At 42.3% G+C, this 72,089-nt stretch overlaps 1 protein-coding gene across 1 annotated transcript; it reads right to left on the reverse strand.

Moving 5' to 3' along the window:
- Window positions 1–18,171: 18,171 nt before the first annotated feature.
- On the reverse strand, window positions 18,172–49,392 carry LOC117965855 (zinc finger and SCAN domain-containing protein 12-like). Its single transcript, XM_059015824.1, has 3 exons — window positions 48,900–49,392; window positions 43,764–43,887; window positions 18,172–22,820 (listed from the first exon to the last, which is right to left on the reverse strand). The coding sequence occupies exon 3, from the start codon at window positions 22,783–22,785 to the stop codon at window positions 21,661–21,663; it is 1,125 nt and encodes a 374-aa protein (XP_058871807.1). The 5' UTR covers window positions 22,786–22,820; window positions 43,764–43,887; window positions 48,900–49,392; the 3' UTR covers window positions 18,172–21,660.
- Window positions 49,393–72,089: the final 22,697 nt, after the last annotated feature.

Genomic DNA, 72,089 nt, shown 5'->3' on the forward strand with positions numbered 1-72,089 from the left:
TTTTTCTGATAACAAGCTGAAACTTGGAGCAGCTGATTCAAATCCCGCGGCATTCTGGGACAGGTGCCATGGACCGTTTGGCGAGCAACTGGGACCCCGCGCGTGGTCGCTGGGGTCCATCCGTGCACTGGGGAGGCGCCAGAGACGGTTTTTCGAGCCGCTGGGACCCTACACGGGGGTGCTGGGGGCCGTGTGCGCACTGGGGAGGTGCCAGGGACCGTTTGGCGAGCCACTGGGACCCCACACGGGGTCGCTGGTGCCCGTGTCCTAGCTGGGCAGGTGCCATCCCGAGCAGATGGGATCCCGCGTAGGGTCGCTGGGTCCAGTGTGCGAGCTGTGGAGGTGCCAAGGACCATTTGGCGAGCCGCTGGTACCCCGCACTGTGTCACTGGGCCCCGTTCGCGCGCTGGGGAGGTGCCAGGGACAGTTTAGCGAGCTGCTAGCAACCCACGCGGGATCGCTGGTGCCCATGAGTGTGCTGGGGAGGTGCTAGGGAGAATTTGGCGTGTCGCTGGGACCCCGCGTGGTGTCGCTAGTGTCCATGTGCGCGCTGGGGAGGTGCCAGGGACCGTTTAGCAAGCCGCAGGGACCCCGCGCAGGGCCGCTGGTGCCTGTGTGCGTGCTTGGGAGGTGCCAGGGACCATTTGGCGAGCCGGTGGGACACCGCACGGGGTCGCTGGGTCCAATGTGCGCACTGTGGAGGTGCCAGGGGCCATTTGGCGAGCCACTGGGAACCCGCGCAGGATCGCTGGTGTCCGTGCACGTGCTGGGGAGGTGCCAGGGACCATTTGGCGTGCTGCTAGGACCCCACGCAGGGTCGCTGGGCTCAGTGCGTGCGCTGGGGAGGTGACAGGGACCGTTTAGCGAGCCGCTGGGAACCTGCGTGGTTTCGCTGGGGTCCGTGCACGCGCTAGGAAGGCTCCAGTGACAGTTTGGCAAGCCGCTGGGACCCCGCATGTAGTTGCTGGCGCCCGTGCACGCGCTGGAGAGGTGCTAGGGAGCATTTGGCGAGCCGCTGGGACCCCGTGCAGGTTTGCTGTACCCTCTGTGTGAGCTGGATAGGTGCCAGGGACCATTTATCGAGCTGCTGGGACCCTGCACTGGGTCGCTGGGGCCCGTGCGCGTGCTGGGGAGGTGCCAGGGACCATTTGTCGAGCCGCTGGTTTCCGTGTGCTTGCTGGGAAGGTGCCATGGGCCATTTGGCGAGCCGCTGGGGTCCGTGCACGTGCTAGGGAGGCTCCAGGGACGGTTTGGCGAGCCGCTGGGACTTTGCGTAGGGTCGCTGGGGCTCATGTGCATGCTAGGGAGGTGCAGGGACGATTTGGCAAGCTGCTGGGAGCCCGCGTGGGGTCACTGGGCACAGGGCGCGTGCTTGGGAGGTGCCAGGGACCTTTTGGCGAGCCGCTGTGATCCCATGCGGGGTCGCTAGTGTCCGTGCACACGCTGGGGAGGTGCCAGGGACCATTTGGTGAGCCGCTGGGGACACCGCACGGGGTCCTTCACATTTATGTGGAGTTTTAAAGCTAAAACTCTGACTTGTTTCACTTCACTTTGTTAATTCATTGCCACATCTGTTTATAGTTATTTTCTGCATTCCATCACGACTAAAATGATTGCAGATGAGTTATTTTTAATAGGAGACTGTGAACAAGATGGGTTGCAGTGGGTGACGTCAGACCAGAAACACAAAACCAAAACAAACAGGTACTGGCGGGGCAACACTGAAACACTATGGTGTTCAGTTAATTTATTAAACAATAGTAGATAAAAGACTTAAACACAAAACAAAAGGGCACGTTGGCCAAACAAACGGAACCAAACAAGTATCGTGCTGGTTTTGAGCTAGCACGTACAGCAATTGTTTACTTTAAAATGATTACCTCCTAACTCGTTCTACACCCTTCTACGACCTTTTATATTCTGGCCGAGGGGTTAACTAGCTATTAAATCTTATTACCCCTCGGCCACAGTCTGCACGAGTTTAGTAAGGATGCGTGACTGTCAGCTAGTTAAATAATCAGTAGCTGATCAGTCACGCATCCTCACAAGGTTTTAAAATAAAAAATACAAAACAATAACAAATAATGGAGGCGGCTTTTCGTCCACGCCGCAAACAATAATAATACAATCTAAACTGTAAGCACTGCTGGAGAGTATCTAGAACCCCTCCTCTCTGTGTCTCCTCCCTCTATTAATCAGGGTGCATTTCACAGGCAAACCCACAGCAGTTAATGCAGAGGCCATGTATGCCACAGTCCTCCTTTATTGGATTTTTCATCCCTCCCTCCCAGTCCCTCTTCTCTAAGCACCAAGGACAGTCTCCCTCCCTCTCTCCCAGTCCCTAAACTAACCATAGAGCCAAACTCCCTCCCTCTAGGTCCTTTAGCTCTGACCACTAGAGCCAGCCTCCCTCCCTCCCGGTCCCTCACCTCTCAACCCTGCTTGTTTGAGTGTGTGGAGAGCTGTCTGATTCCTTGTCTCTCTCTCACCCTGCAGTAAATGAAGGGGTTCTCCAGGAGTGAGAGCCAGCCTGAATCCAGAGACACTGAGAAGGGGAGCATGTCATCTGAAGGAGACAGACCCATTCTTTCAGAATGAACTGGAGAGCCCTGGGATTCAGCTCCACTCCTGCCCCTGAATTGGAAATGAATCTCACTCATCATGCTGTGAGGATTTAGGACTGAGTACTAAGAATGTTTTCCTGGATGTGGCAGCAATGTGTGCTTCATCTAACTAGAATGACCTCTAAGCCATTGCACCAGTGCAGACACACGCTGGAACCATCTTGGGCATTTTTTAATTGTTTGTTTTATTTCAAGTGGAGCAAATGCTGTTTTTGTTTTGAATTAATTAGTAGTAATTAATCTGCTTTGCTGAGAAACTCCAAGTTTCTTGTTGTATACTGGAGTCCTGCTTCAGTGCACTGGTATTGAAGTACAATTTCTATCAGTGAAACAAAAGCAATTCACTAATTTTGCATTCATGCCAAAACATTTCCATAATTACTATAACACTGTAGTTTATACAGTATATGTGTACTTTATGGACACAAACATTAGTCATTTTAAATATTTCTATAGTGGATCATCTGCACAGTGAAGTTGCCTCAGACTGTTTGACAGTCACAGAGCTGGTGCTTTTGTAGAATCACCATTAACTGTTTATTCCTTTTGGGTAACATATGACTTGTTTGCTTTTATTTCTAAATTAGTTTGCTATCATTAGTGATGAGACAGTACATCAAGAGGCAGGCTTGGTTATTCAGAGAGGGTTTCATTGAAATGCGGGTTAAGTTACTGTATGTTTTCATGAACAAACCCAGGGAAGACATTTACAAATAATGGGAGGGGGGGGGGGGGGGGGGGGGTTACAGAACACTTAACTCACACATTTTGTATTTTTGAGTGTGTGAGTTAAGTGTAGTGTACCCGGGGGGCATGCTGCTGCATGTTTGATAATGTTGGTTTCATGAAGTGAGGAAATAGAAATATACTTTACTGTGTATCCTGGAATTCCTTTGCTAGTGTCTCATGATGTAAGCCCTGGAGTGTGGGCTCAGTCTTCATGAAATGAGAAATGGAATTCCTTTGCTAGTGTATCATGATGTAACCCTGGAGTGTGGGCTCAGTCCTCATGAAATGAGAAATGGAATTCCTTTGCTAGTGTCTCATGATGTAAGCCCTGGAGTGTGGGCTCAGTCTTCATGAAATGAGAAATGGAATTCCTTTGCTAGTGTCTCATGATGTAAGCCCTGGAGTGTGGGCTCAGTCTTCATGAAATGAGAAATGGAATTCCTTTGCTAGTGTCTCATGATGTAAGCCCTGGAGTGTGGGCTCAGTTTGCTTGTTCTCAGTGTGTGAGTTCCTGAGCTGGGCTTTCAACACAGTATCTCTTTGCTTTGTGATGCAATTTAGACATTTTCAGTTTATGTATTAAAAAGTACAGCTAAATCTATTATAAATATACTACATATAAAATAGCCACTGCCACTAAAATAGAATGTTTAATGTTTATAGATTTTTGTATCAATTGCATTCCATAAAAAAGTGTGTATCATGCTATTAAAAGTTAACACCTTTACACATTTCACTATTCAGAAGCCATTAATAAACTTTGCATTGATTTTACACTGAACTGTTGTGAAGTGTTTTTTCTTTATTGCTTTACTGCTCGGCTCCACTATTTGTGCTGCCTGTCTAGGAGAAGAGAAGTAAAAAATCCATGCACCTTTAAATTCTATCAGCAGCAGTGGCTCCTCAAACAGTTGGACTCTGCAGGTATGTAATGCACGGGGCAATAGTGAAACCAGCAGTCAACATTCTGTGGTGGAGCCGGCTAGCTTCTGACAACGTACATCGTCTTTTGCATGTCATTGAATCGGCTTCTCAACAACAAGTGTCCTGTGCGGTCCTTTCCCTGGACGCAGAGAAGGCTTTTGACAGGGTTGAATGGAACTATCTGTGGGCAGTACTAGATCGCTTTGGTTTTGGCCGTTCATTTATTGATTTTATTCATACTCTGTATAATAATCCAACTGCCTGTGCACAGACTGGGTTGGCTAGGTCTTCTCAGTTCACTCTGGGCAGAGGTACTAGGCACGGGTGTCCCCTTTCCCCTCTGCTTTTCGCTCTTTCTCTAGAACCCCTTGCGCATGCTGTCAGGCAGTGCAGTAATATTGCTCCTACTGAAGTAATGGGCTCCAATCACCACATCTCCCTGTATGCTGATGATATTTTGTTATTTATTTTGGATATATCCAGCTCAATTCCCTGTGCTCTGGAATTGTTTGACTTTTTTGGCACTCTTTCTGGCTATAAAATCAATTGGTCTAAATCAGTGCTAATGCCTTTAAACCTAGTGGCCAACGTAACTCCATTACAGTTACAAATTCCTCTACACCTTCACACTTCAAGCTTTACTTATCTAGGTATCAAATTTTATACAAATTTTCAAACAATTCGCAAAGAATTTTTCAAAGGCTCTGAATAAAATGAAAGCTGATTTAAATAGATGGGCTCCACTACATCTTACTTTACATGGCAGAATATCGGTGTTAAAGATGAATATTCTCCCTCGTATAACATTTGTGTTTTCCATGTTGCCCTTGCCTCTTCCCCCTGGATACATTGAAGATATTAACTCAACATGCTTTAAATTTATTTGGAACAGCAAGCGTCCTGGAATACCTTGTATCGTGCGAAAGCACTAGGCGGGTTGGCATTACTGAATTTTAAATTTGTTGTGTTAGTACTTTCTGGTCTGATTGATGTTCAGGTGCCGCTGTGCCCAGGAGTACTCCTTCTGGGTGACGATTCGCAACTTGAAATTCACAGAATGTCAAAACGCTTGTTTCTTGCTGGATTGACTGCAGCCAAGAAGATGATCTTGAGGGCATGGGTAGAGCCTGATATTTCTCTTCTCAACGTTTGGTTATATTTTTTTCATGAGATTATTTTATTAGAAAGATCCACGGCGAGGCTACATTTAGCCAGTTCGGCTACTCTAAATTCATGGTCGACGGCAGCTGATGTCATAGCTGAGCACATTCTCAACGGGGTTTCCCATTAGGCAAATTGCTCTACACACTGCTTTATGATATATTGTATTCATGTCTGTATGCAATTGTATATTTATTTTTGTCGTCATTTATTTTATTTAATTTTTTCGTTTCTTACTGTGTTTTTTTTTTTTTTTTTTTTTTTTTACAATTGTGTCTATATTCTTTGTTATTATGCTAATGTTAAAACAATAAAAAAAAATTGTTCACAAAAAAAACATTCTGTGGTGGAGCAGTGTGGCAGGTCAACAGCAGAGATAGCACCTCAGAGTCTGTGAAGTGCAGTTCAGTGCTTTCACACACTTTTATTAATTCACTAAACAATGTGGATGTGCAGTTTACTTCATTAAACCCATGTGGCTGTGCAGTTTACTTCATTAAACCCATGTGGCTGTGCAGTTTACTTCATTAAAACCATGTGGTTGTACAAAGGTGCCCCGCATGGCTCCAGGCTGTTCCCCCACTCCTGACGGCTGCCAGCCACAAAACACACATTGTCATGTGGAGGGCCTCTGCCCTGCCACAATTCAGAATTATTTAAAAACACTAAAGGACACAATATTTATTTTATTTTATTTTATTGATTTATTTTAAATCATAAACAATTCCTTTTTTTTTAACACATTGTCAAAAGTGTGGAAACCACCCAGTAAGACCAACCTCACTCCCCATGGCATTGACAGCAGCATGGCCTCAGCAGAACACACCCTGCTTATCAAATCACACTTAACAAAGTGGGTAACTGAGACCATAGCATCCTCCTAGCCTGCATGACATGAAAGAGGGATAGAAAGATAACTGATCAGGTTCTGCTTCTTTCTATTTCACACAGTAATCATCTTGATAATGCTTATGACCCAAATCCAAACTAGAATACCATTTCCTCTGATTGGATAAAACCAGGTCCCTCCTTGGCTATTATCCCAGGAGATTCCCCAGGATTACGAGGAACAGAAGTGTTTGAATCCCAAGAGATGGAGCTAGGAAACATAAAGGAGAGCTTACAATGGTGCTATTACACACCCACACATATAGGAGAGCTTACAATGGTGCTGTTACACACCCACACATATAGGAGAGCTTACAATGGTGCTGTTACACACCCACACATATAGGAGAGCTTACAATGGTGCTGTTACACACCCACACATATAGGAGAGCTTACAATGGTGCTGTTACACACCCACACATATAGGAGAGCTTACAATGGTGCTGTTACACACCCACACATATAGGAGAGCTTACAATGGTGCTGTTACACACCCACACATATAGGAGAGCTTACAATGGTGCTGTTACACACCCACACATATAGTAAAAACAACACTTGTTAGGGGACACAAATGCCCCTGCGGCGGCCTTGCGTATCTGCAATTTCAGCTTTTGTAATGAAGGACAGCAGACGCGTGAGGGGCCAAAAGGAAGGCTCTTGCGGGCTGAATTGGGCCAGCTGGGTGCCAATTGAAGAACACTGCACTAGGTGGAGCAGAGACGTAGTCAATATTGTCTGAGAGTTAGTTATGTTAAGGGTTAGAGATGTAGTCAATGTTGTCTCAGAGTTAGTTATGTTAAGGGTTAGGGTTAGAGATGTAGTCAGTGTTGTCTCAGAGTTGGTATGTTAAGGGTTAGAGATGTAGTCAGTGTTGTTTCAGAGTTGGTTATGTTAAGGGTTAGAGATGTAGTCAATGTTGTCTCAGAGTTGTTTATGTTAAGGGTTAGAGATGTAGTCAATATTGTCTCAGAGTTGGTTATGTTAAGGGTTAGGGTTAGAGATGTAGTCAGTGTTGTCTCAGAGTTGGTATGTTAAGGGTTAGAGATGTAGTCAGTGTTGTCTCAGAGTTGGTATGTTAAGGGTTAGAGATGTAGTCAGTGTTGTCTCAGAGTTGGTATGTTAAGGGTTAGAGATGTAGTCAGTGTTGTCTCAGAGTTGGTTATGTTAAGGGTTAGAGATGTAGTCAGTGGTGTCTCAGAGTTGGTTGTGTTAAGGGTTAGAGATGTAGTCAGTGTTGTCTCAGAGTTCGTTATGTTAAGGGTTAGAGATGTAGTCAGTGTTGTCTCAGAGTTGGTTATGTTAAGGGTTAGAGATGTGGTCAGTGTTGTCTCAGAGTTGGTATTTTAAGGGTTAGAGATGTAGTCAGTGTTGTCTCAGAGTTGGTTATGTTAAGGGTTAGAGATGTAGTCAATGTTGTCTCAGAGTTGGTTATGTTAAGGGTTAGAGATGTAGTCAATGTTGTCTCAGAGTTGGTTATGTTAAGGGTTAGAGATGTAGTCAGTGTTGTCTCAGAGTTTGTATGTTAAGGGTTAGAGTTGTAGTCAGTGTTGTCTCAGAGTTGGTTATGTTAAGGGTTAGAGATGTAGTCAGTGTTGTCTCAGAGTTGGTATGTTAAGGGTTAGAGATGTAGTCAGTGTTGTCTCAGAGTTGGTTATGTTAAGGGTTAGAGATGTAGTCAGTGTTGTCTCAGAGTTGGTTATGTTAAGGGTTAGCGATGTAGTCAGTGTTGTCTCAGAGTTGGTTATGTTAAGGGTTAGAGATGTAGTCAGCGTTGTTTCAGAGTTGGTATGTTAAGGGTTAGAGATGTAGTCAGTGTTGTTTCAGAGTTGGTTATGTTAAGGGTTAGAGATGTAGTCAGCGTTGTCTCAGAGTTGGTTATGTTAAGGGTTAGAGATGTAGTCAATGTTGTCTCAGAGTTGGTTATGTTAAGGGTTAGAGATGTAGTCAGTGTTGTCTCAGATTTGGTTATGTTAAGGGTTAGAGATGTAGTCAGTGTTGTCTCAGAGTTGGTTATGTTAAGGGTTAGAGATGTAGTCAGTGTTGTCTCAGAGTTGGTTATGTTAAGGGTTAGAGATGTAGTCAATGTTGTCTCAGATTTGGTTATGTTAAGGGTTAGAGATGTAGTCAGTGTTGTCTCAGAGTTGGTTATGTTAAGGGTTAGAGATGTAGTCAGTGTTGTCTCAGAGTTGGTTATGTTAAGGGTTAGAGATGTAGTCAATGTTGTCTCAGATTTGGTTATGTTAAGGGTTAGAGATGTAGTCAGTGTTGTTTCAGAGTTGGTATGTTAAGGGTTAGAGATGTAGTCAGTGTTGTCTCAGAGTTGGTTATGTTAAGGGTTAGAGATGTAGTCAGTGTTGTCTCAGAGTTGGTTATGTAAGGGTTAGAGATGTAGTCAGTGTTGTTTCAGAGTTGGTATGTTAAGGGTTAGTCAGCGTTGTCTCAGAGTTGGTTATGTTAAGGGTTAGAGATGTAGTCAGTGTTGTCTCAGAGTTGGTTATGTTAAGGGTTAGAGATGTAGTCAGCGTTGTTTCAGAGTTCGTTATGTTAAGGGTTAGAGATGTAGTCAATGGGGAGGGTGTTATGATTATACAGGGTGCAAATCGTGTTGAAAATTGGTGCTAAACTGTTTCGAAAATGTTATCATCAGAGAGCCTAATGTTTAAAACCAAAAAGTGTATGCAAAACAAATACTAGAAAAAAAGAAATGTAATGCTGTTAAGATGTAATCATCCAATTGGAATACTTGCTGTCTGTAGTATCATTTGTTGCTAGGGAAGAGTTATCTTTGTCAGTACTGTCTCATTACATGCAAGAGTGTCGTTGTATTGGGCATGACTGGAGAATCAGACCCACTGAACAAAGAGATCCACCTTAAAGTTCAATTTTACAACAACAGGGGGTTAGACTGGAGAATAATAATGTAACCTTTGCCTCTGAAACACTGTGATTCGGCATTTCTGCTGTGTGTTGAAGGGGGTAGTGTACAGTATAGTGTGATTCTGCATTTCTGCTGTGTGTTGAGGGGGGTAGTGTACAGTATAGTGTGATTCTGCATTTCTGCTGTGTGTTGAGGGGGGTAGTGTACAGTATAGTGTGATTCGGCAGTTCTGCTGTGTATTGAAGGGGTAGTGTACAGTATAGTGTGATTCTGCAGTTCTGCTGTGTATTGAAGGGGTAGTGTACAGTATGGTGTGATTCTGCAGTTCTGCTGTGTATTGAAGGGGTAGTGTACAGAATAGTGTGATTCGGCAGTTCTGCTGTGTATTGAAGGGGTAGTGTACAGTATAGTGTGATTCTGCAGTTCTGCTGTGTATTGAAGGGGTAGTGTACAGTATAGTGTGATTCTGCAGTTCTGCTGTGTATTGAAGGGGTAGTGTACAGTATAGTGTGATTCTGCAGTTCTGCTGTGTATTGAAGGGGTAGTGTACAGTATGGTGTGATTCTGCAGTTCTGCTGTGTATTGAAGGGGTAGTGTACAGTATAGTGTGATTCTGCAGTTCTGCTCTGTATTGAAGGGGTAGTGTACACTATAGTGTGATTCTGCAGTTCTGCTGTGTATTGAAGGGGTAGTGTACAGTATAGTGTGATTCTGCAGTTCTGCTGTGTATTGAAGGGGTAGTGTACAGTATAGTGTGATTCTGCAGTTCTGCTCTGTATTGAAGGGGTAGTGTACAGTATAGTGTGATTCTGCAGTTCTGCTCTGTATTGAAGGGGTAGTGTACAGTATAGTGTGATTCTGCAGTTCTGCTCTGTATTGAAGGGGTAGTGTACAGTATTGTGTGATTCTGCAGTTCTGCTGTGTATTGAAGGGGTAGTGTACAGTATAGTGTGATTCTGCAGTTCTGCTGTGTATTGAAGGGGTAGTGTACAGTATAGTGTGATTCTGCAGCTCTGCTGTGTATTGAAGGGGTAGTGTACAGTATAGTGTGATTCTGCAGTTCTGCTGTGTATTGAAGGGGTAGTGTACAGTATAGTGTGATTCTGCAGTTCTGCTGTGTATTGAAGGGGTAGTGTACAGTATAGTGTGATTCTGCAGCTCTGCTGTGTATTGAATGGGTAGTGTACAGTAGTGTGATTCTGCAGTTCTGCTCTGTATTGAAGGGGTAGTGTAAAGTATAGTGTGATTCTGCAGTTCTGCTCTGTATTGAAGGGGTAGTGTACAGTATAGTGTGATTCTGCAGTTCTGCTCTGTATTGAAGGGGTAGTGTACAGTATAATCCAGAGGTGTCCAAACCGTGGCTAGCGAGTCGCATGCAGCTCCTGGGCAATTCAAGTGCAGCTCCCAGTGAAATGCTGGGTGACGCGCACTTTGCAGCTCGAATGAACTGGAGAAAGAATAATAAACAAACCATAGAGAAAAAGTCAAAATAAACACAAAGGGTTTATTGTTTTTGTTGTTTGTAATCATTCCTGTATCTCACTTTATTCTCTCCCCTTCTCTATCTTCAGTTTCTTTAGCCTGCATGTTCACTGCAAGGACATTTTGTCACTTGATGACCTTTGACCGTGCGCTGGCACATGCGTATTTCCTGAGTGTCCTGAGCTGGGCTTTGAACCCACTGGAGCCGCAGCTGAGAACAAGCCAGACCCACGACTCAGGGGTTTTGTTTTAGATCAGATAACAAGATGAGAAACATTATACACAGAACTCTGTTTTATTGTTTTTATTGATTTTTCCCCATTAATTTATTAAGACTTAGAAACTTTTTGCATTGTGCTGCAATGTAGACACTTTTTAAGTTTGTGTATTAAATAATTGGCCACTGCCAGCAAAATAAAACTGGATAAATATATTTTTGTATCTATTCCATTTTATTAAAAAGTATGAAGTGTATATCATGCTATTAAAAGAGAACACCTTACACGTCACTATTCAGAAGCCACTGATAAACTTAGCATTGATTTTACACTGAAGTGTTGAAGTATTGTTTCTTTACTGCTTGGCCGCAATATTTGTCCCGCCTCTCTAGGAGAAAAAAAAATAATCCTGCAGATTTATTTAAATTCTATCGGGAGCAATGGATCCTCAAACAGGTTTGGACTGTACAGGTATGTCATGCAGGTGGAAATGCCAAAACCAGGGAGGCTGTGTGGTCCAGTGGTTAAAGAAACAGGCTTGTAACGAGGAGGTCCCTGGTTCAAATCCCACCTCAGCCACTGTCTTATTGTGTGACCATAAGTAAGTCATTTAACTGCCTTGTGCTCTGTCTTTTGGGTGAGCCGTAATTGTAAGTGACTCTGCAGCTGATGCATTGTTCACACACCCTAGCCTCTGTAAGTCGCCTTGGATAAAGGCGTCTACTAAATAAACAAATTATTATTATTTTAAAAAATTAAGGTAAAATAAAATAATACTTAAAGTTTAATTTATTAAAAAAAAATATGTTTACCTTGTCCTTTTTTTTCTCTTTGTAGTGTTAATAATAATGTACAGTATGCACTGTGATATGGTCAAACATAGAGCTGAACTTCGGCTGTGCTTTTAATTAGTGTTGAGGTAACTTTAACTTGATCTTGTAACTCATGAGATGAAGTTCTGCGTGTGAGACACTTTTCTGCAGTGCTGTTAAAGAACCCCACTGAAGTATTGAATTCATCATCTAAAGCTGTGCGAGTTCAAGCTTTCTGAATCCTCTAAGTTGCAGCATCTCTTGTCCAGGGATGTCCTGCCCCATTCACAGGGATTGAAGACCTTAACATTAATGTCCCAAGTGACGAATTTTAATGGTTTCCTGTGTGTTTATTTTGTATATTTTAAATGTGCGTAGAATCTGCTCCTCTTAAACCCCTGCTGTTTGTTTTTTGCTGTGCTGATTCATGGACAGGGTGCTGTTCTGCCTAGCAACAGGAAGCCCCACCTGGTTAGTGCCACGGCCAATGGAGCTCTAGGTGGGACTATATAAGGCAGGAAGTTGAGGCAGGAATCAGATGACTGGACAGGCAACAGGTGGGCGTGGGGGCGTGGGGGCGTGGGGGCGTGGGGGCGTGGGGGCGTGGGGGCCTTGGAAGAATCATCTCGGGAAATCGGCTGTTTGCTGGATTATTTTTCTTCTGGCTGGAACGCTGCTGAGGGAACTGGCCAGAGTTTCAATCATTGGACCCAACGGGTTTGGAAAAACCTTTTTTTTTATTATTCTTATCTTTTTGTTCGGGACAGTATAGGATGGAAGGCTGTATTTTGTGGCTGTTACTATATGTGATAACCAACATAGCTATCTTATCTAAACAAAAAAAACAAAACAAAGGGATTCACAGTCATGTTTTTTTTGTTGTTACTTTATTGTTTTAATTTGGACACTTTAATTTTTTCTGTTTTCTTTTGTTCACTCGCTTTTGTTATTGCACTGTTTCTGGAACAAGATACGGGTTACTGGTTGGTGTCCCAGCTTTTGCACACCTGGGCTTTTCTCCCCACGGATCTGGGAGAGGGCTTATATTTTGAATTCTACCCGTGCTGAAAGAAATAAGAAAGGATTACTTGTGTTATTGTTTACACAGACGGACAAATTCCTAGTCTATTTTTTTTATTGCAGAAAAAAAGCAATTACTTAGCTACGCTGGTTGGCCCCGTACCACCCTTCTGGGTGTATTCGAGGCCTACGGTGTGTTACTTACCTTACCTCCAGGTTTTCCAGTCCAGCTTCCAGGTCGGGCGTGGTGGCAGTACACAGAGGATCGTAGGAACATGGGAGAGGAGAGAAACGCGAAGTGAAAGACTGGCTGAAGGGAAGTGACCAGAGCTTCTGGGTGGAAGCAGTGATTTACTTACCTGTGGTACAGTTCCTGACGGCCCCTTTTTTCTTTACCCCGCTTCCTGGTCGCAGGTTCTTTGGGGTCGTGGTCGATCGGCTGGGAGAGGTCCAGCAGAGAGCAGCTGTCCTACCAGCGACGAGGAGTCCGATTACGGACCAAGCGAGTTGGAGGGGGAGACCCCGGGAGAGTGGGACTTACCCCCGGACTATTTCTTTCTGTTTCGTCCCATCTTTGTGTTACACAATGTTTGCATTAATGGGGAGAACAAATGTGATTGTGCTTTTAAACTGCTGTTGTCTTTTATCCACTGCTTTGCCCAGGTTACTTCCAACATCACCAGTTACATGAATGTACTGACGTACCAGCCCACCCAGTAGCTTCTACCAGACTCCATTCACTCAGGCTATTGTGTGCACCTACACCAAGAGAGTACTGCGGAGCTGCCTTCTCTGCTTGTAGGTCTTGAACCCTTCCCTTTGCTGCCCCCTTTAGGCAGCAGTGACTGGTGCAGCTGCAAGCTGACTTGGTTTTTGTTCCAGTAGGAGCTGTAGTTTGAGCAGCATGTGAGGGAACCTGATTTAAAATGACCTCCTAATGAGGTTTCTTTTACCCACTTTGACCTCTCATGCATACTCAAGGAGCTGTTGCAGTTGCTATTCACTTCTACAGAGTTGGTGCTCCCAATAGGTTTAGTTCAGTTTTATAAAGACTCGTCTTGGCGTGTGTTGCTGCTCTAACCAAAGCTCTCTACCTGTGTCTCTCCAGACTTGCTGGCTGGACTCCTCCAGTATATAACCCTGCACTCGGGGATGCGTCTAGGTTTGGGAAGCTGGAGTTTACCATGGGGATTATGAATGGTGAGTTTGCTGTCCTGCAATGTACCCTTGGTCTATTAGTTTAGGAAGGTGTCCAGTGCAACACTAACCTGACCTCTCATGCATACTCAAGGAGCTGTTGCAGTTGCTATTCACTTCTACAGTCTATTAGTTTAGGAAGGTGTCCAGTGCAACACTAACCTGGCAGGGCAGCAGCCTGTGCTGCTCATTGGGTCATTTCCTCCAGTCCAGTAGAACATGTTGATCTAATTCCTCTGGAGCTGGCCAATGCTGCTCTTTCCTGGCTAGTGAGATGAGTTGGGTGGGTTGCTGTTCTCATGCTCCTCTCCTTCACGTCTCGGATGAATTCTCAGCCCCACGCACCTCCAGTCTGTTCTTCCTGGGGTCCCCCATCAACATCGCGGCCGCAGTGAAGCAGCAATTCCACATGCCGCTGATGGTCTACATGGAAGAGTGTGTCGCTGCCAGCACTCCAGAGCTGAGCCTTACAAGCCAGACCTACCCGCTCATCACCAACCATGGGCAGATATTCACTGCAAGCTGTATAGGAAATGCACAGTTTAAATTTGAATGTTTAGCACTTGGGAGCACCGTAGTCCTGCTTGCAAACTATGCCATCTTTTACAAGGGGTGCTCAGGAAAGGGGTGCAGCATGCTTGTGCACTTGTCCGTGTCATGCTACCTTGGTCTCAGACCCTAGTGGTCCCCAGTCCTGGTGAGAGCCTCCTCCTGCTCAGTGCTCTCGTTTGTCCCTGCAGATGCTTTGTAGATGGCCAGGCTGCTAACTCCAGTTTCTTCCCCGAGTCCAGACCTCTGAGATCTGTCTGGTTGTCCAGGCCTTCAAGTTTACACAACTGAACACAGATGTGAGTATCTGATGGATTAGTGTGGATTGTATTGGAGGGCACAAGGCAGCTAGTAAGATATGTATAAAATTCAGAGGTTCAAGAGCAGTAACATTTAACTTTTCCTAGGTCTATATCCACTGCCGGTTGCTGGCCTGGGACCCGACCCAAGAAAGCCTGTTCATTCAACCAGAGAACCAGGAGGTAAGGACTGGACCCTGCTGAGGCTGCTCTCTGTACAAGGGGAGTGCAGGGCTGTGAGTCCAGTTAACCAACACCACAGTGACCCGGGAATAGTTTCTTAATCTGCGCATTAGTTCTGGGCTGCCTTACAGTTGTGTGGAGAATTTCATTAAAATGCTTTCTCACTGTTGCCAGGAACTGGGATAACAAGGGGTGTGTGCAAGTCCCTCGGGAACCTGTGCTAAAGAGAGTCTTAAATAAATCTGGGTATATTGTGGAACCTTCTGTGCATTCACTCCTGCATTTCTACATGTTCATGTAGTGGGTGGAAGTCCTGGGGGGGACAACTTAATTGTACTGCCCTGTCCAGTAGAAGTCTCTTGCGCTGTACTTGGGTTCAGTGTCCTGCTCTTGTGTTGCAGCTGGGAGCTCCTGGATAACTCTGCTCAGAGCTCTGTGTGCAGCTGCTGTACCTCCAACTGCAGTATGAGGAAGAGAAGGGACACTGGTACTAATGCTGCTATTTCTATATACTGTAATTTCACAGGTAGCTGTGGGGTTTCATTTGGCTTTTCTACAATGGTGAGTGACTTTTATGGCAGCCAACTGAGGATGCTCACATAGGGCTGCAGCACCTCAATATTGGTTACCAAAGAACTGCTCCCCCACCCAACCAGAGATGCTGCTTGATGTCTTGCTGGTACTCTGCTCAATGACTTGTTGGCAACAAAGTTGTTTCAACCAGCATCCCCTGAGCCTGCCCCCTGTTGTCGTGACTGTGATACTGCATGAGGCATTGTGTAAAGCAGCAGCAGGTCCTGTTTCTAACCAGGCTTCCTTTCTCCTGAGCAGCTGAAGAGGGGCTGAGACACACTGCAGTGCTGGGACCCCTGAGGATCCTTCCTGAAGAGCTGTCTACTGGAGGTCAGTTCTACCAGGGAAGCCCTGCTCTGTCACTGGAGGGTGAGTTCAGACTGCAGCCTCCAATCCAGTGTACACGTGGCTTCCTTGTCTATGGCTGGCTGGCTTGCATGTATAAAAACATGGCCCTGACTTCATCTCTACAGTACAAGTTCCCCTGTAGTCATGCTGAAGGAGTAACATGTGTTGTACCACTTCTGCCAAAACCTTAAAATCCACTGCATAGAACTACAGTTTTGCCACAAAGCTGTGACTAGACTTTAATGTTTCTAGTATTTGGAACACAGGGACTTTGCCCACCCTGAACAGTGTCCTGCAGGTCCTAAAGTAACACTTCTATAGAAGCTGGAGACCATGCCTGCACTGGGAGCCTTCCTGTTCCTAACTCCTTCTGTGCTCTCCTCTCCCAGAACCCCAGCAGGCTGTAGCCTGGCTGCCTGTCCTGGCTGCTCCTCTGCTCCTGATGGCTCTCCTGGGAGCCCTGTCTCTGGGCTGCTACGTGCATGAGTGGCGTCGTTCCACACTCTGCTCCAAGTCCAGCAGTGAGCTCCTCATTCCTGCCCCCACTGATGAAATGCAGGCAGCATGGTTTCCAGCACAGCAATTCTGATTTCTTTGTATGTTTCAAAATAATAAAATGGCTACATAAACATCACTGGTATGTCTAATTTCTGCCAGTGAGCAACTGTTGGAGCTGTGTGTGTAGATGCTTTCAAGGGAATCCAACATGTTCCTGCTGAATAAATGCTCACCCTGGATAACTGAGTAACAGGATTGGTACATGGCTTAATAACTAGAACTGCCAGGCAGTTTTATGGATCCCAAGCCCCACTAGCAAATATTTAAGCAATTACTGGAAGAAGCGGTCTTAGTTCTTGATATTTAACAAGTTTGAAATCGGTGACTTCACCAGTTCTCCACAAGAAGATTTTAAATGCAATAAATGCATCAGGTGGCCATCTTGGTTCACCCACAAACACCATTTTTGAAAAAAGTTAATTGTACTGACACAGGCATGATGGAGTTAATCAAATAAATCGTTTTTAAACTGAAACGGTTTTAAAATTTGAAAATGTAGGTCTGGCACCCATCTTGTTTAACAGAACACAATTTTGCCACATTTGAATTCTATTGTCTGTGTGATGCTGCTACCATGTTGGGAGTAAGTTGGTTAAATGGTTTTTGAGCAGAAGCAGTTTGTTCACAGAGATGTTGTCACTGGTTAAAGGGATTGTCTTCACAGAGATGCGTCCTCCCTGGTTAAAGGGATTGTCTTAACAGAGATGTGTCCTCCCTGGTTAAAGGTATTATCCACAGTCTGATACCGCAAAAGTCTAAAGTGACAAACTTCTAAATGCCAGTTTGTTGTTCAGTATATGGAAAACTACACAGCGGTATGTAATTTCATATTTTAACGTAAAATGATTCAACAGGTTACATCCAACTATGAAGCTAAATGAGTTAATTCTATAGGGTGATGCAACACTTTTGGCCAGAGCTGCACAGATGCACATCATTGGGTTTCCTCTACAAGTCTGTTTGAATCATGTTTCTTTGAGTGAGAATCAGTTCTAGCAAACACATATTTTCAATGTAAAACATGATATCTGCTCCTACACGAGGTTAAAGAAATCTCTGCTTGCACAAGCTATGCTTTTCAACTGTCTTGCACTTCCTGGGTCATTTCATCTGGAGAGTGAAACTGTCTCCACCCCTTCACTGGCCTCTTTCCTGTCAATAACCAATCAGCTGCTTCCCCTTTTGACTGACATGCTTTCAGCCAATAATATGCTTTGACCCAGAAGACACTGCTGAGGTGAAATGATCCAGTGAGTACAAGTGCAAACAGATAACCTGAGAAAAAGGAACAGAAACAGAGTTTCCTTTAACCTGAAGAAGCACCAGATATCGTTTTGCAATTAAAACACGTGTGCTCTACAGGAACACATTGCACATGCATGTAGCTAATGGAAGTGCAACATGGCAAAGATGTGTGGAATTATTCTGTCATCTACAATTAATTTAACATGGTCTATATTCATTGTATGAAAAAAAAAAGCTTTGCCACAGATATGAGGCAGACCCATCAAACAGGAATATATCCCCTTTAATACAATGCCCAGAACGTCCTTGTCAGACTCTGGAAACAGGGGTATCAGTCTCAGTGCACAAGGTGTATTTGTTTGTTAGTTTGGAACCCCAGTCTGACGTCTGTGTCTTTCATGTGCAGTATGACTCCATGGACATTGGGACAGTTTAGAACAGTTCAACTCCCACCCCAATGCAGAAATCAAAACATATGGACATAGTTTAGATATTTTATTTAACATCATGTCATCAAAAAAAACTGCAAAATTGTATAGCAAAAGTCTACTGGAAGCCATAATACTAGTATGGTATTTCATGTTAGATTTTGAAATGTCTGATTTTTCAATTGTCAGTTTTTCATTAAGTACATGGAAAACTACAAAGCGGTATGTAATTCAATATGTTAACATAACATTATTCCACAGATTTCATTCGACTTTATGAAGCAAAATCAGTTAATTCTATAAAGTTATATTCTAATAGACTTAGCTGTGCTTTTTAATATGTAAACTGAAAATGTATAAATAGCTACACAATGCAAAGAGATTCTTATACATTCATAGAAAAAAAAATGTAAAAACAATAAAACAGTGTTATGCGTATAAGGTTTATCATCTTGTCATTTGATCTAAAACAAAATCCCTGAGTCGTGGGTCTGGCTTGTTCTCAGCTGCGTCCCCAGTGTGTTCAAAGCCCAGCTCAGGACACTGGAAATGCAGCTGAACTCACACACTGAGAACAAGCAGGCAGCAGAGAAGACTGAGCCCACACTCCAGGGCTTACATCATGATACACTAGCAAAGGAATTCCATTTCTCATTTCATGAAGACTGAGCCCACACTCCAGGGCTTACATCATGATACACTAGCAAAGGAATTCCATTTCTCATTTCATGAAGACTGAGCCCACACTCCAGGGCTTACATCATGATACACTAGCAAAGGAATTCCATGACACAGAGAGAATTCCATTTCTCATTTCATGAAGCCAATATTATCAAACCTGCAGCAGCATCTCCCCCTTTGACAAGCTTGTATTTTCCAATGTGTCCCTTGGGTTTGTTCAGTTCCACTGCAGATCTAGCTCAGGAATCAATGGCAGTTTAAACAATGACAAACCTTTTACATACAGAGGTAATGGAAACACCATAATGTACCCTTTATATACCAGATACTGGAAATCAAACTCAATTTAAATGAAACCCTTTCTAAATAGCTAAGCCTGCCTCAGGGTGTACTGTATTGTCACTCTAATGATAGCATACCAATACAAGATACAAGCAAACAAGCCATATGTTGCCCAAAGGATAAAACAGCTAATGGTGATTCCACAAAAGCACCAGCTCTGTTACTGTCAAACAGTCTGAGGCAACTTCACTCTGCAGATTGTTTAGATCAATTATTCATAAACTGTAGAAACTATGAATGTAGTAATAATGGTAATGTTGCAGCATGTACAGTACTGTGCAAAAGTTTTAGGCAGGTGTGAAAAAATGCTGTAAAGTAAGAATGCTTTCAAAAATAGACATGTTAATAGATTATATTTATCAATTAACTAAATGCAAAGTGAGTGAACAGAAGAAAAATCTAAATCAAATCCATATTTGGTGTGACCACCCTTTGCCTTCAAAACAGCATCAATTCTTCTAGGTACATTTGCACAAAGTCAGGGATTTTGTAGGCATATAGTCAGGTGTATGATTAAACAATTATACCAACAGGTGCTAATGATCATCAATTCAATATGTAGGTTGAAACACAATCATTAACTGAAACAGAAACAGCTGTGTAGGAGGAATAAAACTGGGTGAGGAACAGCCAAACTCAGCTAACAAGGTGAGGTTGCTGAAGACAGTTTACTGTCAAAAGTCATACACCATGGCAAGACTGAGCACAGCAACAAGACACAAGGTAGTTATACTGCATCAGCAAGGTCTCTCCCAGGCAGAAATTTCAAGGCAGACAGGGGTTTCCAGATGTGCTGTCCAAGCTCTTTTGAAGAAGCACAAAGAAACGGGCAACGTTGAGGACCGTTGAGAAACTTACTGCAGCAGATGAAAGACACATCATGCTTACTTCCCTTCGCAATCGGAAGATGTCCAGCAGTGCCATCAGCTCAGAATTGGCAGAAAACAGTGGGACCCTAGTACACCCATCTACTGTCCGGAGAAATCTTGTCAGAAGTGGCCTTCATGGAAGACTTGCGGCCAAAAAGCCATACCTCCGACGTGGAAACAAGGCCAAGCGACTCAACTATGCACGAAAACACAGGAACTGGGGTGCAGAAAAATGGCAGCAGGTGCTCTGGACTGATGAGTCAAAATTTGAAATATTTGGCTGTAGCAGAAGGCAGTTTGTTCGCCGAAGGGCTGGAGAGCGGTACACGAATGAGTGTCTGCAGACAACAGTGAAGCATGGTGGAGGTTCCTTGCAAGTTTGGGGCTGCATTTCTGCAAATGGAGTTGGGGATTTGGTCAGAATTAATGGTCTCCTCAATGCTGAGAAGTACAGGCAGATACTTATCCATCATGCAATACCATCAGGGAGGCATCTGATTGGCCCCAAACTTATTCTGCAGCATGACAACGACCCCAAACATACAGCGAAAGTCATTAAGAACTATCTTCAGCGTAAAGAAGAACAAGAAGGAGTCCTGGAAGTGATGGTATGGCCCCCACAGGGCCCTGATCTCAACATCATCGAGTCTGTCTGGGATTACATGAAGAGAGAGAAGCAACTGAGGCTGCCTAAATCCACAGAAGAACTGTGGTTAGTTCTCCAAGATGTTTGGGCCAACCTACCTGCCGAGTTCCTTCAAAAACTGTGTGCAAGTGTACCTAGAAGAATTGATGCTGTTTTGAAGGCAAAGGGTGGTCACACCAAATATTGATTTGATGTAGATTTTTCTTCTGTTCACTCACTTTGCATTTTAATTGATAAATATAAACTATTAACATGTCTATTTTTGAAAGCATTCTTACTTTACAGCATTTTTTCACACCTGCCTAAAACTTTTGCACAGTACTGTATGTTTTGCAGATTTTTTAACGAATGCAACATTTATGAAAATTGTTTTTGGAGTTTTTCAGCATTTAAACACTCAGCAAAGCAGATTCATTCATTCACAAACAGCATCTGCTCCAGTGCAAAGTTTGCACCACTTGAAATAAAACAAAGAATTAAAAGAAACAGTTTGTTTCAGCTTGTGTCTTCACTGGTGCTAGTTAGATGAAGCACACATTGCTGCCACACCCATGAAGATATTCTTAGTTTTAGTTTCTTTTAAACAATCCACTTCTGTATCTTATATTGTTCTCAGACATTGGAACAGTAATGTCATTTTTAGCTCAAATTACATTAAACATATATTATGTATGTTACTGGCAGCTTAATGTGTTGGATTCGTATCACACATATAAAAGTGTTCATAGAAAAAGCTTGGCATATATTTCCAATGTGTCTGTTCTAAGTAGAATCACCCTGTAACTCTGTCCTAAATCCTCACAGCATGATGGGTGAGATTCATTTCCAATTCAGGGGCAGGAGTGGAGCTGAATCCCAGGGCTCTCCAGTTCATTCTGAAAGAATGGGTCTGTCTCCTTCAGTTTGACATGGTCCCCTTCTCAGTGTCTCTGGATTCAGGCTGGCTCTCACTCCTGGAGACCCCCTTCATTTACTGCAGGGTGAGAGACAGACAAGGAATCAGTCAGTTGTCCACACACTCAAACAAGCAGGGTGGAGAGGTGAGGGATTGGGAGGGAGGGAGGCTGGCTCCAGTGTGAATTCGTTGGTGTCTTTTTAGGTTTCCTAACTGACTGAAGCTCTCCCCACATTCAGTACATTGATATGGCTTCTCTCCAGTGTGAATTCGCTGGTGTCTTTTTAGGTGTCCTAACTGCCTGAAGCTCTCGCCACATTCATTACAGTGATACGGCTTCTCTCCTCTGTGAATTCGCTGGTGTTTCTGTAGGTTTCCTGACTCAACAAAGCTCTCCCCACAATCAAAACAGCGATATGGCTTCTCTCCAGTGTGAATTCGCTGGTGTCTTTTTAGGGTTCCTAACTGCGTGAAGCTCTCCCCACATTCAGTACAGTGATATGGCTTCTCTCCAGTGTGAATTCGCTGGTGTGTTTTTAGGTTTCCTAACTGACTGAAGCTCTTCACACATTCATTACAATGATATATCTTTGGCCGGAATATATTTTCTGAATCCTTAAACAAGTCAATAGACTCCTCTTTAATGTGGACAGGCTCCAGTTCAGTCTCTTCCTCTTTAATGTGGACAAGCTCCAGTTCAGTCTCTTCTTTCATGTGGACAGGCTCCAGTTCAGTCTCTTCTTTCATGTGGACAGGCTCCAGTTCAGTCTCTTCTTTCATGTGGACAGGCTCCAGTTCAGTCTCTTCTTTCATGTGGACAGGCTCCAGTTCAGTCTCTTCTTTCATGTGGACAGGCTCCAGTTCAGTCTCTTCTTTCATGTGGACAGTCTCCAGTTCAGTCTCTTCTTTAATGTGGACAGGCTCCAGTTCAGTCTCTTCTTTCATGTGGACAGGCTCCAGTTCAGTCTCTTCTTTCATGTGGACAGGCTCCAGTTCAGTCTCTTCTTTAATGTGGACGGGCTCCAGTTCAGTCTCTTCTTTAATGTGGACAGGCTCCAGTTTAGTCTCTTCTTTAATGTGGACAGGCTCCAGTTCAGTCTCTTCTTTAATGTGGACAGGCTCCAGTTCAGTCTCTTGTTTAATGTGGACAGGCTCCAGTTCAGGCATCTCCTGTTTAATGCAGTTAGGTACCAATTCCTGAACCTCCTCCTGTTTAATGTAAACAGACTCCATCTTTGTTCCTTGGCTTTCACCAAGATAAGACAGTCCTGAAAACAGAAGATACAATTAAGTATTATGATCTGTTCTCTATAATAATAATAGTAATAATAATAATAATAATAATAATAATAATAATAATAATAAGTTTTAGGCAGGGATTTCCGCATTGTGTGTTTCACAGATGTGAAGGTTAGGTGGTACAGTATTAACAAGATGCAATGCATGATGCTGCAGCTGTCACTGAATAAACAAAAGACGTTTTTCATAAACTTGTGACTAGTTTATATAGATTACATTCCACAGTACTGTAATCTGTTCGTAATAAATATTTTAGTAACACCCCTGTAGTATGTTAAACTTGCTTTAGGCTTGTTGCAAATGTTGTGTTTTTTCTTTCTCCTGACACTACCAAGGCGTAATTACCGTCCTCATTCAATTGTTGAGCTCAAGCTTTTACTGAACTGCAATGATATTAAAATAATAACATCACGGGGAGAGGAATGCATTGGAAATGTGTGGTACAATCATCTATATTTACTAGAACGATTATATTTTGTGTGCCCAATTAATCGATTGCTATTTTGAGGCTTAACTGACAGCCCTAATAAGACATGTGATTTCTTTGCAATCTCATCAAGCTTACTACCAGTCACGTTCAGAACAGGCACGTCCAGCACTCTAAACTATTGATTTGAGGCACCTCTGTTTGTGGAGCAATAACTTGCATAGTATTGATCTGAGGCACCTCTGTGTGTAGAGCAATAACTTGCATAGTATTGATTTGAGGCACCTTTGTGTGCAGAGCAATAACTTGCATAGTATTGATTTGAGGCACCTCTGTGTGCAGAGCAATAAATTGCATAGTATTGATTTGAGGCACCGCTGTGTGCAGAGCAATAACTTGCATAGTACTGATTTGAGGCACCTCTGTGTGCAGAGCAATAACTTGCATAGTATTGATTTGAGGACACCTCTGTGTACACTTGCATATTACTAGGGCAGCAGTGTGGAGTAGTGGTTAGGGCTCTAAACTCTTGACCGGAGGGTCGTGGGTTCAATCCCCAGTGAGGGTCACTGCTGTTGTACCCTTGAGCAAGGTACTTTACCTAGATTGCTCCAGTAAAAACCCAACTGTATAAATGGGTAATTGTATGTAAAAATAATGTGATACCTGTATAATGTGATATCTTCTAACAATTGTAAGTCGTCCTGGATAAGGGCGTCTGCTAAGAAATATATAATAATAATTATTATAGCGTGTGGAAGCGACATCGTGGGAGAAGTACAGTTGTGGACAAGTACAACGCAGTTAGAAGCAGAAAGGAGGAATTACATCTTTAAATCTGGAGTTGCTTTAATCAGAAAACATTGCAGCTTAAAGCCTTGCAGCTGCGTGTATTTTTCTGATAAGCTGAAACTCAGAGCAGCTGATTCAAATCCCGCGGCGTTCTGGGACACGGGGGAGGAGCGGAGCATGCAGCACAAACGCAAACAAACAAAAGGCAGGCAGACTTCCCAGCGACAGCGTGTGGAAGCGACATCGTGGGAGAAGTACAGTTGTGGACAAGTACAACGCAGTTAGAAGCAGAAAGGAGGAATTACATCTTTAAATCTGGAGTTGCTTTAATCAGAAAACATTGCAGCTTAAAGCCTTGCAGCTGCGTGTATTTTTCTGATAAGCTGAAACTCAGAGCAGCTGATTCAAATCCCGCGGCGTTCTGGGACACGGGGGAGGAGCGGAGCATGCAGCACAAACGCAAACAAACAAAAGGCAGGCAGACTTCCCAGCGACAGCGTGTGGAAGCGACATCGTGGGAGAAGTACAGTTGTGGACAAGTACAACGCAGTTAGAAGCAGTTTGAAAGCAGGTTGACAGCTGCAGAAGCTACACTAAACTAAAAAAAAAAAAAAAAAAAAAAAAAAGGTCTTCAAGCCAGTAATCTGTGACAACTGCATGATGTGGGAAATCCGAGAAAACCCAACAGAACTCAACCAAGTTTGTGTAAAGTGCCGCACCATCCAGGACTTGCTTCAGCGATTAAGCCTGCTAGAAAAGGAGCTGGAGGAAATGAGACAGCAACAGGAGCTTGAGGAGCTGACACACCCACAATTCATGGAAGTCTGCACCCCTAGCAGACTGAAAGCCAACAGGGAGATGGAAGAGAGTCGAAACAGCTGGGTTCAGATAGGCAGAAGCAGGGAAAAAAAGAAACTTCGTCAAACACAACCACCAGAAATCCAGACAGCCAACACATTTGAGCAACTTCAACATTTAGATGACTAAAACCAACATCAAGAGAATGAAAGAAACAACACCCAGGACCCTATAAACAGTGCTGACCAGGCAGCAAAAAGAAGGGAGGTCATGATTGTTGGGGACTCCATACTGAGAAACACAGCAAGTTCAGTTCGCAGTTTGGACCCCCTTACTACAACAGTGTGCTGCCTTCCAGGAGCCTCAGTCAAGCACATCACTGAGAATGTGGACAGGCTCCTAGAATGAACAGGAGATGACCCGGTAGTAGTCGTCCACATCGGTACAAACAACATTGGAAGAGACAGGCCAAGATCCCTGCAAAACAAATTCAGAGAGCTAGGAAGGAAATTAAAAGACAAGACCAAAACTGTGGTATTTTCTGGGATACTGCCGGCGCCTTGCAAAGGACCCTATGGACAGCTGGAAATACAAAATCAAAATGCATGGCTGAAATTGTGGTGCACACAGGAAGGCTTCACCTTTCTTGAACATTGGAGCACTTTCTACAAGGACTATTTATACAGGTGGGACGGACTGCACTTAAACAGAAAGGGAACCAATCTACTCGGAGAAAGGATCCTTCAGGCGGTAAGAAGCATTTAAACTAGAAAGGAAGGGGGGAGAAAACAAAAAAACAGAAGGGAGACTACATCAAAACAAGGGCAACAACTCAGGTAAGACCACTATTAAATGTATTTATCTTAATGCTAGAAGTCTCAGAAACAAAATGTTAGAACTTGAAGCTACTGCACTAACAAGTAACTACGATGTGATAGGTGTTACAGAAACTTGGTTGTCTGAGAGTGATGGAGACGAATATAATATTAGTGGGTACACACTGTATAGGAAAGACAGGCAGGACAGAAGAGGCGGAGGGGTAGCGCTATACATAAGAAATAGCCTTGAAGCCCATGTGTTAAATCAGGACAAAGAAAACAATGCAGAATCAATATGGGTCAGAATAATGGACACAAATTCAAAGGGCATAATAATAGGAGCATGCTATAGACCGCCAAATTCAGACGCTGAGCAAAATAATCTGTTGTACAATGACATTCGAAATGCGTGTAGAAAAGGAGAAGCCATACTAATGGGGGATTTCAACTTCCCTTGTATAAAATGGGAAAACCCAATGGGGGGTACGACGGATGAAATTGAAATGGTGGAAATGACAAATGACTGCTTCCTAACGCAATTTGTCAAGGCACCGACTAGAGGGGAGGCATGCCTTGATTTAGTCTTTTCAAATAATGAAGACAGAATAACTAAAACAGAGGTCAGAGAGCCATTGGCAAACTCAGACCACAACATGGTCTAATTTGAAATATTTTTTAAAACCCCAAAAGTAATGACTAAAGCTAAGGTTTACAATTTTAGAAAAGCAAACTACGAAGGTATGAAACAGAGACTAATAGAAGTAGATTGGAGTAAAATAGAGAAAACATCCACAGAAAAAGGGTGGCTGTTTTTTTAAAAATGTAGTACTAGAGGCACAAAACAATTACATCCCAAAAGTAGTCAAATCTAAATCTAAAACAAAATGGCCAAAATCATTTAATAGATCAATTAAAAAAAATATTCAGCGAAAAAAGGCACTTTACAGAGCGTTTAAAAGGGACCAAAAACAAAGCACACAGAAAGAGTACTTGGAACTGCAAACACAAGTCAAAAGGAAGTTAGAAAGGCCAAGAGAGAGATAGAAATCAATATTGCTAAGGGGGCTAAAACCAATTCCAAAACGTTTTTCCAATATTATAACAGCAAGAGAACATTCAAAGAGGAGGTTAAATGTCTAAGAGACACAAATGGCAAAATCATAGATGAAGAAAAAAAATAGCAAATATATTAAATGATTACTTTTCACAGGTTTTTACAAAGGAGGACACGGACAACATGCCCCACATGTCGACCTGTTCCTATCCAATTTTAAATAACTGTAGCATAACAGAGGCAGAAGTGTTAAAGGGACTAGGAGCTCTTAAAATAAACAAATCCCCTGGGCCAGATGAGATCCTCCCAATAGTACTCAAAGAAATGAAAGAAGTTATTTACAAACCGCTAACCAAGATCATGCAACAGTCTCTTGACACAGGGGTTGTACCAACAGACTGGAAAATAGCAAACGTAATACCAATCCACAAAAAAGGAGACAAAACCGAACCAGGTAACTACAGACCAATAAGCCTGACTTCTACTATATGTAAACTTATGGAAACTATAATAAGATCCAAAATGGAAAATTACCTATATGGTAACTATATCCTGGGAGACAGCCAGCATGGTTTTAGGAAAGGGAGATCATGTCTAACTAACCTACTTGAATTTTTTGAGGATGCAACTGTAACCCAGGTTATTTTGTGCTTGTGAGACGATCCCTAAGTAACCAGTTTTCATTGCAGTCCGTACTTTATTGATGATCCCTTATAGAAAGAAACGTCTAGAACTTTTTTTCACTTCCCATTCCTTAGCGCGTGGTAAGCAGGAAAAGACAAGAAGGCGGACTAGAGATTAAAATAACAAGAAAAATATTGAAAAATATTGAGTAATTCTTCAAGATTATAGGAAATAGAGTACCAGAGAGATCGGAGATACTGAAACTGAGCCAAGTTCGAATGGTTTTTTGTCTGATAAAAAAAGAAAATAGAGAATCCTGGTGAGTTATGTTTACCGTATGTGTTTTTTCTCTGTATGTAGTATACGCTAGCAACGAAAAGATTAAATATTAAAACCAGTCAGGATATTATAAAAGATATAAGTAAATGAAAAGAAACAAGGGAAAACTTGTATTATTTTTTTCTGAATTTTTTATTTAAGAATGTACGTAAAATGCACACAGTACCATGTAACTAGATACAGTAAAGTTTTTTTGTAAAGAAAAAAGAAAGGATATTGCAAACGATATTATTTGTGTATTGGTAGTTTTTTGCTGAGTGCAGATTGCTGTTATTTTTTGGTTCTTGCTTAAAATAAATAATAAAAATGCAGCGGAATGCATTTTTTATAATTTTGTTTTTTTTGAGGATGTATACTATATATGTTTTATGCCTTCAGGAATATACATATATAAATGTATGTATGTAATGAAAAATAAATAAGATAAAAAAAAAAGAAATAAGATTACTAAAAAAAAAAAGTTAACTTTTAAATAAGTTGCAGAAAGATTGTAGTTTTTATCTTTTGTTCTGAATAATAGTAACAAAATGAATGTGATTTGTTTGATATGGATTGATGATATATTAACCGGTTAAAGTGATCTGCATTAAACAAATTGTCCTGTACAATTTTGTACAGGCTGGTTTTTTGTTTTTTGAGATTCAAGAAGATCCCAGAAGTTTGACCGCTACAGTACAACTTAAGCCAACTTCGACTGTCTTCAGTGTCATTCCTGCTTTATGAGCAAGGACAAACCTTGGAAACCAACACTGCTCCAACTTGGCGGGTGGTAGGAAAAGTTGAATAAAGTGCACAAAGACTATTTTTTATTTTTTTTGATACTTTATTTTTATTTTATTGAGATCTCAATTCTACTGTTATTGCGCATTGTATTGTTTTTGAAACTGTATTGAAATACAAAGAAAAGTTTTGGCCAACTGATCACATGAGTCCTGTTGTTCATTTGAATTGCTTTCTACCCATTCTATATATTATTTTTTTTCCTTGAGCATTGAACCCATAGGGTAAAACTGGACTAGATAACCAGCCTCCTTTGAACCTAAGATTCAGATAAAGATTTGATACCTCTATTATAACCGTTGCTTACCTTTAAAAGGTTAAGTACTATGTTACATATAGGAAAAAATTGGCGAGCCAGCCAGGAGCCTGGTTAATTATTATTCTTTCCGACCCTGTGATCAGTTGATGCTATTGTATTTTTTGTTATTCCTGTATTTTCTGCTATTTTGAGATACGAGTATTGCTGAAAGTAACAATGGATCTTTGCAGTCGGTATGGTGTGCATGGTAAGAGTTGTCTGTTCATAACAGGGGTAGATTCAAAATATTCAGATGAAGAGACAATTGCATTTTTCCAAGTTAATGGGGACATTTCTAAGTGTATCAAAATCGATGATGAGCCTAATCAGCCAAATGGAAGGGTCTTAGTGCAATATACATCAGAAAGCGCAATAGATACAATTGATCCAGATAACCTTGGTAGTCTACCCAGTCCTAATAACCTCACTGTCTTTTGGCACGTTAGGACAATACGAGACATATGTCAAGAAGAGTTGAGCAGAGAGTTAGCCCAAAGATATCTAGAAGAATTAAAAGTACTAGCTGGAACTAGCAAGGTTGGCTTTGTAAATGTGTTGGAGCGTGAGCTTACACGCATTCAGTCTAACATTGACACTGCACAGGACGGTGGTGGTGCCCCAACAGTACATAGCCTTACATCACATGATGAATGCATTGTGAATGTTGAAACAGAAGCTACAGAGCACCATAGACCACATTCCGCTCAACGGAGCCCACTTCTTCTTAATGAAGGTGTCTTCAATCCCCCTGGTATTCAAAGAGTGGTTGTTGAACATGTGATAAAAAATAATTCAGTCTCACCATACTATGGCCAGAATAAAATTCGTACTTTTTCAGGCAGGTTGCCGAAACCAAATGGAGAAGTTGATTATGATACCTGGCGCATGCAGGTTGAGTTAGTGTTATGTGACTCTTCTGTTTCTGATAGACATAAAGTAAGGAGAATGTTGGAGAGTCTGGTGAGCCCCGCTGCTGATATAGTTAAGCCTCTTGGTAGAGATGCCCAACCAAGTGCATATCTAGACCAGCTAGAGTCAGCTTTTGGAATGGTAGAGGATGGAGAAGAGTTGTTTGCAAGATTCTTGAATACAAATCAGAATACTGGTGAAAAGCCATCAAATTATTTGCAAAGGTTGCAAGTTCTTCTCACTAAAGTTGTTGCAAGAAAGGGAATCCCATTGGCTGATTCTAACAAGCAGCTACTCAGACAATTCTGTAGAGGCTGTTGGGATCAGGCAATAATTCTTGTACTTCAGTTGGAGCAAAAGAAAAGCAGTCCACCTTCGTTTTCTGAATTGTTGCTATTACTTAGGACAGAGGAGGATAAGCGTGCAGTTAAACAGAACAGAATGAAGAAACATTTGGGAAATTCTAAGGCTGCATTACATGCGCACACTGCTTATGGCATGTCTCCATGTGACAGCGCAAACTTGGATTCTCCCTCCACAAAGAATAGTTTAAGTGAAACTGAAAAACTCGCCAAAGACGTGGCTAAGTTACAGAAACAGTTTGCTTCTTTCTTTAAGAAAGAGACAAAGACCGCAGATCGTTGCAAGACCCATGACAAGTCTAAGGAGAGTGTTAATGAGGGTAGCAGTTTGGGTACTGGTGCCACAAGTTTGAAAGTTGTTGTGAATGCTTCACGCATGCCTAGGCCCTGGTTCTGCTTTAAGTGTGGTGAGAATGGGCACATTGTTGCTCAGTGCTGTTATGATCCAAACCCTGCAGTTGTCAGTCAAAAAAATAAAGAGCTTAGGGAAAAACGTGATAGATGGAGAGCTCAGCACGAATCCCCTCCAGAAATGTCTTTAAACTTGTAACAGCTTCTGTTGCGGGACAGATGGGAGCTGAGCGAGTCGATGGATACCGTCCCATGGATTCTGGAAGCGGTCCAGAATGCGTTGAGAAAAATAGAAAACAAGCTGACAAGGACAATCAAAATGTTTCTTGCTCCAATTATAGTGATCGTGTTCTACCCTGTGGACTTGTAGGGCCCCGTTGCACTGCTTCAGTTTCTATTGAGGGAGTAGCATGTGAGTGCTTTCTTGATACAGGGTCCCAAGTCACAACTATTTCAGAGACGTTCTACCTGAATCACTTGTCATCCTTCCCTGTTCAACATGTAAACACCCTGTTTGAAGTCGAAGGTGCAGGAGGACAGTGTGTTCCTTATCTAGGTTACATCCAAGTCTTGATCTCATTCCCAAGTAGTGTCACTGGTGTAGAAGAAGAGGTTTCGTCCTTGGTTTTAATTATACCACACTGCCGCTTCAACAGTCATATCCCTCTGCTGGTTGGAACAAATGTTTTGGACAGACTGTATCAGAATGGTGTAGAGAGAGAGGGATGTGATTTCTTGCAAATAGAAGACATTAGTCGTGAGTGTGTCCAGCTTTTCCAACATGTGGCTCAGAGTCACTTGAACGAGGGTAAAGTCAGTCAAGTTAAATTGCTTGGGCGTCGACCTATTTCAATTCCAGCAGGACAGAAAGTTTGTGTTTTTGGTAGTGTGAGAGTCAGAAATATTTCTCAAACTTCATTTTTCATTGAGCAACCTGAAGCCTTTCCATTGCCAGGTGGAATTCTGATTGAGAGAGCCCTCTTAGACATTCCCTATGAGACTTCAAGCAAGATTCCTGTTGTTTTGAGAAACAGTACAAACCACTGCGTTACACTGCAACCCAGACGTGTGATAGCTGAGATGTTTGTCCCTCAGTATGTAATGCCTTTGAGGTCTGAGCATTTTGCAACTTCTTGTAGCACGCAGACTGTAACCAGGAATGATATCCAGAGTAACAATCTGACTTTCAACCTTGAAGGCTCATCCATCCCAGAGGAGTGGAAGAGACGAATCACAGAGAAGCTGAATTCGATGCCAGAAGTGTTTGCTACTGAGGACTTATCTCATGGTCATACCACTGCTGTGAAGCACCGGATACGACTCTCGGATGAAACTCCTTTTAAGGAGCGACCCAGACCCATACATCCTTGTGACAGAGAAGCTGTTAAACAACATCTCAGAGAACTGTTGGATGCAGAAATTATCAGAGAATCTGAAAGCCCCTTTGCATCTCCAATAGTAGTAGTAAAAAAGAAAAATGGTAAGATCAGACTTTGCGTAGACTACAGGAAGCTGAACCAACGAACCATTAAAGATGCTTATGCACTTCCCAATATTGAAGAAGCATTCTCGGCTCTTAGTGGTGCAAAGTGGTTCTCTGTCCTGGATCTCAAATCAGGTTACTACCAGGTTGAGGTTGCAGAAGAAGACAAGCACAAAACAGCTTTTGTGTGCCCATTAGGCTTTTGGGAGTTTAACCGCATGCCCCAAGGTGTTACAAATGCACCAAGCACATTCCAACGCCTAATGGAGAAATGCATGGGAGATCTACATCTAAATGAAGTACTTGTGTTTTTAGATGATAGAATAGTTTTCTCCAAGACATTAGAAGAACATGAGAGCAGACTGCTGAAGGTCTTAACCCGACTCAAAGAGTATGGCTTGAAGTTATCCCCTGACAAATGTCATCTGTGAAATATCTCGGACACATTGTGAGTGCTGATGGGGTTCAAACAGACCCAGAAAAGATCTCCGCTTTGAAAGATTGGCCTCGTCCCAGCAACAAGAAGGAGCTGAAATGTTTTTTAGGCTTTGCAGGCTATTATAGGCGTTTTATTGAGGGGTATTCTACAATAGCAAAGCCACTAAACTGCTTGACTACTGGTTATGTTCCACCTAGAAAGAGAGGAAAGACGTACAAGCGGGACAGGATTCCAACTCCTGTAGGTTCCAACTTACCCCTTGAAGAGCAATGGACTGAAGAGTGTGAATCAGCTTTCAAAGCCCTGATAGACAAATTGACCTCAGCACCTATCCTTGCTTTTGCCAATCCAGAACTCCCATATGTTTTGCACACTGACGCCAGTAGAGATGGACTAGGTGCTGCCCTTTACCAGGAGCAGGATGGGAGACTTCGAGTAATAGCCTATACTAGTAGAGGGTTATCTAAAAGTGAGAGGAACTATCCGGCCCACAAGTTAGAGTATTTAGCGCTAAAATGGGCTATTGTTGAGAAGTTTAATGATTATCTATATGGTAATGAATTCACAGTTGTAACAGACAACAACCCCCTAACTTATGTGTTAACCACAGCAAAGCTTGATGCAGCAGGGCATCGCTGGCTAGCAGCTCTGTCAACTTACCGGTTCAACATAAAGTATAGGGCTGGAAACACCAATCAAGATGCCGATGGCTTGTCCAGACGACCTCAAGACCCTCCACCTGAGGACGATGCTTTCTTACAAGAAAAGGGAAGGATTGAAGAATTCAAGCAACGAGTACTAAATGGAGGAGGTGAGACATTTTCTGAAGCGGCTATATCTGCCTTGTGTCAGCGTTATTCTGTGGAATTCATTGAATGTGAGGATTCTCAAGGGTCTGAGATTCCGACATTAGCTGAGTCTTTAGCCGTGAATGCCAGTGCAATACCTGACCGTTTCATTTGCCCAGGACACAATTCCATCCCAGGGATGACCCAAGAAGATTGGCACCGATCCCAAAGAGGACAGACTTGAATTGAGGGATGGTGTACTCTTTAGGAGGTGTTTGGACCGAGGAAATGTCAACTACCAATTGGTCTTACCTGAACAGTACAGAGAAAGGGCCCTTGAAGGTGTTCACGATGAAGTAGGTCACCTCGGCTTTGACCGTGCTCTTAATCTCGCTCGTGCCAGATTTTTCTGGCCAAAGATGGCCTCAGCAATAGAGAGAAAATGCCACACATGTGAGCGCTGTGTAAGAAGGAAGGCAAGAGCTGAGAGAGCTGCCCCGATGGTAAACATCCTAACCAGCTACCCCCTTGAACTTGTTTGTATGGATTACCTATCTCTTGAACCTGACAACCACGACACCAGGAATATTCTGGTAATTACCGACCATTTCACAAAGTTCGCTGTAGCAATACCAACTAAAGATCAAAAGGCTAAGACTGTCGCCAAGGCTTTGTGGGAAAATTTCATCGTCCACTATGGTTTCCCAAGTCGACTCCACAGTGATCAAGGGAGAGACTTTGAGTCGCATACCATTAAAGAGCTATGTTCTTTGATTGGAACCCAAAAGGCGAGAACTACACCATATTATCCTCGTGGAAATCCAGTGGAGAGATTCAATAGGACTCTCTTAAGCATGCTGGGAACCTTGGAGGAGAAAGATAAATACCACTGGAGAGACTTTGTCAAACCACTTGTTCATGCATACAATTGCACGAGACATGACACTACAGGTTATTCACCTTATGAGCTGATGTTCGGCAGACAGCCTAGACTTCCTATAGACCTTGTTCTTGGAGTTCAACCAGAGTGTCATGGCTGCAAAACACACTCGGAATATGTGAAGAATCTCAAACAGAGACTGGAAGAAAGCTATGCTTTAGCCTCTGAAAGCTCTCAGAAGATGGGAGAAAGAAATAAAGTCAGATTTGATACGAAAGTCAGAGCAGCAGCCCTTGCTCCTGGTGACCGAGTTTTAGTTCGGAATGTCAATATCAGAGGGAAACACAAGCTTGCTGATAGATGGGAGCCTACCATATGTGTTGTGGTGTAGAGAGTGGCTGATGGTCCAGTCTACATTGTAAGATCAGAGAAAGGTGATAGTCCACATCGCACACTTCAAAGAGATCTTCTCTTACCTTGTGGATACTTACCTTTACCAGAGACGCAAGAGACTGAAACACAGGATGATCAACCTAAGAAAAGGAAGTTGAGATCTAAGGAGAAAACAGGCTTGCAAAGTACAGAAGAGCTATCTGATAGCAGTGAGGATGAAGAGATTATTCTCTTTAGGCCAACTCTAGAGTTCTCTACGAAAAGTCCTTCTTTACCTCATGGCTGTACTGAGAAAGACGAGACCATTAACCAACAGTGCATTTTAAGTAAAGAGTGTGACCAACACACCTTGGCAGAATTAAACCCAGATGCATCCCCATTTGTTCCTAAATCTCCAAGTCCTCCATCGGAAGATCCAGATGAGGTGAATAACGGAGTGCATTCCACTTTGCCTACTGAACTGGTTAATTGGCCAGTGGAACTTGAATGCAATCCTGCAGAACATGATGAATCCCAAGTACAGAGTGTGGGTGAAATCACAGAGTTAGAGGAAGTAACTACTTCTTATTCCGAGCCTCAAGTTGAGGAAGAAGAACATCAACAGGAGATGAATGCTAGTGACCCCACTGAACTTAGAAGGTCCAGTAGAGAAAGACACCAACCTGACCGTTTGTTTTATGAGGAGTTTGGGAAACCTTTGCTGTTAGTTGTTAATTCATTTTTTGAAGGATTAGGAAAAGCTCTTATTCCACCATTGATTAACTTGTCCCAGTATCAGACTCCAAAGCTAAAGTTGCATGCAGAGACTCATGCGGTTTAGAGGGGGAGAATGTAACCCAGGTTATTTTGTGCTTGTGAGACGATCCCTAAGTAACCAGTTTTCATTGCAGTCCGTACTTTATTGATGATCCCTTATAGAAAGAAACGTCTAGAACTTTTTTTCACTTCCCATTCCTTAGCGTGTGGTAAGCAGGAAAAGACAAGAAGGCGGACTAGAGATTAAAATAACAAGAAAAATATTGAAAAATATTGAGTAATTCTTCAAGATTATAGGAAATAGAGTACCAGAGAGATCGGAGAGACTGAAACTGAGCCAAGTTCGAATGGTTTTTTGTCTGATAAAAAAAGAAAATAGAGAATCCTGATGAGTTATGTTTACCGTATGTGTTTTTTCTCTGTATGTAGTATACGCTAGCAACGAAAAGATTAAATATTAAAACCAGTCAGGATATTATAAAAGATATAAGTAAATGAAAAGAAACAAGGGAAAACTTGTATTATTTTTTCTGAATTTTTTATTTAAGAATGTACGTAAAATGCACACAGTACCATGTAACTAGATACAGTAAAGTTTTTTTGTAAAGAAAAAAGAAAGGATATTGCAAACGATATTATTTGTGTATTGGTAGTTTTTTGCTGAGTGCAGATTGCTGTTATTTTTTGGTTCTTGCTTAAAATAAATAATAAAAATGCAGCGGAATGCATTTTTTATAATTTTGTTTTTTTTGAGGATGTATACTATATATGTTTTATGCCTTCAGGAATATACATATATAAATGTATGTATGTAATGAAAAAGAAATAAGATAAAAAAAAAGAAATAAGATTACTAAAAAAAAAAAGTTAACTTTTAAATAAGTTGCAGAAAGATTGTAGTTTTTATCTTTTGTTCTGAATAATAGTAACAAAATGAATGTGATTTGTTTGATATGGATTGATGATATATTAACCGGTTAAAGTGATCTGCATTAAACAAATTGTCCTGTACAATTTTGTACAGGCTGGTTTTTTGTTTTTTGAGATTCAAGAAGATCCCAGAAGTTTGACCGCTACAGTACAACTTCAGCCAACTTCGACTGTCTTCAGTGTCATTCCTGCTTTATGAGCAAGGACAAACCTTGGAAACCAACACTGCTCCAACTTGGCGGGTGGTAGGAAAAGTTGAATAAAGTGCACAAAGACTATTTTTTTTTTTTTTTTGATACTTTATTTTTATTTTATTGAGATCTCAATTCTACTGTTATTGCGCATTGTATTGTTTTTGAAACTGTATTGAAATACAAAGAAAAGTTTTGGCCAACTGATCACATGAGTCCTGTTGTTCATTTGAATTGCTTTCTACCCATTTCTATATATTATTTTTTTTCCTTGAGCATTGAACCCATAGGGTAAAACTGGACTAGATAACCAGCCTCCTTTGAACCTAAGATTCAGATAAAGATTTGATACCTCTATTATAACCGTTGCTTACCTTTAAAAGGTTAAGTACTGTGTTACACAACATTGAAAATGGATAACAGCAAAGCATACGACATGGTTTATTTAGATTTCCAGAAAGCTTTTGACAAAGTCCCGCATAAAAGATTAATTCTCAAACTGAACGCAGTAGGGATTCAAGGAAATGCATGCACATGGATTAGGGCGTGGTTAACAGGTAGAAAACAGAAAGTACTGATTAGAGGAGAAACCTCGAAATGGAGTGAGGTAACCAGTGGTGTACCACAGGGATCAGTATTAGGTCCTCTGCTATTCCTAATCTACATTCACTGGGCGTGAGCTGGGGGGGGGGAAGGATAAGGCAGAAGAAGTAGCAAGGAGCAGTTAGTAGGACAGAATGTGGTCACCGACTGGGGCCGACGCTGTCGACATCCCAGGGGCGGAGGACCCGGCAACCGGAAACAGGATAGAAAAGAGGTCACCGACTGGGGCCGACGCTGTTGACATCCCAGGGGCGGAGGACCCGGCAACCGGAAACAGGATAGAAAAGAGGTCACCGACTGGGGCCGACGCTGTCGACATCCCAGGGGCGGAGGACCCGGCAACCGGAAACAGGATAGAAAAGAGGTCACCGACTGGGGCCGACGCTGTTGACATCCCAGGGGCGGAGGACCCGGCAACCTGAAAACACATATGAGGGTTATGACTTGGAAAGCCGCCCCTCGGGAGGAGATGAGAGAGGTACCCAGCATCTGAGGCTTCTGTAAGGGGCACTCGTAAAACCCCTGATTGGCCGAGACATCACGCTGCCTGGGACCTGAAAATAAGGACAAAGCATTGAGGTTAGTATAGGACTCGGCACGAGTGACCACGTCCTGAAGAGAGGCAGAATAGAAGAGAGCCTCGAGTGAGATGAGCGCAGGAGCTGCGACAGAGCAGAGTTTGGCCCGGGGTCCGCTCTGACTCACGCGGTGAGAACCCCTGAAGGTAAGGGAGGCGGCTGCCTAGCCCTGAGGTCGGGGAAGTGAGCCTCACTTGCCCCCCAAAGGACGGACCCCCGGCGCCTCACGAAAACTCCCACACTGTGAGACAAACAAGACAAGCACATGCCAACGCATAAAACATACACAAAAGACCAGAATGACAAACAGGACGAACAGAGGGAGATTAGTAAATTTGTTAGTAGGATGCGACTATGTGTATACCTGCCGCTCAGTGGAGAGGAAAAAACCCCTTGAGGCAGATTAGGGGAAAACCTCTGGTGGCCCCGGCGAACAGGTAGCCCCCACTCCGGGCATGCTAGCGATTTTAAAATGGGCTGCAACTATATCGGAGGAGATGAATGAACGTAATAAATCTACTGCAGAAGAGGACCAGCGGCCCATGGTCTTGATCAGACTGTGGTTGATGCTGGCTCTTGCAGCGGAGGTAGCTGCACCTATACGAAATGAATGAGGAGAATAGCTGAGGAGGGAGGCCTGCTCTAGAAAGGAGGGTGGAGAGGTGGGCTGATTAGGAGATCTTCGTCGCTGCAGGGAAGCTTGAAGCTGAAGAAACTGTGTATTCTGAGCTTCTGAGGAAGCCGAAGAAGGCTGTGAGTGATGTTGGCCCTCGCAGCAGAGGGGGCTGTGCCTACGGAATGATTGGGGGGGGGGGGGGAGGCCCGCTCTGGAGGCGAGGTAGGTTGGAATCCAGTGACGAGTGATCCTAGGAGCGAGAGAAATCAATGAGGGGGTGGAGTAGAGGAGGGAGGCTTGCTCTGGAGGGTGGCAGGTGGGTTGTGAACCAGCGATGAGTGATGATAGGAGCGAGAGGAATCAATGAACTGAGGGTTCTGGGGAGGGGGGGGGTTCTTGCTGGGGAGATACCTTGCTGATGAAAGGGGCAGATAGGGGACTCTTCTTGACAGCTGAATGGACTAACCACGTTGAAATTGATCCCTCTTGGAGGTACGACCGAATGGTGAAGTAAATTAGAAGCAGAAGAAACTGCGAGTTCTGAACGTAATAATCTACTGCGGAAGAGGACCAGCGGCCCATGGTCTTGATCAGACTGTGGTTGATGCTGGCTCTTGCAGCGGAGGTAGCTGCACCTATACGAAATGAATGGGGAGAATACAGCTGAGGAGGGAGGCCTGCTCTAGAAAGGAGGGTGGAGAGGTTGGCTGATTAGGAGATCTTCGTTGCTGCAGGGAAGCTTGAAGCTGAAGGAACTGTGAAGTCTGAGCTTCTGAGGAAGCCGAAGAAGGCCGAGAAGCAGATGAGATACCTTGACATTGAAAATAAGGGTCAGATAGGGGAATCTGCTTGACAGCTGAATTAACTGACCGCGCTGAAATGGATCCGTCTGGAGGTACACAACTGAATGATGGAGTAAATTAGAACTGTGAATTCTGAGCTCCTAAGGAGACCGAAGAGGGCTCAGATGCAGATGATCTCCATAGGTAGATCCTTGTATGGGGAGAAGTGGCGTTTCAGAAGAGTAGAATGAGCAAACTGAGAATGGTCATTGATGCGGACAGCAGGAAGGTGAGGCAGAAGGGAAGGCTCTTAAGAATCAGCTGTTAGGCAGATGGTCTCCATGAGGAGATCTTCGTAAGGGGACAAGCAAACTTTCCAAAGAGTAGAGATGAGTGAATGGAGAATGTCTGTTGATATGGGCAGGCGGGAAGGTGCAGCGGGGGGGGGGGGGGGAACTTTGAAGATTCCGCAAAGAGTCAGACAAACTACTGGTATGGAGAGAATGGTGGGAAGAAAAAATCCCTAGCTGGACGATGAAAGCCGTGATCTGGTTTGATTTGAAGGAATAGGATGAATCTGATTCTGGCACAGAACGTTTAAAACACTGACCAAGCTGTACAATATGAAGCTGTCGAAGGAGGGAGAGAGCTGCAGATATGAAATGCTGAGCAGATTGAAGGAGGTTACTGAGAGTATGATTCAGTCAAATGACAGCTGGTGAAGCTGGTGAATCGGGGGGTGGGGGGTGGGGGGGCACGCAGCAGACGGGACCAGTCGACGGAACTTGAATACTAAAAGTGGAGGCCGAAGGGGAGCTGGAACTGACAGTTGAGGTAGCAGCTGGAACTGAACGAACGTGTGTAAATCGACTGCTGGGGAAGCTCAGCACGCTTTGTGCTCCATTTACTGGAGTGGAGGGCAGAGATGAGATGTTGACTATCCTATGTGTCAGTGAATACGGGATCGATCTGCGGTCTGCTACTATCATGTCTGCTTGAAATGGAAAAGGTGAACTCACATTGAGAGACTGGGTTTCACAACTCCAGTTATTCTCCTAGAGTGGAACTCCTTAACTCATAAACAAGACAGATTTCCAGTCTCACCGCGTCTCTCACCATGTATTAATGCTGTAATATTTGAGAGGATGTGTGGACATATGAATAGATTTCTGAGAAAGACAAGCACCTCGTATTTTTGATTAGATGGGGATTAGCATTAGCCTTGACTGCGGAATGCTTCCACGATCTGCGTATTGGAGGAAAGCGGAAGCGTTGGAAGATCTGGAGTAGTGCAGTGTCACAAAGACGGCCGGAGTGGGTGGCGTCAGACCAGAAGCAGGGAGTAAACAGACAGAGACTTGGGGTTTTGGTGGAGCTGAGCGAATGGTTTCGCTCAGCATTTAATAAAACAGCACAGAAAATAAAAGGTTTGAACAGACAAAAACAGGACACGGCACTGGTAGCCAAAAGAAACATATAAACAAAACGGACTAAACACTTAACAAACGGTGCACGGAGACAAACAAACACGGTGAGTACAAACAACTATTATATTTACGATCTTACTTTCAATTACTCCTCTCTCTCTCACCCGTTCTCCACTCCCGAACACCTAACCCTGAGTGCAAGAAATGTGCGTCTATATATACTATTGTGCTGGGATTCAATTACTAATTAATTATTCACTTGAATCCCAGCACGTGAATTAATTCTGTGCAACCCCGTGCTCACATATTACATTTAACCAGCACGTGAAGTGATTTGTGCTCTCCTCGTGCCTAAATACAAATCTACACTTTTTAAATACACGTGAAACACAGACCCGTTTATATCCCGTGTACCAATCTATACACCAACATTTACACACGCACGTAACATACAACACATAAATGCACACAGGGGCGGGGCGCATTGCCACATGCAGGTACAGATTTAGACTGAACTAAAGCAACTTGCATGCTATAATAGTGAGTAGATCTGAAGAGGGAGCAGAGATCTGCTGCAGTGAGGAGCAATTAACAGTAGAGGACGGGATCTGCTGAACGGTGCAGAGATCTGAGGAAGTAAACAAAAAAGTGCTGTCAATAATGAGCGGTGGTCTGCTGTAGAGAGAGAGAGAGAGAGAGAGAGAGATCTGCTGAAGCAGTGATCTGTTATTGTGAATGGTGGACTGCCATCGGTAGTGTGATAATCTGCTGTAGAGCACAGACATCTGCTGAATGTGGTGGATATTGGACTGTGAGTTAAAGTGATTTAGATGAAGCCAGAGATGGAGAATACATAGAGCTGAGGCCGCTGTAGAACCTAAGAGGAGGAAGAATCCGCTGCTCTGAGGCTGTTGAAAAATCTATTGATTTGGTCGGGAGCAGTCCGCCTCAAAGGGGCGGGGGGAGGGGGGGGGTAAGAGTTGAAATTGAAGAATGTCATTTGATATAGATAGACAGGGGATGAGGCAGGAGGGGGAACTCCCGAGAATCCATCCGAGTGAGAACTGCGGGAATAGATAGAAAAGCTGTAGTGTCCGAGCTTTGCAGCGAAACCAAACTGGTTTAATGTATAGAGAGAGAGCTTGTGGTATTATACTGCCATCCAGAGGTTATGATTGGAATTACATCATTGACTTGAGTGAATCAGGGTAGAATCTATGAAGTTATTACGATTAAAATCCTTGTCTATGTAGAACAACATTTGCTTATTCCTTTAGATTTGAATAATAAATATTCTAGACATGTTTAGGACAGATAGTCATGAATATAAATAAGTTAACACAGTATTTAGATGTCATGGTTCGGCGCGTTGAATTCGTCTCCGCCAGTTGTGAAAGCGCAGCAACAGGAAGCCGGAAGAATGCAGTGCTGAGGCGCAGAGCACGCAGAGCCTGATGAAGCTGCCTGGTCACCATGATGACTTACCACTCCCCGCAGTCACTCAATAAGGGCGTTGCCGTGGTAACCATAGTCTGTGAGGCGCCGGTGGAAAAGTTACAGTACAATAGTGTCGTTGGAGAATGTTGTGACTAGTCAAGTCACGAGCCGCCATTGGTTAAAAATGGAGTTTGGAATGGGCTGGATACGTCTTTAAAAGGTTGAACGTAGCTGATGGAGGTCCAGGGCAGGATCTTCTAATGGAACGGTAATTGTGCTGGCTCTGTGGGAGCAGGGGAGGGGCGTCTGATTGCAGGCGAGGAGTAAAGAAAGATTCCGCCGACAAAACTTCGTAGTAGAATTAAATAGAGCTAAGGTAAGGCAATCGCAGACAACGGGAATGTCGATGTCATGTCGAAGGAGCTTGAAAGTTTAACGGAGGACCAGACTTTCTGATAAGGTTGCAGACAAGTTGAGTAATGAAGCTGCGCTTTGGACGGCTATGATGCCGAGGTGGAGACTGGATGGAACAGGAAAGAGTAACGTTGGAGCTCTTGGAGCCGAAAAGAGAAGCTGAATGAAAAGAAAGATCACCTGAGCAGGTAAGAAAATGATTGATAATATCTTGGCAGCGATGTGCAGAGAAACGACCTGCGTGAGCGAGGCAACGAAGTTTAGATATTAGCGGTGAAGCACGAAACGACGGCGTCTGAGCGTTTGCTAAAAAAAACGAAACACTAGACAGAAAAGGTGCAGGTGATCAGGTCTTAAATAGTTAATAGAAACTAATTAACGGGAGATTAGAAAATTGAAAGATTAGAGATTAGCGGCCCCCCCAGCTCCACGCCCCCCGAACCTCGCAAGCTAACATTTAATGATTTAGACTCTGATATAGTAAGCAAACTCGTTAGATTTGCAGACGACACAAAAATAGGAGGAGTGGCAGACACTGTTGAAGCAGCAAAGGTCATTCAAAATGATCTAGACAGCATTCAAAATTGGGCAGACACATGGCAAATGAAATTTAATAGAGAAAAGTGTAAAGTATTACATGCGGGCAATAAAAATGTGCATTATAAATATCATATGGGAGACAGTGAAATTGAAGAAGGGAACTATGAAAAAGACCTAGGAGTTTATGTTGACTCAGAAATGTCTTCATCTAGACAATGTGGGGAAGCTATAAAAAAGGCTAAATTTGGATATATTGTGAGAAGTGTTGAATTTAAATCAAGGGAAGTAATGTTAAAACTCTACAATGCATTAGTAAGACCTCACCTAGAATATTGTGTTCAGTTCTGGTCACCTCGTTACAAAAAGGATATTGCTGCTCTAGAAAGAGTGCAAAGAAGAGCAACCAGAATTATCCCGGGTTTAAAAGGCATGTCGTATGCAGACAGGCTAAAAGAATAGAATCTATTCAGTCTTGAACAAAGAAGACTACGTGGCGATCTGATTCAAACATTCAAAATCCTAAAAGTTATAAACAATGTCAACCCAGGGGACTTCTTTGACCTGAAAAAAGGCACTTTTTTACACAGAGAATTGTGAGGGTCTGGAACCAACTCCCCAGTAATGTTGTTGAAGCTGACACCCTGGGATCCTTCAAGAAGCTGCTTGATGAGATTCTGGGATCAATAAGCTACTAACAACCAAACGAGCAAGATGGGCTGAATGGCCTCCTCTCGTTTGTAAACTTTCTTATGTTCTTATGTTCTTATTATTATTGTTGACTTAAAACAGTCGCAAATGAGTCATGGAAAAGAGATCTACTGAAAAATGAATTGAAAGCAAGTCAACAGCCCTTTTTAATCTGTGAAAATAACACAGATTAATTGTACTGTAACGCGCATTCTTGTGCTAAACTCTTAGCCTTTCAGATACGTTTCTGCAATATTAAGCAAAAATGTCATAATAATAATAAACAAAGCATTGCACACAATTACAATCCTGCCCAGTAACAGATTGAGTGTGTCAGAGCAGTCAGTTACAATTAGACAATATAAACCCAATATGAAGCTGATGGAAGTTGAATGAATAAAGAGAGAGACGCTTACTTCAGGTCTTGTCAGTGGGATGTGCAGCACAGCTCTAGTGCTCTAGTCACTCGCTCTGACCGTCTCCTCAGTGAATGTGTCCTTTCTTCTCTTCAGGTGACAGCCGTTAGCAGCCACTCCACATCTGATAATGTGTTGAAATGTTTAGTTTAGTTCAAGGAGAACAGAGATTTATTTTATAATTAATATATTATCATATAATCATAATGCATTATTGTTGCCATTCTTTTTTACTGCACACCTCCCAGCACTAAAGCCATGAGAAAGATGTACTGTGTCATTGGTTAATGCAGGGCAAATAGAGGGAGGGACATTGGGATACTGCTCAATATGACCGCGCCTCTTTCAAGCACACGTGGTCACTGGCAGTGTCACTGTGATACTGCTCAATATGACCACGCCTCTTTCAAGCACACATGTTCACTGACAGTGTCACTGTGATACTGCTCAATATGACCACGCCTCTTTCAAGCACACGTGTTCACTGGCATTGTCACTGTGATACTGCTCAATATGACCGCGCCTCTTTCAAGCACACGTGTTCACTGGCAGTGTCACTGTGACACTGCTCAATATGACCGCGCCTCTTTCAAGCACACGTGTTCACTGGCAGTGTCACGGTGATACTGCTCAATATGACCGCGCCTCTTTCAAGCACACGTGTTCACTGTGTTCACTGTGATTTTTGCGTCTGTGAGCCCCATGCCAATGGCTGCACAACAATTCATCCCCAATAAAATAATAAAAATAATAATAATAATAATAAATAATAATGTGAACTTACAGTTGTTAAGTACAGTACTGCAGAAAGGACGAGATTAGACAGAATTAAATTAAACTGCGACAGAACAGGCTTAAAATTGCAATACTTTAAACTGCAGCGATGCACATTCTAACTCCTTCCATTTCTTCAGTGTATATAAATTGCTAATTTATACAGACATTTCAATGTCCGTTGCTGTTTTGTAATTCGGTGTTACTAAAAATGAACACAACAGGAAGATAATTATTAGTTTTGCTTAAATTCTTACACCAAAAAATAAATAAACCGAGCCAGTAGCTATGCCATGGTTCAAGCAGCAGCTCCGTGTTATGAAAAAAATAGGAGAGATAACATAATAGTGAACGAAATGCAATCTTGAGAAGTGCATCGATTTCTGTTTTTGTTTATTGGTGTGTAATGCATTTTCACTACCTTACGTAGTTCTGTTTTTTAACTAGTAAAACGTGTGCTTTTACGGAAGGGGTTAGAATGTGTGTGCTTAAAAACAGCACAGCTTTTCTCCCCCTGAATCGAGTGTCCTGCAATGCACCATAACAAAACTGAAAATCCTTTGCAACTGTAAATTTCCAGAACTGTGAAGCTATATAAAGCCTCTCAAATGTAAACATGTAACATTGTGTACCTCCAGCTGTTCATCATTGTGATGCAGAGCACTCTCTATTGTCTGACCAAGTTTATTTCGAGTTTCTTTTTTCAAAGCCGCGCTGTTTGTACAGGGTTTGTAACAGCGGTTAGCAAACTACACTGTAGACCGAACAACCCATTTGACCACTATCATTATTAAACTCCAGCCATGGGTAAATCTTCAGCCAGTTTGCCTGAAAATCTATCTTTAACTTTCCCTTCACTGACATTTCTTATAGTGCTGTTGTATCACTAAGGCTGTATCTAAGTCTCTAGTCTAATCTATGTATTTGAAGTGCCGTTCTGCATGCGTGTGGAATGTTAGCAAAAAGAAAGGGGTGTGTGCGGAAATTAACTAGCCTTTAAAATGAGAACGGAAACGAGGGTAAACAAGCAGAGCAGACAGACAGGCAGGCAGGCAGGCAGACAGACAGACAGACAGACAATGAAGGCTGCGGGAGACCTGGACAGACACACACCTATACTGGTTTTACCCCATTGATGGAGGTGGTATAATCGTTTATGAGTTTGCTGTCGGTCCGAATCGCTGTGTATTTAAAATACTGTACCTGGCTGTTAAACAGCCCGTGGTTGTATGAACCACTACAGACTTTGATATCTGGCACTCTCTATGGGAGTCTGTAAACAACTAATCCGCTGATGTGTTAGTTGGGAGACTGTGGGTGAAGTTAAGCTTGTAACTTTTTCTTTTTGTCTTGAGTCTGGGTGTGTGTGTGTGTGTCAGTCTCCCGGAAGTCTTGTGCGCTGCTCTTGGGGAGAAAGCGCGCACGCTTTGGTGTTAGGCTATGACTGGGGGGCGGGGGGGCGGGGATTGAGTTATGTAATAAAATATTGTGTTACCATATATTTGCGCAACACAGTGTCAACTATAGATTAGCATGCTAATGCCTACTCTCATTGAACAAGAATAGTACTGGCGACTGTTGTAGCGCGGTTCATTCATTCTTTTCTTCTCTTTGGTGTGAATCCCCATTATTATTATTATTACTACGGGTGTTATTGTTATTATAATGTTATTATAATGCAGTAGGGATTCAAGGAAATGCATGCACATGGATTAGGGAGTGGTTAACATGTAGAAAACAGAAAGTACTGATTAGAGGAGAAACCTCGAAATGGAGCGAGGTAACCAGTGGTGTACCACAGGGATCAGTATTAGGTCCTCTGCTATTCCCAATCTACATTAATGATTTAGACTCTGATATAGTAAGCAAACTCGTTAAATTTGCAGACGACACAAAAATAGGAGGAGTGGCAGACACTGTTGAAGCAGCAAAGGTCATTCAAAATGATCTAGACCGCATTCAAAATTGGGCAGACACATGGCAAATGAAATTTAATAGAGAAAAGTGTAAAGTATTGCATGCGGGCAATAAAAATGTGCATTATAAATATCATATGGGAGATAGTGAAATTGAAGAAGGGAACTATGAAAAAGACCTAGGAGTTTATGTTGACTCAGAAATGTCTTCATCTAGACAATGTGGGGAAGCTATAAAAAAGGCTAACAAGATGCTTGGATATATTGTGAGAAGTGTTGAATTTAAATCAAGGGAAGTAATGTTAAAACTCTACAATGCATTAGTAAGACCTCACCTAGAATATTGTGTTCAGTTCTGGTCACCTCGTTACAAAAAGGAAATTGCTGCTCTAGAAAGAGTGCAAAGAAGAGCAACCAGAATTATCCCGGGTTTAAAAGGCATGTCGCATGCAGACAGGCTAAAAGAATTGAATCTATTCAGTCTTGAACAAAGAAGACTACGCGGCAATCTGATTCAAACATTCAAAATCCTAAAAGGTATAGACAATGTCAACCCGGGGGACTTCTTTGACTTGAAAAAAGAAAAAAGGACCAGGGGTCATAAATGGAGATTAGATAAAGGGGCATTCAGAACAGAAAATAGGAGGCACTTTTTTACACAGAGAATTGTGAGGGTCTGGAACCAACTCCCCAGTAATGTTGTTGAAGCTGACACCCTGGGATCCTTCAAGAAGCTGCTTGATGAGATTCTGGAATCAATAAGCTACTAACAACCAAACGAGCAAGATGGGCTGAATGGCCTCCTCTCGTTTGTAAACTTTCTTATGTTCTTATGTTCTTATAAGTACTAATAGGATTTGTTTGAGTCTTTGCAGTGTGATATTTGTTTCACAGAGCACACATTGTTTGGTAGTTAATAATCACTGGTGTTGCCACCACTATTCTGGTCCAATGAGTTGTTTGCCTGGTGATACTTATTAGCATTGAATTTTGTTTAGAATGACCTTTTTGCTGCTAGTGGTCATTGGCTGATGTTTAATTTTATACTTAACTACCTTGTTGTTACTATTTGTAACTCCTCTGTATTGGATCCTGCATATACAAGCTACCTCACTGCTGCTAATTGTCATCAACCTGTATTGCACTTGTCTTCAACTCCCTTGTTGCTGCTATCTGTAACTTTTCTGTGTTGGATTTTGCATGTATAAACTGCCTCACTCTTGCCAGGGTTAGAAACTAACAATATTGTGTTACTAGTCTATTTGTAACGTTTCTGTATGGGATTTTGCATGTATAAACTGCCTCCCTGTTGCCAGTTGCTCCCTATCTGTATTGTATTTGCCTTTAACCATCTTGTTGCTGCTATTTGTAATGTTTCTGTATTGGATTTTGCATGTATAAACGGTTATATTTTACATTGTGGTGGTCTGTTTGTTCCTGCGCAGTATAGATTTCTGCCCTATAAAGACGACAATGGGAAAGTTACCTTTTATTTTTGTAACAATTAGGGCATGAGTCACTCAGAAAACGTTGATTTGTGCTTGTTTAAATTAACATTTCAACATAATAGGCTCTCTGTTTATTTTTTGTTGTTTTATGAGTGAGTATGAAATCGCCTTGGTGCCCTTGGGTTGGATTTATGTTTTGTCTTTCTGCCCCCTAGAACTGCTTTGGTGCCCCTGGATCTTCACGCCCAACGAAGGTAACATTGCATTGCCCTTCATGACCTGAACTTCATGCCCTGCTTGTATCAAAATAAAAATATGTGTTTACTATAAAAACGTGTTTCTTTCAGGTAGCAATATTAAAAACCCTGTGTGACGCTCCACAGCACGAGTTTGGAACCGAGGTCTCCCTCAGTGTTTTAAATGATACCAGCAGAATAAAACTAGTGAAGGAAACAAAGCTACACTTCATTGAAAGTATGTTTAAAAGTGATTTCAAACACATTAAAAAGCATACAAAGCCAGTTTCCCATGCGTGTTCAGGTAAGTGTGAAACAATGCAATATGCTCAGTATTGACGTTTTGGAAATCGCTCCTGTTACAATCATTACGGTACACTTTTACGCACTCTCCAGTTACTGAAATAATAATTATTTAATAATAAACATATTTGACCTCGTTTTTAAAAATTCACGATCCACGATTGCTATGCTCTAACTTCCACGCTGTCTCAGGAATAGAGAAAAAACATTCACGACAAAAATATCTACACCGCCAGACAACATTTACCGGATAGATGCTTTCAAAACAACCTATTTGTCACAACTGGGCCCGTGGCAGGCAGATTGTAACTGGGGGATGTGAATAAAAACAAACGCGCTGACACAGCCACGCCGCTTCACAAATACAACACACACATAAAAACAATGCGCTCCTACCACACTACAACCAGGCCCTTTCAAAGTAATACATATTTTACAAATTAATAAAGACTCACTTACCGCCTCTCTCCTCTCCCTCAGTGTCTGAACGGGTCTGTCTCCCACAGAACGAGGAATATACCAATCACAAAATACAAACTGTTCATCTCGGTTTGGCAATTCATCTAATATGAACCGCAAAGGGAATTGTTATACTGTAGATCTTTTAATTAAAAATGAACATTATTTTCAATTGTAACACCGTTAACTAACTGTTTGTAGCTCTAGTTTTTCCAATGAATACAATTTTAATTCAGGTAACTCCCTCCCCATGCCGGAGTTGGTATAGTCCCCTTTATCAACAGGGACGCAGGGAGTTTTTCGCAGATTTATACTCTGTTTTGTGTACCGGTACTGCTATTTCCCGTCCTTTTCTTCAGAGCGAGATGTTCAAACACTAACGATATACCCCTGATAATGTTTTTTAGAAGTATATCAGGTTAATTCAAGTTGAGCGCCGTTGTCACAAACAGATCCACAATGGCGCAGGCATGCTCGCAGTTTCATCGCTTTCTCTTCGCTAGTCTTGGAGGTTCAGGGCGTGTGAACTTGTTTTTGGTAATACAGCACAGGGTCGCAGAAAGGTCATTCTTTACGAATAAACTTCCAGGCAGTAACCTCTGCTATTTCTACCCCATGCTTTTATTTAGTTTCGCTTAAACTGTATCATTGTCTCCTATTCTTTATACAGAATATATACAGAGGACTTGAAATACAGTATATTACTCATCTGTTTGGTTTTAGTTTTGTAAAATGAACAGGTGGTTATTTGAATGAAATGCTTTTTATTATATGAATAACTACCCAGTGGAGTGACAGAGCAGGTTAATAAACTAAATGTATTGAATGAATAATGAAATCAGATGATATAGGTGAGAGAGTGAGAGGTTTGTATTAAACAGTCCAATTACAGTATTTTTAAAAAGGTTTTAGTAGTTTAACTGCTTATGACTGCGAGGATGGGAAACAAAGGTAAATATTATCATACAATACTCTGCATTTATATTAGTGCGCCCAACAGTACTTTCGGTAAAGCTGTATTTGGGTCTGTACAAAGTGTATTCATTCAGGAGAAGCAGAGTCTTCAGTAACACAAGTGGAGGGGCAGCACAGGGACGTTACAATGAGGGGCACATTGTAGTTATTTATTTTAAATTGTTTTAAATGCTTCGACACTATTGTATAGTACTTTAGAGTATATATGTTTACATATATGCATTCGAATTGGGATTATTTTCTGTTTAACGAATGTGATCATCAGAAATACTGTAACGGGAAATAAGCAGCCTACAGAATGTGTGCATTGCAGAAAGCGTTTATTATTAAAACATGACGAGACATCTCTCAGGTTTCATTAATAACACCAATATTCTATTTGAGTGACAAGTTACAAGTTGCAACAAAACCGTCAAAATGTAAGTGATTCAATGTATCCAGTAGGTGGCACCAAAACACTGTTCAGCTTTTACATTGAACCGCTTAGACTGCATTGGTTGATAATGTACATTCCTGCTTGAATGAGTTCAGTAAAAAGGGGCGGACCTAGATATTTCGAACAGAATTACTGATATTTTTGTGATACAATACTGAAATGATTGGGTATTTTTTTACCACAATATAAAGCATTCTTTAATTCTTAAACTGCTGCATAATAAAGTGAATGTACACAAACATCTTTGTTTAGTTAAGTTAAAATAATTTTGATCAAAACATTTTGCTTTTTAAATGAACCTTCAATGTATCTTCTAAGAATCTTCCTGTTTCTTTAACCTCTGTAAATCACCTCCTCACCCAGTTCATTGCTCTCTGTATTCTCCATGCCTGCAATGGTAATGACTAGAGTTCAATCACCTCCTCACCCAGTTCATTGCTCTGTGTGTGTAATCTCCATGCCTGCAATGGTAATGACTAGAGTTCAATCACCTCTTCACCCAGTTCATTGCTCTGTGTGTGTAATCTCCATGCCTGCAATGGTAATGACTAGAGTTCAATCACCTCTTCACCCAGTTCATTGCTCTGTGTGTGTAATCTCCATGCCTGCAATGGTAATGACTAGAGTTCAATCACCTCCTCACCTAGTTCATTGCTCTGTGTGTGTAATCTCCATGCCTGCAATGGTAATGACTAGAGTTAAATCACCTCCTCACCCAGTTCATTGCTCTGTGTGTGTAATCTCCATGCCTGCAATGGTAATGACTAGAGTTCAATCACCTCCTCACCCAGTTCATTGCTCTGTGTGTGTAATCTCCATGCCTGCAATGGTAATGACTAGAGTTCAATCACCTCTTCACCCAGTTCATTGCTCTGTGTGTGTAATCTCCATGCCTGCAATGGTAATGACTAGAGTTCAATCACCTCCTCACCTAGTTCATTGCTCTGTGTGTGTAATCTCCATGCCTGCAATGGTAATGACTAGAGTTAAATCACCTCCTCACCCAGTTCATTGCTCTGTGTGTGTAATCTCCATGCCTGCAATGGTAATGACTAGAGTTAAATCACCTCATCACCCAGTTCATTGCTCTGTGTGTGTAATCTCCATGCCTGCAATGGTAATGACTAGAGTTCAATCACATCCTCACCCAGTTCATTGCTCTGTGTGTGTAATCTCCATGCCTGCAATGGTAATGACTAGAGTTCAATCACATCCTCACCCAGTTCATTGCTCTGTGTGTGTAATCTCCATGCCTGCAATGGTAATGACTAGAGTTCAATCACCTCCTCACCCAGTTCATTGCTCTGTGTGTGTAATCTCCATGTCTGCAATGGTAATGACTAGAGTTCAATCACATCCTCACCCAGTTCATTGCTCTGTGTGTGTAATCTCCATGCCTGCAATGGTAATGACTAGAGTTCAATCACCTCCTCACCCAGTTCATTGCTCTGTGTGTGTAATCTCCATGTCTGCAATGGTAATGACTAGAGTTCAATCACCTCCTCACTCAGTTCATTGCTCTGTGTGTGTAATCTCCATGTCTGCAATGGTAATGACTAGAGTTAAATCCTAGTGGTCAGGTGTAACCCCTTTTCATTCTCTTTTATTTAAAATATATTCCGATGCTGCAGTAATTTTAATGTGCCCAGCAAAAGTCAATGTAAAGAGTGTGTAAACAGAACACACTTCTCCTTTTCTGCGGTCAGTCAGCTCTGTGTTCATTTCTGAGATGGAAATACGTGTCTGTGGTTAGTGAGAGGACGTGAAGGCAGGCAGGGTTTAAATTGAGCCTGAATACTGGAATGCAGCCCTGCACCCCCTGTTAAACTGACAAGAGGGGATTCTGAAAAGGGGAGATTGAGCTGAGCAGCTTGATACCAAACATGCTCTCAATCATCTTGGGTAATTGTATGTAAAAATAATGTGATATCTTGTAACAATTGTAAGTCGCCTTGGATAAGGGCGTCTGCTAAGAAATAAATAATAATAATAATAATAATAATAATAATAATAATAATAATAATAATAATAAGACAGGATCTACTCTGCTCCTTAAAAAAGTTAATTGTAAAAGAAAACCATGGTAAGAACATGGCAAAATAAAGACAATTCTAGATAAGTTTGATTTTGTATAATGATAAACTGATTATATACACAGATTCATGTAGAAAGGAAAAGAAGTAGACAAATATGTTGACTTAATAATAATAAATTAATTAAACAAAATAAATTATTATTATTATTATTATTATTATTATTATTATTATTATTATTATTATTATTATTATTATTGTTGTTGTTGTGACTAACTTTTTGCGGTTGCAGCACCCCCTAGCGGTCACAAACAAAGATCTGTTATAAAGGTGTGGTCTAATGAAAAACAATTCATGTGAAAATCTGAGGGGGACATTGAAGCAGGGTTTCACTAACTATTCTGTTGAATGCAAACCTACAAGTGGGGTGTTCTGTGTGTCTCTGCTCTGGGGGCTCTTGCCACCCCTCCTCAAAGGCTCAGCCGCTGTACAGCCTCACCCCTCTGAAGGAGACTCCCTGCTGGGACAGAGGGGGACCCCCTGGACAAACAGTCACTTCAATCCAGCCTGAAGCTGCCCCTGCCTCATGCATCATTGCAGGCAGCCTCCAAAAGAGATGTTACAGACTGGCTGGGCAGTGAGACATGGTTCCAGTGGCAGAGTGGGGGAGCTCGCAGGTAGCTCACATTACCACTGCTCATGCAATCCCAGCTCTCTGGATTAAAAACCTCCAGTGATGCCAACCCAGCAGCTTCATGAGCACCAAAATAAAACTTGGTGAGGGTGTTCTTTAGTGTATTGAGAGAACCAGAATCTGAGAATATGAAGAGATGTCTGTCTGTCACATTCACATTATGCACATTCAGTGGATGTAGGTCCTAGTGGTGCTTTTCATCATACTGATAAGACTTTTAATTTTACACAGATGTTACTAACATATTATTTCAATGATTTCTTTATGGAGCATCTCCATGTAGAGCAGGTGCAGTGTGAGTGTTTATGTTACTGTGTGTCACTGTGAGGGGGAGGGTTTGTCTAGTTGATGTATTGAATTCATCATCTAAAGCTGTGTGAGTTCAAGCTTCTGATTCCTCTGAGTTGCAGCATCTCTTGTCCAGGGATGTCCTGCCCCGTTTACAGGGATTGAAGACCTTAACATTAACATCTCCTCTAAATAGTAATCTAAAGTGTCAGTTTAATGCCTTGCTATCACTTCCTGTGCACCCTGCTGTGTGCTCATCCTCCAGCACTTCCTCTCACTCAACCACAGCCCCTGAAGCCCTTCACTGGACTCAATGCTGTGCAGCAGCTCAGTGGCCTCTGCTGCTCTGCAGACAGGAAGGGGCTCGCTCTCATGTTCTCATTTTTAAATGACAGCTTCCTAACTGCTAGGAAACATACTGTCTACCCACCCCCTCTCTCCTGCTTCATGAATTCAATGATTAACACATTGAATTGTTTAAACAAGCGTTGCATTGATCAATGAGGATGATCTTGTTATTATAAATTAAAAAACATAATGTAATAGGAATCTGATGCATATAATTATTAGGGGTCAAGTCTAAAAGAAGAGATTTGAGTGTGTGACCAACTACGAGCATCGTCAAGCAAAATATGCATGGTTTATATGGCATTGCTGTGAACTGTTCAACTCTGCAGAGACATGCATATATATCTACAGACGTGCTCAAATTTGTTGGTACCCTTACAGCTCATTGAAATAATGCTTCATTCCTCCTGAAAAGTGATGAAATTAAAAGCTATTTTATCATGTATACTTGCATGCCTTTGGTATGTCATAGAATAAAGCAAAGAAGCTGTGAAAAGAGATGAATTATTGCTTTTTCTACAAAGATATTCTAAAATGGCATGGACACATTTGTTGGTACCCCTTAGAAAAGATAATAAATAATTGGATTATAGTGATATTTCAAACTAATTAGTTTCTTTAATTAGTATCACACATGTCTCCAATCTTGTAATCAGTCATGCAGCCTATTTAAATGAAGAAAAGTAGTCACTGTGCTGTTTGGTATCATTGTGTGCACCACACTGAACATGGACCAGAGAAAGCAAAGGAGAGAGTTGTCTGAGGAGATCAGAAAGAAAATAATAGACAAGCATGGTAAAGGTAAAGGCTACAAGACCATCTCCAAGCAGCTTGATGATCCTGTGACAACAGTTGCAAATATTATTAAGAAGTTTTAGGTCCATGGAACTGTAGCCAGCCTCCCTGGGCGCGGCTGCAAGAGGAAAATCGACCCCAGTTTGAATAGAAGGATAGTGCGAATGGTAGAAAAAGAACCAAGGATAACTGCCAAAGAGATACAAGCTGAACTCCAAGGTGAAGGTACGTCAGTTTCTGATCGCACCATCCGTCGCTTTTTGAGGGAAAGTGGGCCCCATGGAGGAAGACCCAGGAGGACTCCACTTTTGACAGAAAAACATAAAAAAGCCAGACTGGAATTTGCTAAAATGCATATTGACAAGCCACAATCCTTCTGGGAGAATGTCCTTTGGACAGATGAGTCAAAACTGGAGCTTTTTGGCAAGTCACATCAGCTCTATGTTCACAGATGAAAAAATGAAGCTTTCAAAGAAAAGAACACCATACCTACAGTGAAACATGGAGGAGGCTCGGTTATGTTTTGGGGCTGCTTTGCTGCGCCTGGCACAGGGTGCCTTGAATCTGTGCAGGGCACAATGAAATCTCAAGACTATCAAGGCATTCTGGAGCGAAATGTACTGCCCAGTGTCAGAAAGCTCTGTCTCAGTCGCAGGTCATGGGTCCTCCAACAGGATAATGACCCAAAACACACAGCTAAAAGCACCCAAGAATGGATAAGAACAAAACATTGGACTATTCTGAAGTGGCCTTCTATGAGTCCTGATCTGAATCCTATCGAACATCTATGGAAAGAGCTGAAACTTGCAGTCTGGAGAAGGCACCCATCAAACCTGAGACAGCGGGAGCAGTTTGCTCAGGAAGAGTGGGCCAAACTACCTGTTAACAGGTGCAGAAGTCTCATTGAGAGCTACAGAAAACGTTTGATTGCAGTGATTGCCTCTAAAGGTTGTGCAACAAAATATTAGGTTAGCGGTCCCATCATTTTTGTCCATGCCATTTTCATTTGTTTTATTATTTACAATATTATGTTGAATAAAAAATCAAAAGCAAAGTCTGATTTCTATTAAATATGGAATAAACAATGGTGGATGCCAATTACTTTTGTCAGTTTCAAGTTATTTGAGAGAAAATGTTGCATTCTTCGTTTTTTGTGGAGGGGTACCAACAAATTTGAGCACGTCTGTATATATATATATATATATATGGCTCTTTGAGCTAAAATATATATATATATATATATATATATATATGGCTCTTTGAGCTAAAATATATATATATATATATATATATATATATATATATATATATACACACACACACACACACACACCATTTTAAATCTGTATTTATGCTTGGAGGTGTATTTACTATTGACAAGACTCAATATACAGTGGCTCTCAAAAGTATCACCCCCTTGGACTTTTCCACATTTTATTGTGTTACAACATGGAATCAAAATGGATTTAATTGGGAGTTTTTGCCACTGATCAACACAAAAAAAGTCCATAATGTCAAAGTGAAAAATAAAATCTACAAATTGTTCTAAATTACAAATATAAAACACAAAAAAATTGATTGCATAAGTATTCACTCCCTTTGCTATGACACACCTAAATAAGCTCTGGTGCAACCCGTTGTCTTTAGAAGTCACATAATTAGTTGAATTGAGTCCACCTGTGTGCAATTAAGGTGTTTCACATGATTTCAGGTTAAATACACCTGTCTCTGGGAGGTCCCACAGCTGGTTAGTACATTTCCTAACAAAAACAACATCATGAAGACGAAATAACATCTGGGCGAGAAGGGCACTAGTCAGGGAGGTCACCAAGAGGCCTATTGCAACTTTTGAGAGCCACTGAAACTATATGATAGACATTGCTATAAACTTCTACTGAACAATATAACAATTGTATACAGGTAGATTTATATTCACAGGTGTGTTTCTGTGTGCGTATCCATGTGTGTGTGTGTGTGTATCGATGCATTTTTTATTCCATTTGCCAGTACAGGTTTTTTTCGACCTCTCAGTGCTCATCCAGTTCCGAGTGCTGTTTGATCACAATATTTTGTCAAAGGATCCCAATGATTCAGCATCAACAACATGGTAAGGAAACCCATTCCATACCCTCAGCACTCTCTGTTTAGAGAAGTGTTTCAATCCACTCAACATGGCAAGGAAACCCATCCCATACCCTCAGCACTCTGTGTAGAGAAGTGTTTCAATCCACTCAACATGACATGGAAACCCATTCCATCCCCTCAGCACTGTGTGTAGAGAAGTGTTTCAATCCACTCAACATGGCAAGGAAACCCATCCCATACCCTCAGCACTCTGTGTAGAGAAGTGTTTCAATCCACTCAACATGGCAAGGAAACCCATCCCATACCCTCAGCACTCTGTGTAGAGAAGTGTTTTAATCCCCTCATTTAAACAGTGGTTTCACCAGACAAGTTTTTGAGTAAAGTGTTCTTGTTTTCCAGCAGCCAGTTGGTTAACAGAAGTTTTATCTTCTTAAATATAATGAAGAAGTTGTTAGATTCTAAGTGTAAAAATAAATATTCCTTGAAATGAGATCATGTGGCGATGCTCTATCAGATGACAGAATCAGAGGTTTAGATGTTTCTGGTCATTTAATAACGAGGCGTTGTTTGAGGAACCTGTATGTTTACAGCGTGTGGAGTAGTGGTTAGGGTTCTGGATTCTTGACCGGAGGGTTGTGGGTTCAATCCCCAGTGGGGGACACTGCTGTTGTACCCTTGAGCAAGGTACTTTACCTAGATTGCTCCAGTAAAAACCCAGCTGTATAAATGGGTAATTGTATGTAAAATAATGTGATATCTGTATAATGTGAAATAATGTATAATGTGATATCTTGTAACAATTGTAAGTCGCCCTGGATAAGGGCGTCTGCTAAAAAATAAATAATAATAATAATAATAATATGTTTAAAGAGGTGTCATGGGAGGAGCCGTATGTTTAAAGAGACGTCATGGGAGGAGCCTGTATGTTTAAAGAGACGTCGTGGGAGGAGCCTGTAAGTTTAAAGAGGCGCAGTGGGAGGAGCCTGTATGTTTAAAGAGGTGCAGTGGGAGGAGCCTGTATGTTTAAAGATGCGTCATGGGAGGAGCCTGTAAGTTTAAAGAGGTGCAGTGGGAGGAGCCTGTATGTTTAAAGATGTGTCGTGGGAGGAGCCTGTATGTTTAAAGATGCGTTGTGGGAGGAGAATGTATGTTTAAAGACACGTCGTGGGAGGAGCCTGTATGTTTAAAGGTGTAAAGTTTCTACATTGAGCTCATCTCTAAAAGTGTCTCCAGACAGAATGCAGGCTTGTGAACTTGCTGCACTGATATGTCAGTATTAATCCTGGTGCTTTGTTAAACATTCTGCTGATTATCCACCTGGTTTGGGAACAGTTAGAGTGAAAGATTCCAGGTTTGTAGGGAAAAAAACTGTTAGGTAGTGTCTTGTGGTCATTTTATATATAATTAAGCACAAAATCAGTTAAATTAAATAGATTATTGTAAAACAAGGAGGCACATGGGCACACGATAAAGGTGAGCCTGTGCTTCATGGTAATGTCATGCTAAGTGTGTAGGAGTGTAGTAAAATAAAAGGGTGGTTGGTACATGCATGGTAAAGCATGGTAAAGCTATGACCAGACATGGTAAAGGACAAGGTGACTTGGTAAAGGATAATAAATGCATGTAGAAGCTTTGTAAGAGTGATTAATTATCAATTTACTATCTATGATGGATTATAGGAACCTGAAAACTGTGCATGTTATTATAATTAGGGTTTCTAGTTTTCAGTTTTAGCCTATAAAAACCGTTAAAAACCCTGGATACAAAAAAATGAAATCTGTGTATAGCCAATAAACACTGGAAAACACAGGAAAAACACTGGAATGGTTCCTCAGTTCACGTTGACCAGCCCTTTCCCATTAAAAAACAAAACAAAAAACCTACTACTACAAAAAAACTAGAGGGGGGGACAGAGAAGACTTGAGGTGGAGAAGCACGCAGACTTCTAAGTGAGTGCTTCCTGTGAGACTGAGGGACAGTGAGGGAGGCACGAGAGAAGCCTTGAGGTGGAGAAGCACGCAGACTTCGAAGTGAGTGCTTCCTGTGAGACTGAGCGACAGTGAGGGAGGTACGAGAGAAGCCTTGAGGTGGAGAAGCATGCAGACTTCGAAGTGTGTGCTTCCTGTGAGACTGAGGGACAGTGAGGGAGGCACGAGAGAAGGCCTCTAGCTGTGAAGCAGTGAAAGAGCCCAGAGTGAGTCTGAAGAGAATGCGAGTGCGTGAGAAGAAAGGAGAGTGCATGTGAGGGAGAGTGAGATGAAGACCGTGAAGTGAGAGGGCAGGAACTTTTTATTATTTTGGAGTGAACCCCGGCCCCAGACAGGGATTCGCTGTCCTGTCAGTTTGTTTGGAATACCATCTGGTCTCCCTGAGTCTTACTTCACTGACGACGCGAGGATCGTTACAATACTTTAAACCCACCCCAACTACTGGATGGCAGCACATTCCTACATTTCCATTGGTGACTCCGCTTGCAAGATTTAAAACGAGATTACAAGGAGGCTTGTTCGCGGGATTTAAAGCAGTATTACAGTTAAGATACAGAGGATTTAAAACAGAAGTTCAAATTGTGGCGAAATGTAAAAAGACTAAAAAAATGCCTGGACACAAAACCCCAGAAGAATGTGCCGTGAAGGATTTCATTGTGGAAGACAGCAAAGGAAAGAAGGTACAACTGAAGTGAGCGTGTACTGTCGAGTTACTGCTATACATATTGTGATACATAAAGTATCCGAAAAACAGTAGCCCTAATTATAATGTACATACAGTGTGTGTGTGTGTGTGATTCCTTGATTGATTACTTCATAAGAACATAAGAATTTACAAACAAGATCCCAGTGTATCAACACATGGAGAGGTAACCCACTCCATACCTCACCACAGAGGGATTCTGCTTACAGCATCCAGCTGGTTAATAGAAGTTTTAACTTATTAAATATAATGAAGTTGTTTGATGTAAAAATAAATATACCCCGAAATGAGATCACATGGTTATATTCTGTCAGATGACAAAATAAGACATATTAGAAATAGATTTGTGGTCATTTACTAAATAGGCACAGTGGGAGGAACCTGTATGTTTACAGCTTCAAAACTGAAGTTTCTACATTGACCTCAGCTTTCTGAAAGTGTCTCCAGACAGAATGCAGGCTTGTGAAGTCGCTGCACTGATATGTAAGTATTATTGCTGGTGCTTTATTAAACATTCTGCTGATTATCCATCTGGTTTGGGGACAGTTAGAGTGAAAGCTTCCGGGTTTGAAGACTCAATCGTAATTTCAAATCTATTTTGAGGTGGTGTCTTGTGGGAATGTCATGGTAAAAGCAGAGTGTGCAAGCCAGGTAAATGAAATAGAGTATTGTAAAACATACTGTATGCATGGTAAAGTAGGGAAGTGTTTCATGGTAAAAGTGTAGTAAAGTGTAGAAAAGCTAGTCAATGTATGGTAAATGAAATGTAAGTGTGGTACTGCATGGTCCATGGTAAAAGTATAACACGGTAAAGGACAGGCAGGCATGCTAAAGAATAAAACACCTTTTTCTGCTGATGAAAGAAAATCTCTGTTCTCGTCACACCCTCTGAATGTTGTCTGTCAATGTCAGCGGTGATACAGTCAGCACAGCAGGGATAGCAGCTAGTCTCCGGTTTGAATGACAAGATGTAGAAATCAAACAACTGGATGCAGACTGATTACACTGAATAAACTTCATGAACACACTGTGAACACGTTACTGAACAAACAGCACGACCAGCACTAACACGTCTAGTCTAGAGATTTCCAATTACTTAAACGTTCATTTAACTTTTTTTTTTTTTATACTTTTGCTAATAGATGTTAGCACCTTGGCACTTTTATTCTTTTACATGTTTAACATTTTTTAAGAGGTAGATTCTTAAATAATCGCTATAAAACGAGGTATCAAAAGAGGTTGTAATCAATATGCAGAATCGTTATATCACATATCTGTTATAACGGGATCGGAGTGTTCAATTATAACTGTTTTGGTCATTTTAATAACTGCTACCAGCAAACAGTGTCTTTACTGGGTTAATACTGTATAGAGTTTAACAGTGTCTTTACTGGGTTAATACTGTATAGAGGTTAACAGTGTCTTTACTGGGTTAATACTGTATAGAGGTTAACAGTGTCTTTACTGGGTTAATACTGTACAGAGGTTAACAGTGTCTTTACTGGGTTAATACTGTACAGAGGTTAACAGTGTCTTTACTGGGTTAATACTGTATAGAGGTTAGCAGTGTCTTTACTGGGTTAATACTGTATAGAGGTTAACAGTGTCTTTACTGGGTTAATACTGTATAGAGGTTAACAGTGTCTTTACTGGGTTAATACTGTACAGAGGTTAACAGTGTCTTTACTGGGTTAATACTGTACAGAGGTTAACAGTGTCTTTACTGGGTTAATACTGTACAGAGGTTAACAGTGTCTTTACTGGGTTAATACTGTATAGAGGTGTCACAAAGACGGCCAGAGTGGGTGGCGTCAGACCAGAAAAGGAATACACAGACAGTGGTTGTGATGAGCTGAGTGCAATGGCTGCACTCAGCGTTTATTAACAAAATAAAAGGTTTCAAACAGCACAAAAACAGGACACGGCACTATAGCCAAAATAAACAGACAGACAAAACGGATTAACACTAAACAAACGGTGCACGGAGAGACAAACAAACACGGTGAGAACAAACACTTTACGTTTACGATTGTACTGATTTAACTCTCCTCTCTCTCTCTCTCTCCCGTTCTCCACTCTCTGAACACCTAACCCTGACTGACTAAAAATGTGCCTATTTATACTGTTGTGCTGGGATTCAATTACTAATTAATTATTCACTTGAATCCCAGCACGTGAATTAATTCTGTGCAACCCCGTGCTCACATATTACATTTAACCAGCACGTGAAGTGATTTGTGCCCTCCTCGTGCCTACATACAAATCTACACTTTTTAAATATACGTGAAACACAGACCCGTTTATATCCTGTGTACCAATCTATACACCAACATTAACATACGCACGCATACATACATACACAGAACACACAAATGCACACAGGGGCGGGGCACTTTGCCACATATACCCCCCCTTGTGCGCAGCACACATGGCCTCAACGGCCACCTCCCCCCTTAAATACCCAGCAGTCCAGGCCAAAGTCTCGGGCTGGGAAGGGAGGCTTCAGTGGGCCCATGGCTGGAAATGCTGTCAGCTCCCCTGCCGGTAGTGGCACGGCTGACAGCATGCTGGTCCCGTCCTGCAGCGAAAAAGCTGCGGGGGCAGGTGGTCCCCCGACCTCCCCCTTCTTCATAGCCGGCAGCTCCCTCCTGTGGGGCTCCGGCCACAAGAACTCCTGCAGCGAAACTGCTGCTGGGGAAAGTGGTCTCCAGACCTCCTCCCCCTTCTTCGTGGCCGGCAGCTCCCCTTTCTGGGGCTCCGGCCACCGTACTCCCTCCGGAGGTACGGGCAGCAGAGGCAGCTCCTGCTCCTCTGCTCCTGGCGGTGGTGGAGGCAGAGGCAGCTCCAGCTCCTCTGCTCCTGGCGGTGGTGGAGGCAGAGGCAGCTCCAGCTCCTCTGCTCCTGGCGGTGGTGGAGGCAGAGGCAGCTCCAGCTCCTCTGCTCCTGGCGGTGGTGGAGGCAGAGGCAGCTCCAGCTCCTCTGCTCCTGGTGGTGGTGGAGGCAGAGGCAGCTCCAGCTCCTCTGCTCCTGGCGGTGCTGGCTCCCTCTGCTGTGGCGGCTGGGCATGTGCATGCCGTGCTGCCTTCAGCAGCATAGCGAGAGGCTGCTGGGGGACACCAGCATCCTGCCCTTCTCCCCCCCAAAAATTTTCAGGGGGTTGAGCCTGTAACCCCTCCCCTTCCGGCTCTTGGGGCTGAACCAGCAGGCATTTTCCCTCTGCTGGTGGCTTGGGTCCCAGGGCTGTGGAAGCCCCGACTTGCCTCCCTTTGGGCTGTGGACGCACCGACTCCTCCCTTTTGGGCTGTGGACGCACCGACTCCTCCCTTTTGGGCTGTGGACGCACCGACTCCTCCCTTTTGGGCTGTGGACGCACCGACTCCCCCCTCTTGGGCTGTGGACGTTCGGGCTCCCCCCACTCAGGCGTAGGACGTTCGGGCTCCTCCCACTCAGGTGTAGGACGTTCGGGCTCCTCCCACTCAGGCGTAGGATGTTCGGGCTCCTCCCACTCAGGCGTAGGATGTTCGGGCTCCTTCCACTCAGGCGTAGGACGTTCAGGCTCCTCCCATTTGGGCTGTGGACGCTCAGGCTCCTCCCCATAACTGCGGAAGGGACAGTGGGCGAACAGGTGATCCTGGTCGCAGAGGAGGCACCCCGGCGATGGCTTGTTACATCGCCGTGGATGCCTGGCCCTTAGGCGGCACTCCTCCTCCCTGTCCTTCACCTCTTTATCCGTCTCTGCCTCCCGCTTGGGCTGTGAAGGCAAAACCAGCAGGCATTCACCCTCTGCTGGTGGAGATGGGGACAGCAGGTACTCACCCTCTGCTGGTGGAGATGGGGACAGCAGGTACTCACCCTCTGCTGGTGGAGATGGGGACAGCAGGTACTCCTCTGCTGGTGGTCCTGCTACCTGGGCTGCTGTTCCATTTATGGTTGCCTCCAGGTAGCTGAGGACAAACTCCACACCTTCCTCCAAGGTGTTTGGGGTGTGTTCCTCCTGATAGGCCTCCCATCTCTCACTGTCCATCATCCACAGGGCCCGGACGACTATGGGCAGAGACTGGGCCTCCAGCCCAGCATTCTCCAGCAACCAGCCCCGCAGTTTGATGGCGTCTTCTGCCATTGACTTTTTTTCTTCTTTTTTTTTTTTTTTTTTTCCCCCCAAAAACAATATTTGTAATCCTTTTTTTTTTTTTTTTTTTTTTTTTTTTTTTAAAATCCAGACCCCTCCTGGTCTGACGCTTGGAGGCGCGGCTATCCCATGATGACACCACGTGTCACAAAGACGGCCAGAGTGGGTGGCGTCAGACCAGAAAAGGAATACACAGACAGTGGTTGTGATGAGCCGAGTGCAATGGCTGCACTCAGCGTTTATTAACAAAATAAAAGGTTTCAAACAGCACAAAAACAGGACACGGCACTATAGCCAAAATAAACAGACAGACAAAACGGATTAACACTAAACAAACGGTGCACGGAGAGACAAACAAACACGGTGAGAACAAACACTTTACGTTTACGATTGTACTGATTTAACTCTCCTCTCTCTCTCTCTCCCGTTCTCCACTCTCTGAACACCTAACCCTGACTGACTAAAAATGTGCCTATTTATACTGTTGTGCTGGGATTCAATTACTAATTAATTATTCACTTGAATCCCAGCACGTGAATTAATTCTGTGCAACCCCGTGCTCACATATTACATTTAACCAGCACGTGAAGTGATTTGTGCCCTCCTCGTGCCTACATACAAATCTACACTTTTTAAATACACGTGAAACACAGACCCGTTTATATCCTGTGTACCAATCTATACACCAACATTAACATACGCACGCATACATACATACACAGAACACACAAATGCACACAGGGGCGGGGCACTTTGCCACAAGAGGTTAACAGTGTCTTTACTGGGTTAATACTGTACAGAGGTTAACAGTGTCTTTACTGGGTTAATACTGTACAGAGGTTAACAGTGTCTTTACTGGGTTAATACTGTATAGAGGTTAACAGTGTCTTTACTGGGTTAATACTGTATAGAGGTTAACAGTGTCTTTACAGGGTTAATACTGTATAGAGGTTAGCAGTGTCTTTACTGGGTTAATACTGTATAGAGGTTAACAGTGTCTTTACTGGGTTAATACTGTATAGAGGTTAACAGTGTCTTTACTGGGTTAATACTGCATAGAGGTTAACAGTGTCTTTACTGGGTTAATACTGTATAGAGGTTAACAGTGTCTTTACTGGGTTAATACTGTATAGAGGTTAACAGTGTCTTTACTGGGTTAATACTGTATAGAGGTTAACAGTGTCTTTACTGGGTTAATACTGCATAGAGGTTAACAGTGTCTTTACTGGGTTAATACTGTATAGAGGTTAGCAGTGTCTTTACTGGGTTAATACTGTATAGAGGTTAGCAGTGTTTTTACTGGGTTAATACTGTATAGAGGTTAGCAGTGTCTTTACTGGGTTAATACTGTACAGAGGTTAACAGTGTCTTTACTGGGTTAATACTGTATAGAGGTTAACAGTGTCTTTACTGGGTTAATACTGTATAGAGGTTAACAGTTACTGTGACACCATGTGTCTGGTGATTGTTTTAATAATTAGATGTTTTCAAAGGTTTTTAAACGTTTTAAAAAAAACAACATAACATGTGGTCCAGTAAAATGCATCACTCCAAAATATTCCACATGTACGGAAACATCGGCATCTCCACATGGATGAAACCAAGTGCAGTTGTTATCATTGTATTTTATTCTAGATATTTTACAAAAGTCACAAACAGACGCTTCAGTGCATTCACACCTTCATCAGGGCATCAAAGCATAAACAAGAATCACACAGATATATACAATTACAGATCATTACACATACATAACAACTGCTATAAACAAGAATCACACAAATATATACAATTACAGATCATTACACACACATAACAACTGCTATAAACAAGAATCACACAGATATATACAATTACAGATCATTACACACACATAACAACTGCTATAAACAAGAATCACACAAATATATACAATTACAGATCATTACACATACATAACAACTGCTATAAACAAGAATCACACAGATATATACAATTACAGATCATTACACACACATAACAACTGCTATAAACAAGAATCACACAAATATATACAATTACAGATCATTACACACACATAACAACTGCTATAAACAAGAATCACACAAATATATACAATTACAGATCATTACACATACATAACAACTGCTATAAACAAGAATCAACACAGATATATACAATTACAGATCATTACACACAGATAACAACTGCTATAAACAAGAATCAACACAGATATATACAATTACAGATCATTACACACAGATAACAACTGCTATAAACAAGAATCACACAGATATATACAATTACAGATCATTACACATACATAACAACTGCTATAAACAAGAATCACACAGATATATACAATTACAGATCATTACACATACATAACAACTGCTATAAACAAGAATCAACACAGATATATACAATTACAGATCATTACACACAGATAACAACTGCTATAAACAAGAATCAACACAGATATATACAATTACAGATCATTACACACAGATAACAACTGCTATAAACAAGAATCACACAGATATATACAATTACAGATCATTACACACACATAACAACTGCTATAAACAAGAATCACACAGATATATACAATTACAGATCATTACACATACATAACAACTGCTATAAACAAGAATCACACAAATATATACAATTACAGATCATTACACACACATAACAACTGCTATAAACAAGAATCAACACAGATATATACAATTACAGATCATTACACACACATAACAACTGCTATAAACAAGAATCACACAGATATATACAATTACAGATCATTACACATACATAACAACTGCTATAAACAAGAATCACACAAATATATACAATTACAGATCATTACACACACATAACAACTGCTATAAACAAGAATCAACACAGATATATACAATTACAGATCATTACACACACATAACAACTGCTATAAACAAGAATCACACAAATATATACAATTACAGATCATTACACACACATAACAACTGCTATAAACAAGAATCAACACAGATATATACAATTACAGATCATTACACACAGATAACAACTGCTATAAACAAGAATCACACAGATATATACAATTACAGATCATTACACACACATAACAACTGCTATAAACAAGAATCACACAGATATATACAATTACAGATCATTACACATACATAACAACTGCTATAAACAAGAATCACACAAATATATACAATTACAGATCATTACACACACATAACAACTGCTATAAACAAGAATCAACACAGATATATACAATTACAGATCATTACACACACATAACAACTGCTATAAACAAGAATCACACAAATATATACAATTACAGATCATTACACACACATAACAACTGCTATAAACAAGAATCAACACAGATATATACAATTACAGATCATTACACATACATAACAACTGCTATAAACAAGAATCACACAGATATATACAATTACAGATCATTACACATACATAACAACTGCTATAAACAAGAATCACACAGATATATACAATTACAGATCATTACACACACATAACAACTGCTATAAACAAGAATCACACAGATATATACAATTACAGATCATTACACATACATAACAACTGCTATAAATAGACCCGTTAGACAGATTTATACAAAAACACAAATGCATACAAAATGAACTTTCAAAAATACAAATGAATATAAAGGACAAAAATACACACTGCATTAACAAAATAAGTTGTAATTCTTTCTCTCCCCCCTCTCCCTGCTCCTCCCACCCCCACTGTCACCTCTCGCCGTAACCTCCGCTCTCTCTCCCCCTCTGTCCTTGCCTCCACTGCTCTCTCTCACCTCCCTCCTATCGACTCCTTTTCACAACTCTCCGTAGACTCTGCTACCTCCACCCTCTTCTCCTCACTCACCTCCTCCCTCGACTCCCTCTGTCCCCTCACCTCCCGTCCTGCTCGCCCCTCCCCTCCCCATCCCTGGCTCTCCTCTGCGCTCCGCTCGGCAAGAATCGCACTGCGATCTGCTGAAAAGAAATGGAAGAGAACCAAACTCCCTGCTGCCCTAGACCTTTACCGCACTCTCCTCTCCTCCTTCTCCTCTACTCTCTCCTCTGCTAAATGTGCTTATTTCCAATCTGTAATCCAAGCCTCCACTAACAACCCACGTAAACTATTCTCTACCTTCTCCTCCCTCCTTAACCCCCCCCCTCCTCCTCCCTCCTCTATCTCCCCTGATGACTTTGCCTCCTTCTTCTCTTCTAAAATTTCAGATATCCGCAAACTCTTTAACACCTCTCCCTCCCCCGCACCCCCTCCCGCTCCAACTCCTACACCCACTGCAACCCCTACTAACTCACCCTCCTTCTCCACCTTCTTGCCCCTCTCAGACTCTGACCTCTCCTCCCTGCTCCAGGGTCACAAACCCACCACGTGTGCCTTGGACCCCCTACCCACTCACCTCTTTCAAGCTGCTGCTCCTGCTCTACTCCCCTTCATCTCCTCCCTCCTCAACACCTCTCTACTTTCTGGTATCTTCCCCTCTGCCTTCAAAAAAGCCTCGATCACTCCCCTCCTCAAAAAACCTACCCTCGACGCCACCTCCCTCCAGAGCTACCGTCCTGTCTCCCTCCTACCCTTCCTCTCCAAAACCCTCGAGCGGACTGTACACCGCCAGCTCTCTGCTTTCCTGTCCAACCACTCTCTGCTTGACCCTCTCCAATCTGGCTTCTGCTCTGCTCACTCTACTGAAACCGCCCTCCTGTCTGTCACCAACTCACTTAAATGTGCCCGAGCTGCCTCTCTCTCCTCTGTCCTAATTCTCCTCGACCTCTCTGCTGCCTTTGACACTGTTGATCACTCTATTCTACTATCATCTCTTGCTGACCTGGGGATCTCTGGCACTGCTCTGGCCTGGTTCTCCTCCTACCTCTCCAACCGCACTTACCAGGTAACCTGGCGTGGAGCAACCTCCACACCTCACCCTCTCTTAACTGGAGTCCCCCAAGGGTCAGTCTTGGGTCCTCTCCTGTTCTCTCTCTACACCCGCTACCTGGGCCCCCTCATCGCATCCTATGGTTTCTCATACCATTTCTATGCTGATGATGCTCAGATTTTCCTCTCCTTCCCCACCTCTGACTCCACCATCTCCTCCCGTATCTCTACCTGTCTGTCTGCTATTTCCTCCTGGATGCACTCGCATCACCTCAAACTCAACCTCTCTAAATCTGACCTCCTTTTCTTTCCCTCCTCCTCCCCCTCCTCTGATCTCTCCATCTCTGTTCCTCTGGAATCTACCACACTCTCTCCCTCTTCCTCAGCTAAGAACCTTGGAGTCACCCTGGACCCCTGCCTCTCTTATTCCCAGCACATCTCCACTCTGGCACGCACTTGCCGATTCTTCCTGAGCAACATCCGAAGAATCCGACCCTTCCTCACCAACTATGCTACCCAGCTCCTGGTCCAGGCCCTGGTACTCTCCCGCCTAGACTACTGCAACTCCCTCCTGGCTGGCCTCCCTGCGTCCGCCACCCGTCCGCTCCAGCTCATCCAGAACTCTGCTGCCCGCCTAGTGTTCTCTCTGCCTCGCTTCGCCCACGCTACTCCACTACTCCGCTCGCTCCACTGGCTCCCGATCACCGCTCGCATCCAGTTCAAGACTCTTGTACTAGCCTACAGATGCCTTGACCAGTCTGCACCCAGCTACCTCCAGACCCTCATCTCTCCCTACACCCCCACTCGACCTCTCCGCTCCGCCTGCACTAGAAGACTAGCTCTACCACCGCTACGCTCCCCTGCCTCCAAAGCCCGCTCCTTCTCCACCCTTGCTCCGCAGTGGTGGAATGACCTTCCTACAGATGTCAGGACTGCCCAGTCCCTGACCACATTCCGGCGCCTCCTTAAGACTCACCTCTTCAAAGAGCACCTGTAGAACTCCTCTGTTTGTATCCTGGGACACTATCACCCTTCATGTAAATGTGCTTTATTTTGCTCTTATCAGCCCCTATTTTACTGCATTTAATCCTGTACTTCAGAATACTGTAATCTGCCAAGTTTTTAACCTGTAGTACTTTGTATTTAATCACATCCTGATGTAACTATCACTATTTAATCATATCCTGATGTAACTATCACTATTACCTGCTGTATTATTGAATTGTGGTTTGTCAAACTTGTACTTTACTTGTTTTATTGTATTTCTTGCTCTTATTGTATTACTTGTATTGTAACGCTTGAAATGTTTTTGCTTACGATTGTAAGTCGCCCTGGATAAGGGCGTCTGCTAAGAAATAAATAATAATAATAATAATAATAATTCTTCATAGATACTCATAAAAGTCATCAATAATCTCTCTAGAATCAGACAACTGTGATTATAGCACAAGCAAACATAACTTTGAGATCTGTTCATTGTTATATATGTAAACTGTGGTTGTTTGTTACAATCATGGTTTTAAATTAATAAAGATACATTTTATTAAGAAAATAAATGAGCAGGAGTTAAATAATTAATCCTTTTGAAGAAAAATGACGAGAGTGCGACCATGAATGTCTCTACGAAAACTTTTTGGTAAGCTGTTTAAACTGGTAGTCTGGCTGAAAGAATTCTGAACTATTGTTTTTCAGTAGAGACTTCACTTCTTGTTACATTATATATATGTGTGTGTGTGAGTGTGTGTGTGTGTGTGTCTGTGTGTGTGTGTGTGTGTGTGTGTGTGTACAATTTCCATTAAAAAGAATGCTAATTGTTTCATTATTTGGTATTATGAAGGTACTTCTTTTATGAAATATGAAAATGAAACACTATTTGTAAGGCTTTTTGAATTACCTTCATAATTAAAGCACTTGAACAAAATGTCTGCAATTTTTCCTGCTTTGGTCACAATCGAGCTGAATCTTTTGAAGATCTTGCAACGATTTATGCAGGCCCTTAATTATTTTAATATTAACTCATGAATTGTGTTTCGGTGGGAACACTAAAAATAGCATGAGGAAGCTGCACCCCCCTCAATCATAAAAGCCTCTGCAGGTGTGTGGCAATGTGCCCCGTCCCTGTGTGCATTTGTATGTATGGTGTGTGTGTTAATGTTGGTGTATAGATTGGTACACGGGATATAAACGGGTCTGTGTTTCACGTGTATTTAAAAATGTAGATTTATATTTAGGCACGAGGAGGGCACAAATCACTTCACGTGCTGGTTAAATGTAATATGTGAGCACGGGGTTGCACGTAATGAATTCACGTGCTGGGATTCAAGTGAATAATTAATTAGTAATTGAATCCCAGCACAACAGTATATATAGAGACACGTAGCACTCAGTCGGGGTTGGGTGTTCGGTGAGTGGAGAACGGGAGAGAGAGAAGGAGAAAATAAATAGTAACAAAGTAAGAACGTAAATAGTGTTTTCACTCACCGTGTTTGTTCGTCTGTCTAAGTGTTTAGTACGTTTTGTTTGTCTATTTTATTTTGGCGCAAGTGCCGTGTCCTGTGTTTTTGTCTTTTCCAACCTTTTATTTTCTGTTCCGTTATTATTAACCAAAAACCCCAAATCTCTGTCTGTGTATTTCCTGCATCTGGTCTGACGCCACCCACTCCGGCCGTCTTTGTGACAAGGTGTCATGGCAAATTACCCCCCCCCCCCAAACTGCTACGCAATGGGAGTCTTATTTCCATCCCTGCTTATAGATCACAATTAATAGACTAATAGATAACTGTGCTGCCAGTGTAACGGGCTGTGTTGTGTGATGCACTGCCATTATGGATTCTGACCCCTGCTGGTGAGATGAGGTTAAAAGCTCTATAAGCACACATGCAGAGGAGCCTGGCTCTTTTGCATAGGGGTTAAGATGCTCACCTGCGGTGTGTGTGGTCAGCAGTGTGCACCCAGCATTCTCCCTGTTACACTTATCACACCCATTATTGAATTGAATTCACAACTCAAGTCTGCTTTCTTCTCTTCACTATAAACACTGGAATCAGTATGAATACTGAACTACAGCTACAGAACTGTCAGTTTACTAAACCCCATGCGTGTGTCCAAGTTAATGAAGGATTATTATCATGTGACATTGTCTTGTTTTGTTTTTACTCTTCCCTCACCTTTACAATCATTCACAGGGTTCTTATTGAAATGACTCAAATCTTGTGTTTGTATTATTTGGTAAGTCTGTGTTAAGGTGCTTTGACTATGAGTTCAGGAGCTGCCTGTCATATACATATTTAATATAGGCTAGATTAGAGTGTCTTTATATTATTATATACACCAGCACCAAGTAGTGCACAGCAGTGTGTTACTAACAAAACAAGATCAGGAAACCTGATCAAAAGTGTCCGATCACGAGATGGCGCTGGCTCTTACTTCTCCGTATGTTAGCACATGTTACATGTATGTATGGCAGGCATCTATAACTGATGAGCCTGGTATAACAATGGTAAAAGCATTGGAAACAGCAACATGACTGTGGTGCTTTTATAAGGGTCTAGTCCCTGACTGTCTCTTTTGTGATTTTCAGTGCTGACTGTAGTGAGCTGCTCCAGACAGTATGAAGGTAAGAGAACAGTTTACAATGTGAACACAGTTTAAAAACAGGATTTACAATTCATGGGGGAAAAGCATGAAGCTGGTTTGAGAAATGCCACTTTTTATGTTAGGTCTGTGTGTTGAAAACAGGCTGTGGCAATTCAATCACAAAGTGAAGAGATTCTCATCCTGCTTCCTGATCATCTATAAAAAA

Source organism: Acipenser ruthenus, chromosome 51 (assembly GCF_902713425.1).
Source record: "Acipenser ruthenus chromosome 51, fAciRut3.2 maternal haplotype, whole genome shotgun sequence".
In the NCBI taxonomy this organism is placed as follows: domain Eukaryota; kingdom Metazoa; phylum Chordata; class Actinopteri; order Acipenseriformes; family Acipenseridae; genus Acipenser; species Acipenser ruthenus.

What these genes read in the sequence shown, in the direction of transcription:
- LOC117965855 (XM_059015824.1), bottom strand. Translation starts at nt 22,785, where the DNA reads ATGGAGTCTGTTTACATTAAACAGGAGGAGGTTCAGGAATTGGTACCT.